The sequence below is a fragment of the Erinaceus europaeus genome, chromosome 14 (assembly GCF_950295315.1).
Source record: "Erinaceus europaeus chromosome 14, mEriEur2.1, whole genome shotgun sequence".
Classification (NCBI taxonomy): Eukaryota; Metazoa; Chordata; class Mammalia; order Eulipotyphla; family Erinaceidae; genus Erinaceus; species Erinaceus europaeus.
This window is the reverse complement of record NC_080175.1, coordinates 49,207,798-49,279,886: the sequence shown is the minus strand read 5'-3', so window position 1 is coordinate 49,279,886 and position 72,089 is coordinate 49,207,798. Positions and strand designations below refer to the sequence as shown.

At 40.0% G+C, this 72,089-nt stretch overlaps 1 gene segment (V, D, J or C); it reads left to right on the top strand.

Moving 5' to 3' along the window:
* The first annotated feature begins 35,566 nt into the window (after window positions 1-35,566).
* LOC103121418 (immunoglobulin heavy variable 1-46-like) lies at window positions 35,567-70,971 on the top strand. The segment is given in 2 exon segments: window positions 35,567-35,612; window positions 70,655-70,971. Coding segments are annotated over 2 exon segments (363 nt in total).
* The last annotated feature ends 1,118 nt before the right edge of the window (window positions 70,972-72,089 follow it).

Sequence of the window (72,089 nt, the reverse complement as noted above, 5' to 3'; positions counted from 1 at the left end):
AATCAAACCTGAATCCTTGAAGGGGTCCTTGCACTTAGTTTTATTTGCAATTAACTGGATATGCTGTTACATGGACCCCTGAATTTTCTGACAGAAAGAGACAGGGACAAATATAGTTAAAGTAATTGATAGGAAAATATAGTTAAGTACTGAAACTTTATGCTGTATGATGGAAGATAAGCTGAAACCTGTATTTTTATATGCAAAATATGACACATTAGATAATCTAACCTCAGTTTCTCATTCAGATTGTATGTATTCTCAAAAAATATTTTATAGACACTTAATAGTCTCTGTACAATTTCACATAATTTCTCTCTAAAAACAGTCAATCCTGGTCCCTGAAAGGCCCTGCTCCCAGACTGCCTTAATATGCTCCTGAGTCAGTAATCCTGTGCTTTGGGAACCTGATTACCTCCTGAAACCAGCTGATAACCCTGAATTGAGAAAACTTTCAGTGAATACCAATGTATTCGTATCTCAGGAGTGTATAGTTCAGTAATCAATGTCAGGGATCCAAGTGAAAAAAATGTCTGATTGCAGTAGCACACATTTTCCTTCTAACTCAGTGTATTATTTAGAGAGAATAAACAAGGCTTATGAAATCAGGTCATGTCAGAGGTAGGGCCCAACATCCCCTGTGAATGCTTAGTCCCTGAGGTTATGTGAAAGAGTATCTTTCCAGAACTTCAAGTCTCCATTTTTAAATTTTTAATATATTTATTTATAAAATGGAAATACTTAATAGACCATAGGATAAGCGGGGTTCAATTCCCACCACTCACCACCAGAGCTCCATATCCCATACCCTCCACTGATAACTTTTCAATTCCTTAAGCCCATGACAGTATGGACCCAGGGCCACTATGGGGTGCAGAAGGTGGAAGGTCTGGTTTCTGTAACTACTTCCCCACTTAACATGGACATTGAAAGGTCCACCCATACTCCTAACATGTCTCTCATTTTCCTTAGTGGTACAGGGCTCTGAGGAAGCAGAGCTCTAGCACACATTGATAGGGTCATCTGTCCAGCAATGTCTGGTTGGCATCATGGTAGCATCTGGAACCTGGTGGCTGAAAAAAGAGTTAACATATAGAGGTATGCAAATTGTTGATTAATCCTGAACATAAAGGCTGGAATATTGCAGATGAAGATTTAGGGTCTCCATTTTTGAAATAGCTAGTAGGTCTATTTTAGGTATATTCCAAATGGCCCATAACTTTATTAGTTTTTGCCTCAGACTGACATCTGATATGCAGGAGGACCAAGGTTATTGTCTTGGGAAATAAAGTCATGGCTGCAAAAAGGGCTAGAATGATGGACCAGGGAAGAGAGTATTTCCAAAATATGGGGAATGTGTATAAATATTGTTGACTGTAAACCCCATCAATTTGATCTGGGGCCCATATTCATCTGCCAGGATTGCCTGAAGGTGCAAGTGCTCTCTGGGTGGAGAGAACTCGACTGGAGCCAACCTAGGCTGCTGTGTGGGAGAGGAATCAGAAACTCATGTCTGGCTAGTGTCACAGGAGAGAGACTCTGGGACTCATGGAGCCGGAAGACAATCCAATGTGTTTAATAAGAAAAGAAGATTATTTTATACATCCCAAGAAGAAAATGGTAGGGAGTGACTAGGAGAGGGGACAGAGCAAAAAGATAGTGTGAACCAGTGAGATTAAACGGTGGAAAACAGGATGTGACTAGGAGACTTGGCAGTGTGAAAAGAGAGTGTGAACCAGTGGGATTAAACCAGTGCCCTGCAGGCAGGGCGGGTCTCAGGTAAAACAGTGATTATGTAAATAGACCACAGCTAAGCACTGGAGCAGGGGGGAGCTGGTGTACTGCCCAACATTCATTATAGGAACCTATGTAACGTCTACATCCCTGTAGGTCTGAACTTGCATTCTGTAGTCATCAGTAGGAACATTCCGAGTTGCACTAATTTCAAGACCCATGTTCTTCAGGTAGATCACGTCCCCATTCTAAAGGACTCAGTGTGGAGTTTTGATTACTTGTCCTACAGATTTCTGGCTGGGAAAGTTCCTGAGGAACAGATACAGGTGCTGATTTGAGAAATGGATCTGGACACGTGTGTATGCTGACTGAGAGACCCTTTACCCATATGTGGGAAAGATTCTTTAACCAATGCTTTATACAAAAACAAACACTGGGAAGAGATTCATTCTTTCCTTTTGCTTTTGAATTGCCTCCTGAATATATAAAACTGTCTTTAATCCTATCTGGTTTAAAAGCTTCAGTACTAGGATGAATCTGACAATTTACTGCCTTGATTACTAATTTCAGATTTGAGGTCACCATTCCAGAACAAATTATCTTTTCTTAATTTTTTGTCCTCTTACAGGTGAGAGTTCATGAGGGGATCACTATGAATCTAATAGAAGACTCAGTACTGACACCTGTGACTTGTAAATATGTAAATTCTAGTGTATGTGCTTTCATTAAGTTCATGTATGTGGACATAATATACCATTCCTAGGAGAACAGTTCATCCTCAGACAAGATCTGACACATCTGAAGGAATTATCCAAATGTAGTTACACATGGAGTGTATCTCCTTTACTCTCATTCACCCATCTGTTTGTCCTGCAAAGAACAAACGACAAAAATTTCCCAGAGCTTATTACAAAGAACTTCCCCATATGATACTCACCTCCCCCACTCCCACATCACAGCTCAGCTTTGGTTTATACTGATGATGGGCCTTGATCATGGACACTTTGAGATTCAGGCAGTTGATTTTTGTATGTTGTTTGCCTATATAGCTACTATGTTATCTTCATGACTATATATATGTGATTCTTCATGGCAGAGTTCTTAGTTCCATATTCTTTCATTTTTAGAAAAAAGTAACATAAGTCAACAAAATATAGAAGAGAGTCCAAGTTCATTTCATTACAAATGATAACATTTTCAAGTAGAGATAAGATGGAAAATAAAATGAGTGCCCACACATTTATAAAGTGTGGCATTTTCCAAAGAAGATATTTATGAAGTTTTTTTTTAATTTTCTTTTCAGGTTCGTGGTTATTAGTATGTGTGTTGAAAAATGGGTGTAATTTCTTATCAATATATGATTTATACAACAGGGTTTAAGGTTCTCTCAATGCTACCCTCCCTCTCAATCCCCAGAGTCCTTTGCTTTGTTGAGATATACCACACCAATCCTAATCCTCACTTCGTGACTGCCTTCTCATTTTTATTTGTCTTCTAGCTCTGAGATAGTTCTGTATTTATTATTCTCTTTTCATCTTATTTCTCTCACTATGTTGCCTTCAAATTCCAATCAATATAAGGCAAATAAAATGACTTTTATCATTTTAACAGCTGAGTACTATTTTATTGTGTACATGCACCATACTTTTCTTTTTTATTTATTTTTATTTATAAAAAGGAAACACTATGCATGTACAAACTATTGTATTTACTGTTGAATGTAAAACATTAATTCCCCAATAAAGAAATAAATTTAAAAAAAACAAAAGGAAACACTGACAAAACCATAGGATAAGAGGGGTACCCACCACTAGAAATCCATATCCCATCCCTTCCCTTAATAGCTTTCCTATTCTTTAACCATCTGGAAGTATGGACCCAAGGACATTGTGGAATGCAGAATGTGGGTGGTCTGGCTTCTGTAATTGCTTTCCCACTGAACATGGGCATTGAAACATAGATCCAAACTCTCAGCCTGTCTCTTTCCCTAGTGGGGTGGGGCTCTGGGGAAGCAGAACTCCAGGACACATTGGTGTGGTTGTTTCTCCAGGGAACTCTGGTTGACATCATGCCAGCATCTAGAACCCGTTAGCTGAAAAGATAGTTAACATAAAACCAAACAAATTGTTGACTAATCATGAACATAAATGCTGGAATAGTGTAGATAAAGAGTTGAGGGAGTCTCTTTTTGGTATATAGCTAGTAGACATAGTTTAGTTATATTACAAAGGGTCTGTGGCTATACTAGTTTTTTTTTTCCCTGAGCCTGAAATCTGAAATTCAGGAGGATCCAAGTTATTATCTGGGAAGTTGATGTCATGGCTGAAAAAAGGACCAGAAAGCTGGATCTTGCAGAGAGTAGCTCCCAAATATGGGAGAGGTGTATAGATATTTTTTACTGTAAACCCCATCAATTTGATCTGATCTGGAACCCATATTCAGCTATGTGACCTCTGCATCCCTGTGGATTTAAGCTCATATTCTGTGGTCATTAGTAGGAATATTTCAAGCTGCCCTAATATGAGGACCCATCATCCTCAGGTGTAGCATAGAGTATGTTGTCCAGCCTCCCTTTGGAGAATGTAACATTCTCTATTGTTGTTGATCCAAGTTGAGGGATACGTCCTATGGGGGGCAACAAAGAGGTCTATTGTGTTGTTCCTGATAGAGATTAATGTTAAAAAATGGAGAAAGGGATTTATTCAAAGTATAGGCCCATCATGTCTGCTTGGGAATATTGGGACTGCCCGAATAGGGCCCCATTTGATGGGATGGCCTGATAGTGAGTAAAGAGTCATTGTTAAAGTATGTCAGTCTCTTGCCCTTATTCAGCTTTTGCAGTCCTTGCTATGATAAGGTTAGCTTTGGAATGAGTGAAAGAAGTGTATTAGGAAGTATGTGAGGAGGGTGTCTAAGTCTAATTAGATATTGTTTAATTAGGAACTTTATACTGACTCACTACAGACTATTGTGTGCTTTTTCTTCCAGGTATATATTTTGCCTAATTTTATGGATACATGTCAATCTATGCTCTATCTCATGGGACTTGGTCCAAATCTAGGTTTTGGGACTTTGTTAGGAAGTGAACCACCTAGAATGGAATTAGAGAATCCTATGGAAGGAAAGGTCTCACCAGAGTAATGAGTATGAAGAGCTGAACTTCCATGGCTGATGACTCTGGACACAGTCTGAAGTGAAGCATGCTGAGGTGGTACTTGTTTCATTGCTTAGGTCGCGATCAGTGGATGCAATATCATTTGGTGTGAATTGAGAGAAACATGCATGAAAGTGAGCTCAACCCTAGAGTTTCCAGGACTGGAGGAAACATAAGCTCTATAGAGGAAGCAGGAGGTTCTTGCTGTCTTAGGGCTTAAGATGGCAATAGGTAGCTATCACTATAATCACATTATTTGGCAACTGGGTTAACTTTAAAATATCCCTTTGTTAAGATTTTCTGTATCTTACACAACATCACCATAATTTATGTTCTTTGACATGATTTGTATATAGCTGTGCCACTTGTTTCTGTTATCCCTGGTATAAGCTTTTAAGAGAGTCAACATATCAAAGACTCAGCATATGTATTAAAAAGACTCAGCCTATGTATTAAAAAGACTCAGCCTATGTATTAAAAAGACTCAGTCTATGCATTAAAAAGTTTGAGACATTCAATCCATTTTTACCCCCTCATATTAGTGATTTGTATGACTAAAAATTAATAGGAGTGTACGTAAACACCGTTCCTAACACCAAAATGCTGTGTCCCATCCCATAATTCCCCATCCCCCTCCCCCTACCTGAAGCCAACATCCAACTTCACCCTTAACCCAGGGTTTTTATTTTGGTGCCCTACTCCAAATTCAGTCAAATCCTGCTCTTAGTTTCCCTTTCTGTTCTTCTTTCTCAACTTCTGTTGATGAGTGGAATCATCCTCTCCTCATCTGTATATTTTTTTACTTAGCTCACTTAACATAATTCCTTCTAACTCCAGCCAAGGTGGGTCAGAGAAGGTGAGTTCATTGTCTTTGATAGCTGCATAGTATTCCATTGTGTATATATATCACAAATTTCTCAGCCACTCATCTGTTTTTGGGCACCTGGATTGCTTCCAGGTTTTAACTATTATTAATTTTGCTGCTATGAACATAAGCGTATACATATATTTTTGAGTAGGTGTTATGGAGTCCTTGGGGTATATCCCTAGAAGAGGAATTGCTGGGTCATATGGAAGGTCTATGTGTATCCTTGTGACAGTTCTCCAGACTGCTCTCCACAGAGGTTTGTACAATTTACAATCCTGCCAGCACTGTAGAAGGGTTCTCTTGTCCCCACAGCCTCCCCAGCATTTGTTGCTGCTGTCTTTTTTGATGTATGCCGTTCTCACAGGAGTGAGGTGATATCTCAATGTTGTCTTTATTTGCATTTCTTAGACAGTCAGTGACCAGAAACTTGACTTTTTTCCTTCCAATCTGTATTCCTTTGATTTCCTTCTCTTGTCTGATTGCTATGGCAAGAACTTCCAATATTATCTTGAGGAGTAATGATTATAATGGACAGCCCTGTCTAGTCCCTGATCTTAAGGTGGGTTATTTCAGCTTCTGTCCATTGACTATGATGCTGGCTGTAGGTTTGCTATATATGGACTCCATATCTTGAGGAATTTCCAATCTATTCCCATGTATTGTAGTGTTTTGAGCATGAATGGCTATTGGATTTTGTCAAAGGCTTTCTCTGCATCTATTGAGATGATCATGTGGTTTTTCATTTTGATTTTCTTGATGAATGACATTGATTGACTTACATATGTTGAACCAGCTTGCATTCCTGGAATAAATCCCACTTGGTTGTGATGAACAATCTTTTTTACATACTGCTGTATCTGGTTGGCCACACTTAATTTCCCCTGCTAGAAGCAGGGCAAATGGTTTCCTGCTTTAGGGTTAACTCGAAGTTCACACATCCACCTCACCTTTTAATCATTCTTGAGAACACACTCTATCATGCACCCCCCCTAACACCAGACAGTGAAAAACCCTAACTTCTATTTCCTCGTGTCCTTTGATATCTATGATTAACATCAAGGTTTGTTTTTTCTTTTTCTCTACCTCACCTTACTGGTTTAACCCCTATGCTTCTCACAAATGCCTTTGGATAATTAACTTGCCTGCATCATGGAGAATAATAATTGTTTTGACCTTTATGTATCACATCAATTCTTGTCATACCAGCCCCCTACCATAGGGTCAAGCTGACCTTTGAGAAACCTATAATTTCTGACATATGTGAAAATATTCTGTTTAACTCTCTATATAAACCTGTACCTATCTCCAAATAAATGAGTGTTTGTACTAGAATACTCCCAGAGTCCTCCTTTCTGTATCACGTGGTCCCTGTGAGCCAGTGAGGGAGGATCGGGGACTTTCCCCCTGACTGTATCCCCTCCATGGGAGTGCCAGAATCTGGTGCCCAGATCGTGGGGCAAGAATACCCACCCTAAAAAGAAGAAAATTGGTCCAAGAGACCCCTGCTCCCTGATCTTAAAGCTGGTAGATCGGAATGGAAGACAGTATTAGGACTCCAGCAACTCAAGAGTGAAAAAGTGAAATGGAGCACATCAAGGGTAAGTCAGGGCTTCTGTTTAAACCCCTCTTATATCTTTTTCTCCCTCTCTCTATCATTTAATGTTTGAGGAAAGGAATGTAGAAGGGGACACAGTAGAAGAGTCTCAGGCCAACAGAGCCCTGGCCAGGCTCTGGGAAACTGGATATTCTCCCCTATTTTTGTCCTCCAGCCATATGGTGATGTGCCAGACCTCTTATTTTCTCTCCCACTAGAAGTAGCATTTTTTTCTAAGTCTCTTGCCTATTTTCTGAGTAATTAACACACATAGGAAACCTTCCTTCCAAGCAGAAGCATGACTGAAAATACCTATACAGTTTTTAAATAGCTGAGTTAAAGCAGTGTGAAACTCCCTCCAAGAAACCAGAGAAGGGGGTAGCACTCCCTCTGAAGATTCAATGGAGGGCGGGGCCCCTCTGCTCCCCCCCCCCACACACACACACACAGTTCCCCATAGAAGGAGACAGATCAGACATGGAAAGTGCACCTGGATAAATTCTTAAATTCTTGAAACTGCTATTCAGGAATTGCTCCCTGCCTGAAAAAGCAGAATCTGAAAAAACTTCTCTTTCCTCCACTCAGGTGCTTGGCCACCCTTAGCCCTCAGAACAGGTTAAACAGGATTGTGCAGAATTAATCTAGCAACCTATTCTTTAAAGGAAGAAAGAAATCAATCAAACAAGACATTCCTTCTAACTTAAAAGCTATTAATCACAGTACCAACACACACTTTTGCTAGTAATTTAATATTTTTTCTCCTTACAGAGTTTCTTAAAAAATATAAAGTTATCTTAGCCCAGAACAAACTTCCAAGATTTGTCCATGCTGGTGGCAACCTCACCAGCCTCTTCCATCCCACTCAGCCAATAACATCACAGAGCTCCAGAGACTGGCAAAGACTTCAGTCTATCATTACCCTGGCCACACCCCCTCCTTGGGTGGGGGGAGCTGCTGTGAGCCAGGAATCCAAGCCATTTTTTTAAAGGCTAATGTTTCCTTTTACTAGGACTGTGTGTTTTTAGTGTAAGTCTGTGTGCTTCCACAACAAATTTGGCATTTGTTTGGAACTATAATCTTCTGAGAAACATTTTCATTAATGTGTGTTAACCGTTTAAGTAACTGAAGTCTGTTTAAGTTTAAAGTAAGATTTAGTTAAGCCAAATATGCTTTAAAGATCCTGACTCACAGAGATGGCACACCTTTGCCAGACTCTGACAAAGATTTAAACTGGACATGGGCATCCTTCAGCCCCTCTCATAAGAGGGAACTCAGCGACTGCTCGGTTGACAATGCACATCCTTTAAGTAATAAAGGCCCAGCCCAGGAACCAATTCACCACCCTTTCCTCCACTCCAAGTAGAAAAGAGTGAGCAGGTGGGGGAGCACTGGGCATATGGGAACTCACAGTGTAAAAGCAGCCAGCTGGGGCAAGTGGAAAGTGCAGATTCATAGCCTGAAATTTTGTGGACTACCCCTGTTATAGAAGGGGGTCACTGGTTTTGACAATATGAATTGACAAAGATTTATACCGGAGTAGACAAAACCAATTTTGAGACAAAGGTAACTCCCTCAGCATTGGGAACTTCTTCCAGGAACATGAGTAGGAGGCCTGATACAGGTTTTCCAAACACAGGATTCCCAGGTGTCGGAAGACCCAGACTAGACTACTGGACACTTTCCTCTGATAGTCGATATCAGCACCAATGTATTAGGTAGATATTTGCTGGAATCTCTAGATGTGGTAATATGCTCAGACACCTCTGCAGGACTCTGGTATCACAGAAGTGAGAATTCTAAATCTTACCAGCACCCCCAATACTAGCTGTCACTGTTTGTAACAAAAATGCCCACTTGGATTGGTTTTCTAATGACCCAGTCTGGGTAGAGCAGTGGCCTTGCCAGGGAAAAAATTAAACATGGTGTTCCTGGCCTGATAAAAGATTTAATCTTTGGCAATTCTTGATTTGACACAATTATTCAGTCTAATATTATTATTTCAAAGAAATGTAAAAGTAAAAGATTATTTTAAATATTTAAGCTATGAGGCTTATCTTAGCTATTTACGTCAAATATCAAAATCAAAGTGTGAAATCTATTAATAAAGTCTTATACCCACCCTTGCTCATAGCCACTCCAAGGGTGTGATAGCTTTGTGATAAGTAAAGATCCTAACAACAAACTAAGTTGTAATAGTTTACTTAAATTGTTTAAGTGATTTTCAAATCATGCTAAAGAAATAGTAATCATTTTATCATGTCAACAAATTAGATGTTGACTTTCTATAGTATAATAGTATACCTTTGTTTATTAAAAAAGGCCTTCTAAAATCATATGAAGGTACTTAAGCCAATTTTAACCATTGAGTCATCAATTCTAGTAAACTTCTAACTTGATACAAGTTCTCTTCCTCATAAGTAAATGATTATAGGTATAGTCTTCACATGAAGAGCCAACTGCTCATATGGTAAGATTTTAAACAAAAAATGTTTCCTTTTCATGTATTTTATTCATGGGTGTGTGCTGACTCCTAAAGTCACTCATATCCTTAATTTTTATATACTTCCCTCCTCTTTCACAAGCCTCTTAATTTTTAACTCTTGCCTTGCCATAGTGAGAGCACTTTAGTGGCTCCTCCTTTGTTAATTTAATTAATACACCTGCTATTCAAACATTAGGGGTTAACCCTCTTGGCATAAAAGCCAGTGCTCTCTGGCAGACTGATGTGACTCACTTGCTCATGTTTGGTAAACAAAAATATGTTTTTGTCTCAATTGATACTTTTGCTAAATCCATGTAGACTACAACTCAGACTGAAAAAAGCTCAAAAAAGCTTATCAGCTACATGCTCTTCTGTTTTGCTTCAATAGACATACCCATTCCATGTATTTTTGTTCCATTTAGAACATTACTCTCATTACAGTATTCCCTATACTATAACCTTTAGGCTCAATTAAATAACAAAAAGGGGGAATCCATGACCAATATTCATTTGGCTAAAGTGTTAATGGAGTAACTACACTAAACATTCTTAATATTTACAAAAATTCTAACTGTCAACCTATTATATCTCATTGGCAAAGCCACCCACCCTTCCAGTCATGGAGACATTTTTTTCAATGCTAGATGTCCATATATATATTTTTATAATTCAGGAAGTTGTCTCACAGATGCTGATTATTATGGTGGATGCTATTATTGGTCTTGTAAAATCCACGGAGTCCCTGTTGGCGAAGTCTTTACCAGAAAGGGCACCATGCCAGTATATACTCCAGCCAACCTCACCAGCTTACCTAAGTCCTTTCTACTCACCTACCACCACTTACCTTAATTCCTCTCTACAAAGAAGCCATTGGCTCTGACTTCATTCTTACATGTCTATTGACTTCTTCCTTTTCTCCCAGTGTTCTTCAATGTTCAAGGAACCTCACCTTGACTTCTAATGTGTATGCACCTCCTCTGTTTATGTTCTAGTGCAACACCAGCCTATATTTTCCTTCTGTACCTGGTCCTTGTCTCCTAGTTTCCCTTGTTCCACAGATAACCCTCTATTAAAGAAGAATTCCATCAGCTGACATCCCACCCTAGGACCAGATGTTCTATGTTTCTCCCCCTTGTCATCGGTATAGGACTGACTGCTTCCCTTGGGCTTGCTGGTGGAGATTTGGGACAATCTCTCTACACTGCTGCACTCATTGAAAATCAACTTCAACATTCCATTGACTTCACCTTTGACAGCTTGGAGTCTCTCAAGAGACTGATAAAATCCCTTGCCACGTGGTACTGCAGAATCGTTGCAGTTTGGACTTGATTTTTGCTTATCAGGGTAGAACAGGGTATTTAGGATTAAAAGAAGAATGTTGTTTTTTCATAAATGAAACTGGATTTGTAGAACAAAATTTTGATACTTTGCACAAACTTAGCTGTGATATTAAAAATTCCTTTTCCCCTTTTCTTTTTCCCCTAACTCTTGGTTTTATACTCCTCTAACTTCTTGGCTTTTGACTCTCCTAGGCCCCTTGATGGCTATTATAGTTCTGTTAATAATTGCTCCTTGCCTCATTCAATTTCTCAAAAAAACACATACATGAAATTATCAATGTTACAGTTCAAAGGGTTTCTGTTCATCCTTACACTGCTATTCCTATGGCAGATGTGACAGCCTTTGCTGACATAGATCCACAGACACTGTTCATTAGTAAAAGAAAATAAGAGGAAATGTGGAACTATGTGAAAGCTTTTTAGAGCTTAGAGGAGTTCTCCCATCCCTGGATGGAGGTCTGGAAAGACAACACACTTGTCAGCCTCTCTCCTTATAGAGATGAGCCAAGACAGAAAAGTCTCCCAGAATCAGTTTCTCCTTGTTAGTCTCTCAAGCTCACAGAAAGCCTACAAGCTTCTCACACTTAGTTTACCCTGCTAGCATCATGACAAATGGTTGCCTTCTTTAGGGTTCAAGGTTCACACATCCATCTCACCTTTTGATCATATAGGAGAACACACTCTATCATTCACCTCTCCAACACCAGACAGTGAAAAACCCTAACTTCTATTTCCTTGTGTTCTTTGATATCTATGATTTACATCAAGCTTTGTTTTTCTTTTTCTCTACATCAACTCACTGGTTTAACCCATATGCTTCTCATAAATGCCTTTTGATAATTAACTTGCCTGCATCATGGAGAATAATCATTTTGACCTTTGTGTATCACATAAATTCTTGTCGTACCAGCCCCCTACCATAGGGTCAAGCTGACCTTTAAGAAACCTGTAATTTCTGACTTATGTGAAAATGTTCTTTGTTTAACTCTCTATATGAACCTGTACCCACCTCCAAATAAATTATTGTTTGTACCAGAATACTCTCTGAGTCCTCCTTTCTGTACCACGTGGTCTCTGAGAGCAAGTGAGGGAGGATCAGGGACTTTCCCCCTGGCTGAATTCCCTCCACAGGAGTGTCAGCACAAAAGAACCCTTCTACACTGCTAGTGGGAATGTAAGTTGGACCAACCTCTGTGGAGAGCAGTCTGGAGAACCCTCACACATGGACCTTCCATATGACCCAGCAATTCCTCTTCTAGGGATATACCCCAAGGACTTCATAACACCCAACAAAAAAAGATATTTGTACACCCACCTATGTTCATAGCAGCACAATTTGTAATAGTTAAAACCTGGAAGCAACCCAGATGCCCAACAATAGATGAGTGGCTGAGAAATCTGTGGTATATGTACACAATGGGTTACTATGCAGCTATTAATAACAATGATCCCACATTCTCTGACCCATCTCGGATGGAGCTAGGAAGAATTATGTTAAGGGAGCTAAGTCAGAAAGATAACGATGAGTATGAGATGATCCCACTCATCAACAGAAGTTGAGAAAGAAGAATAGAAAGGGAACCTAAAAGCAGGATTTGACTAAATCTGGAGTAGGTCACCAAAGTAAAAAACCTGGGGTGAGGTTGAGGGTGGATATTCACCTTCTTGGGGTGGTGGAGGTGGCGGGGTGCTGTGGGGTGGGTGGGTTTGGACACATTCTTTTGGTGGTGGTAATGGTGTTTATGTACATTACTATTAATTTATAGTCATGTAAATCACTATTTAATTAATATGAGAGAGAAAAAATTGACTATGTCTCAAACTTTTTTTTTCCTCCAGGGTTATTGCTGGGCTCAGTGCCTGCACCATGAATCCACCACTCCTGGAGGCCATTTTCTCCCACCTTTGTTGCCCTTGTTGTTGTAGCCTCATGGTTATTATTATTACCATTGTTGATGTTGTTCTTTTTTGGATAGGAAAGAGAGAAATGGAGAGAGGAGGGGAAGACAGAGAGGGGGAGAGAAAGATAGACACCCGCAGACCTGCTTCACCACTTGTGAAGTGACTCCTCTGCAGGTGGGGAGCAGGGGGCTTGAACCGGGATCCTTACGCTGGTCCTTGAGCTTTGCGCCATATGCGCTTAACCCACTGCGCCACCGCCCAACCCCCTGTCTCAAACTTTTTAAAGGACAGATTGAGTCTTTTTAATAGATAGGCTGAGTCTTGATATGTTGACTCTCTCAAAAGCCTAGACCAGGGAGAACAGAAGCAACCAGTGGCACAGCTATATACAAATAATGTCAAAGGACATAAATTATGGTGATTTGGGTAGTATACTTCTGGTACTCATGTGAGGTGCCTCGCAGCATAAGGTAAGCCAGACTGACCTCTTGTGTTAACTCTAGTTGCTAACAACAGGGAGAGACCAGGGGACAATTCATACCAAAACCAATCCAATATATTGTGCAGAAGACAGGGTTTAAATAGCAGAATGGAACAAATGACATTTTTAACATGTATCAATAATGATGGGTTCCCTCATGGTGAAGGATCTAAGGAATGAAGAGAATTGATGGGGTAGAGGAGAGTTCAGGATAATTAGTGGCTATTGAGTTAGAGAGTTAATTACCTGAAGGTATTTAGAAAATCATGTTAATTATACCAGTAAAGGAGAGGTATACAGAGAAAAAGCCTTAAGGCAGAATATTGATATATGGAGTATATGTGATCAAGGAACAAGGAAATGGAGAGTGGGCCTTACCATTATTCTACTGACAGGGCAGGATGATGGAGAATAGTTTGTATGTGATTAAAGATGGTGAACTTATAGTGAAGGAAACCGTTTGGTTTGTAACAAGGGAATGAGTTAAGTGTTGTGGGGGTGTAGGTTTTTGTGATGCTTGGGAGACTGACAAGGGGAAACTTGGTCAGGAAAGCTTTTCCCTCCATGCTTAACCCCTGAAAGGAAGAGGCTGACATGTGGGGTATCTTTTCAGACATCCATCTTTGTGGGCCTTCCCCTCAGTGTGGATCAACAATGGTAGGGAGTGTTCCATTTTCTAAAGGGAGGTTGAATATAATACTACACCTACCACCTGAAATCAGTTCAGTTTGGAATGTTCCTAGCTGTGACCATAGAATGCAAGCTTAGACCTACAGGGATGCAGAGGTGACATAATATCCTGACTAAATATGGGTCCCAGATCAAACTGGTGGGGTTTACAGTTTATAATACTTATACTTTTCACATATTTGGGAAGTGCTCTCTTCCCTGGGACAGCTGTATTGTCCTTTTTCCAGCCATGACATCATCTCCCCAGAGAATAACTTGGTTCCATATGCATATTATATGTCAGGCTGAGGCAAAAACTAGTAAATTCATGGCCCGCTTGGGATATACTTAAACTATAACCACTAGGTTTTTCCAAAACGGAGACCCCAAATCATCATCTGCAATATTCTTGCCTTTAGGTTCATAATTAGTAAACAATTTGTTCTGCTTTATATATTAACTCTTTTTCACTACCAGGTTGATGCCAACCTGACTTCTCTGGGCATACAACACCACCAATGTGTCCTGGAATCCAACCTCCCCTATCCCCTTCCCCACTATGAAAAGAGAGAGACAAGCTGGGAGTTTGCATTGACCTGGCAATGCTCATGTTCTGCGGGGAAGCAATTACAGAAGCCAGCCCTTCAACCAACTGCATCCCATAATGATCCTGGGTCCATACTCCCAGAGGGATAAAGATTAGGAAATCTATCAGGGGATGGGATGGGATATAGAGTTCTGGTGGTGAGGGTTGTGTGGAATTGTACTCACCTTATCCTATGGTCTTGTCAATATTTCCATTTTATAAATAAAAAAATAATCCTCCAGAGCTGCTGGTGAGAATGTAAATTGGGTCAACACCTATGGGGAACAGTTTAGAGAATGCTCAGAAAGCTTGAAATGGAAATATCCTGTGACTTAAGAACTCTACTTCTGGATATCCCCAAGGAAACAAATAAACCCATCCAAAATGAAACATATATACTTATACTCATATCACCACAGTTTTTAATAGATAAACCTAGAATCAACCTAGGTATTCAACAACAAATGAGTAGCTGATAAAAGTTTTGGTCTATACACACAAGGGAATGCTACTCAGCTATTAAGAATAATTAATTCAGCTTCCTCACATTATCTTGGATTGAGTTTGGAAGAATATTGTAAATTGAAATAAGTCAGAAAGTTAAAGATGTATGTGGGATTATTTTAGTCATAGACATAATTTAAGAAATATGAATAGAAAGGGAAACACAAAAGAGAACTCAGACTGGGATTTTCTCTAAATTCTGAGATGTTTGGAGTGTGGGAGGTTTTCAGGTCTTAGTGTGTGATTGTGGAGCAGCATATAGGCTTGGGTTGAGAGTGTTTTTTCCAGAAAACTGAGAAATTAAGCACATGTACCAACAATTATACTTACTGTGAACTTATTCTAGACTACGAAATCTCTTTTTATTTATACCCACAGATATAATAAATATGGGTTGGGCTTGTATTTAGTTTGAGGATTACATTTTTTTGTAATGTGGATGCAATTCAGGCCAGCCCATCAACTATAGCCCTAGTCAGGGAGTCCTGAAATTCCCAAGCAGACATGATAGGCCTATGCCTAGAATAAATCCCCCTACCCAAGGTTACTAGTCATCTCTATCAGGAACAACATAATAGACCCCTTTGTGGGCCCCCATAGGACCTTGCCCTCAATTGGATCAACAAAAGTAGAGAATGTTTCATCATCTAAAGGGAGGATGGACAACATACTGTGTGCTCCACTTGAGAAAGATGGGTCCTGAAACTGGGTCATCTTGGAATGTCCTTACTCATGACCATAGAATGTGAGCTCACATCTACAGGCATGCAGATGTCACATAGGCTCCTAAGCTGAATATGGGCCTTAGATCACATCAGATCAATGGGGTCTACAGTCAACAATATTTATATACCTTTCTCATATTTGGGAGCAACTCTCTTCCCTAATACAGCTATCTGGTCCTTTTTCCAGCCATGACATCATCTCCCCAGATAATAACTTGGATCCACCTGCATATCAGATTTCAGACTCAGGTAAAAAAAAAAAAAAAAGAAGCAAACAATCAAACAAACATAAAAACAGAAGTATAATCCTGAAACCTTTGGAATATAACTACAATAGGCCTACTAGCTATCTACAAAACAGAGACCTCCTCAAATCTTTATCTGCACTTTTCCAGCCTTTAGGTTCATGATTAGTCAACAGTTTGTTTGGCTTGATATGTTAACTTTCTTTTCAGCCACTGGGTTCCAGATGCTACCATGATGCCAACCAGACTTTCCTGGACAGACAATCGCACCAGTGTGTCCTGGAGCATCACTTCCCCAGAACCCTGCCTCACTAGGGAAAGAGAGAGATAGGCTGGGAGTATGGATCGACCTGCCAACACCCATTTTCAGTGGGGAAACAATTACAGAACCCAGACTTTCCATCTTCTGCACTCCACAATGACCTTGTGTCCATATTCCCAGAGTGATAAAGAATAGGAAAGCTCTCAGGGTAGTGGATGGGATATGGAGTTCTTATGGTGGGAAGTGTATGGAGTTTTACCCCTCTTATCCTATGGCTTTGTTAAAGTTTACTTTTATAAATAAAAAAATACACAAACCAATATTATGCATGCACAAATAAAATTGGTTTAGTTAAAAAAACAACAACACAGGGAAGAGACAAATCCTTCTTTTTTTTCTTCTTGATTTCCTCTTGGATATAGAGACCTGTCTTTAATCTAACTGGTTTAAAAACTTCAACACTAGGATGAATCTGACAATTTACTGTCCTGATTACTAATCTCAGAGTTGAGGTCACCATGACAGAAACACATTATTTCCTCTTAAATGTTTATCCTCTTCCAGAAGACAGTTAACCAGGGAATCACTATGAGTCCAATACAAGACTCAGTAGTGACACCTGTGATTTGTAAATGTAAACTCTAGTATATGTGCTGTCATAAATTTTATGCTTGTGAACAAATATGATTCTCCTTAGGAGAACATTTCATCCTCAGAGAAGATCGGACACATCTGAAGGAGTGATCCAGATGCAGTTACACATGGAGTGCTTCTCCTTCACCCTCACTCCCCATTCTATTTGTCCTGCACAGAAACATACAGACAAAAACATCCCAAAGTTTATTACAATGGGATTATCCATATGATACTCACTTCCCTAACCCCCACATCACTGCTCAGCTTTGTTTTATGTTGAAAAGGTACACCCATATTTCAACACACACACACACACACACACACACACACACACACACACACACACACACACTATAACCACACTATTAAACATCCAAGATAAATGAAACAAACATCATAAATAGCACATTTGGGAAAATGCCACACTTTATAAATGTATTGGCACTCATTTTATTTTCCATCTTATCTCTACTTGAAAATGTTATCATTTGTAATGAAATGAACTTGGGCCCTCTTCTTTTTTTAAATTTTTTTAATTAAGAAAGGATTAATTAACAAAACCATAGGGTAGGAGGGGTACAACTCCACACAATTCCCACCACCCAATGTCCATATTCCACCCCCTCCCCTGATAGCTTTCCCGTTCTCTATCCCTCTGGGAGCATGGACCCAGGGTCATTGAGGGTTGCAGAAGGTAGAAGGTCTGGCTTCTGTAATTGCTTCCCCGCTGAACATGGGCATTGACTGGTCGGTCCATACTCCCAGTCTGCCTCTCTCTTTCCCTAGTAGGATGTGTCTCTGGGGAAGCTGAGCTCCAGGACACATTGGTGGGGTGTTCAATCCAGGGAAGTCTGGCTAGCATTCTGATGGCATCTGGAACCTGGTGATTGAAAAGAGAGTTAACATACTGTTGGTATGCTTCTAAAAACCCCTTCTGTTTCATTTGGTTTAAATCCTCCCTGCTTAACACTGCATTCTATTTACATAACACTGTATTCTATTTACATAACCTCTGTTAACAAGCACCACCTTCCTTCCAGGGCATTGGTGGTTTAGTGGTAGAATTCTCACCTGCTACGCCCCCTCTCCTTGTCATACCCTAATTTTCACCAGTCACTTTTCTCTCCACCCTCTCTGTGTCACATCCTGTTCCCGCCCTACTGGGCTAGTATATTTATAAGGACAAGATTGTCTGTAGTTTTGAGTTTATCTTAGCTTGGTATAGATTGTGCTGCGTCCTGCATGAATAAAGAGATACTGCATACAACCCAGCCATGAGTCCTGGGTCGTCTGTCTCCCATCAATGAAGATCAGCCCGACATATGGTGCCTGAACAGGGACTGACATAGGCCCTGAAACAGGGACCGGCACCGATGTGGGACCTAACCTGCCCATCGCCCAGATAAGTAAACTTGGCTACCCATCCACCATGGGTTGCCTTTCTACTTATGAAGAGGTTTGCCAAAGCCTCTACTGTTTCATCATGAGACAGTTACTCTGTCACTGGAACATTTTGATCTGGGACACACTTCAGTTCCCTGACTGGGAACTTTTGTTTCTTGTGACCATAATCATAGAGCTTGGGAGTAGCACGGAGATTTCTCCTTGGACTTTCTGGATTCCCTCTTCCATGTTTCCCGAGGAAAAGGACTACATTTTGCTCCGGGCCACAATTTGGTTCTTTATGACTGTCGTAGACCTTGGGATATGCATGGGGATTTCCACTGGGACGTTCTGGACTTCTTCTCGCATGTTTCCCATGGAGAAGGACTACTCTAATTTGAGGAGCCTTCTCCAGTACCCTGGCAGTCCCCAAGAATGGAGACACGTGGTTAGTTCTACTCTCCTGATTGGATTCTTTCTTCGATGGGAAGACACTTTTAAAAATGGGTGCCTGAAGCAACCCAGCAGGAACAGTCAGAAGCACCCTAAATGGAATTTCGAGGAGCTTTTTGGACTAGGACGCCCTCCGGGGACTCATAATGATACATGGTAAGATCTGTTTCATATGAGAGTGATTTAAATGACTGAATTTTTGTATGACATTGACTTAAAAAAAATGCTGGACTCAGCCATGATTTCTAGAGACATCCAGAAACAATCCAAAAAAAATTTTTTTCCCTCCTTTGTTTTCTTTTTTACGTCTTGGCATAAATCTGAAATGTTTAATCCTGAAACGGTATGAGCTATGGGTGGGGCAGATAGTGCAATGATTATGTTAATTATTTTCATGCCAGAGGCTTTAAACCGTGGTTCTTCTGTGTACCTTTCCACATTTTATTTAGTTTAAACTGTTTAAACAAACCTTAAAATCATACTAGAAAGGATTTCCAATTATAATTGAGTTATCAATTATAGTAAACTTCTAATCTGCTACAAGTTTTGTTTGACAAGTAAGTGAATTTCAGCTGTCAAATCTTCACATGAAAAAACATCTACTCAAATCCTGTTCTCTGACATCACCCACAAGATGGAATGACTACAATACACCCCCAGAAACCAATGATGTGACTTGGCACGACCTGAAGAAACAGATTCACAGACTCCAAAGATCACTCTCTACAGAAAAGCAGAATTCTGGTGGCCGACATTCCCCATTGAGACAGACATGCAGCGTTTCATCCCTTGGCATTTTCTTCTGTGGTCACCTACTTTGGACTGACACCTCCATCGGCCTTATTGGTACTCGCTGCTGTGTTTCTCAAAGACTAACTTCAGCCAATTGCCTTGAGACTTTATAGACCATGTCTCCTTGCCTGCAGGATCTGTCCCCAGAGGCAGAAAACTCCCCCTCCTTATTAGGTTATGCCCACAGAGGTAGGAAATGCCCTTTGAGGCAAGAGATTGCCCCCAGAGGCATGAAGCGCTCCCAGAGGCAAGAAATGCCCTTTAGCCTGCTAGGCCTTGCCCTTTGAGTCAAGAAACGTTCCCCTTGGCATCACACTGGTTATTGCTGCTCGCCTATTTTGTTTTCCTTGTCTTATGCCAGTTCTTTTGAAAACACCTGTACGATATAGGTTTCTGTTCACCCCACAATCCTGATACTATGGCCATTAGTTAAAAAGAAAGGGGGAATTGTTGGTATGCTTCTAAAAACCCCTTCTGTTTCATTTGGTTTAAATCCCCTTTGCTTAACACTGCATTCTATTTACATAACACTGTATTCTATTTACATAACCTCTGTTAACAAGCACCACCTTCCCTCCAGGGCATTGGTGGTTTAGTGGTAGAATTCTCACCTGCTCCACCCCCTCTCCTTGTCATACCCTGCTTTTCACCAGTCACTTTTCTCTCCACCCTCTCTGTATCACATCCTGTTCCCACCTTACTGGGCTAGTATATTTATAAGGGCAAGATTGTAGATTTGAGTTTAGCTTAGCTTGGTATAGATTGTGCTGCATCCTGCATGAATAAAGAGATACTGCGTACAACCCAGCCATGAGTCCCGGGTCGTCTGTCTCCCATCAATGAAGCTCAGCCAGACAACATACAAAGCCAAACAAATTGTTGAGCAATCATGGACCCAAAGCTTGGAATAGTGGAGAAGAAGTGTTAGGGAGGTACTCACTGCAAACTCTAGTGTACTTCTGCTTTCAGGTATATATTTTGCAGCAGTTTATGGATATGTGTGAACATAAGCTCTCTCTCACAGAAAGTGGTGTATATCTAGGGTTTGGACTTTGTTAGAAAGAAAACCACCTGAGATGAAATTAGAGTGTACTATAAAAGGAAAGGTCTCACTCAAGTAATGAAGCTGAAGGGTTGTCATTCCACACGTAAAGTCTCTGGAAACAGTCTGAGGTGAAGCGTGTTGAGGTGGCAATGGTTGCGTTGGTTAGGTTGTGATGGGTGGATGCAATATTATTTGATATGGATTGGGAGAGGCATATGGGAAAGTGGGCCCTATCCAAGGGTTCCAGGACTGGGGGAAGTAGGGGATCAATAGTGGAGATGTGAGGTTCCTGCTGTCTTAGGGTTCAAAAAGACAATTGATAGTTAATGTTATCATCACATTATTTGGTAACTGGGTTAACTTTGAAAAGTCCTTTTGTTATGGTTTGCTATACATTACCCAGTATCTTGTATATAGCTGTGCTATTAGATGCTTCTAATCTACTTGGTCTAGGCTTTTGATAGAGTCCGCATATCAAATACACAGCCTATATATTAAAAAGATTCAGTTTGTGTTTTGAAAAACTTTGAGACATACAATTGATTTTACCCCTCTCATATTAATTAACTAGTGATTTATATGTCTACATTTTGCTAGGAGTGTACATAAACACCATTCCCATCACCAAAAGACTGTGACCCATCCCTCCCACCCACTCCCACCCCCCACTGGCCCAGGAAGCTGCATGTCTACCCCTCACCACAGGGCTTTTACTTTGGTGCCCTACTTACAATTTGGTCAGGTCCTGCTTTTAGTTTCCCTTTCAGATCTTCTTAGTAAACTTCTGTTGATGAGTGGGATCATCCCATACTCATCTTTATCTTTCTGACTTAGCTCACTTAACATAATTCCTTCTAGCTCTGTCCAAGATGGGTCAGAGAATGTGGGTTCATTGTTCTTGATAGCTGCATAGTATTCCATTGTGTATATATGCGACAGCTTGCTCAGCCACTCATCTGTTGTTGGGCACCTGGGTTGCTTCCAGGTTTTAGCTATTATGAATGGTGCTGCTATGCACATAGGAGTACACACCTCTTTTTGGTTGGGTGTTGTGGAGTCCTTGGGGTATAACCCCAGGAGAGGAATTACTGGGTCATATGGAAGGTCCATGTCTAGCCTTCTGAGAGTTTTCCAGACTGCTCTCCACAGAGGCTGTACCAATTTACATTTACATTCCCACCAGCAATGTAAAAGGGTTCCTCTGTCCCCACATCCTCTCCAGCATTTGTTGCTGCTGTCCTTTTTGATGTATGCCATTCTTACAGGAGTGAGGTGGTATCTTAGTGTTGTCTTAGTTTGCATTGTTCTGACAATCAGTGACCTAGAGCAGTTTTTCATATGTTTGTTAGCCTTGTGGGTCTCCTCTGAGGTGAATGTTTTGTTCATATCCTCTGCCCTTTTGTTTTTTTTAAACTTAAAAATTTTTTTTTTATTTTTAAATTCTTTATTTAAGAAAGGATTAGTGAACAAAAGCATAAGGTAGGAGTGGTACAACTCCACACAATTCCCACCACCCAATCCCCATAACCCACCCCCTCCCATGGTAGCTTTCCCATTCTCTATCCCTCTGGGAGCATGGACCCTGGGTCGTTGAGGGTTGCAGAAGGTAGAAGGTCTGGCTTCTGTAATTGCTTCCCCGATGAACATGGGCGTTGACTGGTCGGTCCATACCCCCAGTCTGCCTCTCTCTTTCCCTAGTAGGGTGTGTCTCTGGGGAAGCTGAGCTCCAGGACACATTGGTGGGGTCTTCAATCCAGGGAAGCCTAGCCAGCATCCTGGTGGCATCTGGAACCTGGTGATTGAAAAGAGAGTTAACATATGAAGCCAATCAATTTGTTGAGCAATCATGGATCCCAAGCTTGGAATAGTGGAGAGGAAGTGTTAGGGAGGTACTCACTACAAACTCTAGTGTAATCCTTCTTTCAGGTATATATTTTGCAGTAGTTTATGGATCCGTGTGCACATAAGCTCTCTCTCACAGAAACTGGTGTATATCTAGGTTATGGGACTTTGTTAGAAAGTGAACAACCAGAGATGAAATTAGAGTGTACTATTAAAGGAAAGGTCTCACCCGAGTAATGAAGCTGAAGGGTTGTCATTCCAGACATAAAGTCTCTGGATACAGTCTGAGGTGAAGCATGTTGAGATGGCAATCATTGCTTTGGTTAGGTTGTGATCAGCGGATGCAATATTATTTGACATGGATTGGGAGAGGCATACGGGAAAGTGGGCCCTATCCAAGGGTGCCAGGACTGGGAAAAGTAGGGGCTCTATAGTGAAGATGTGAGGTTCCTGCTGTCTTAGGGTTCAAAAAGACAATCAATACTTAATATTATTATCACATTATTTGTTAATTGGGTTAACTTTGAAAAGTCCCTTTGTTATGGTTTGCTGTACAGTACCCAGTATCTTGTATATAGCTGTGCTATTAGATGCTTCTAATCTACTTGGTCTAGGCTTTTGAGAGAATCCGCATATCAAATACACAGCCTATATATTAAAAAGATTCAGTTTGTCTTTTGAGAAACTTTGAGACATACAATTGATTTCCCCCTCTCATATTAACTAACTACTGATTTATATGTCTACATTTTGCTAGGAGTGTACATAAGCACCATTCCCACCACCAAAGGACTGTGACCCATCCCTCCCGCCCACTCCCACCCCCCACTGGCCAAGGAAGCTGCATGTCTACCCCTTACCACTGGGTTTTTACTTTGGTGCCCTACTTACAATTTGATCAGGTCCTGCTTTTAGTTTCCCTTTCAGATCTTCTAAGTCAGCTTCTGTTGATGAGTGGGATCATCCCATACTCATCTTTATCTTTCTGACTTAGCTCACTTAACATAATTCCTTCTAGCTCTGTCCAAGATGGGTCAGAGAAGGTGGGTTCATTGTTCTTGATAGCTGCATAGTATTCCATTGTGTATATATACCACAGCTTTCTCAGCCACTCATCTTTTGTTGGGCACCTGGGTTGCTTCCAGGTTTTAGCTATTATGAATTGTGCTGCTATGAACATAGGAGTACACACCTCTTTTTGGTTGGGTGTTGTGGAGTCCTTGGGGTATAACCCCAGGAGAGGAATTACTGGGTCATATGGAAGGTCCATGTCTAGCCTTCTGAGAGTTTTCCAGACTGCTCTCCACAGAGGCTGTACCAATTTACATTCCCACCAGCAATGTAAAAGGGTTCCTCTGTCCCCACATCCTCTCCAGCATTTGTTGCTGCTGTCCTTTTTGATGTATGCCATTCTTACAGGAGTGAGGTGGTATCTTAGTGTTGTCTTAATTTGCATTTCTCTGACATTCAGTGACCTAGAGCAGTTTTTCATATGTTTGTTAGCCTTGTGAATCTCCTCTGAGGTGAATGTTTTGTTCATATCCTCTGCCCTTTTTTGGATGGGGTCATTTGCTATTTTGGTGCTAAGTTTGCTGAGCTCTTTCTATATTTTGGTGATTAGTTTCTTGTCTGATGTCTGGCATGTGAAGATCTTCTCCCATTCTGTGAGGAGTCTCTCTGTTTGTTTAATAGTTTCTTTGGATGTGCAGAAGCTTTTCAATTTGATGCAGTCCCATTGGTTTGTTTCTGCTTTAGTCTTCCTTGCAACTGGGTTTGATTCATCATAGATGTCCTTGAGGTGTAGGTGGGAAACTGTTTTACCAATGTTTTCCTCTAAGCATTTGATTGTTTCTGGTCTGACATCCAGGTCTTTGATCCATTTGGAGTTGATTTTTGTTTCTGTTGAGATAAAGTGGTTCAATTTCATTCTTCTGCATGTTACAACCTAGTTTCCCCAGCACCATTTATTGAAGAGAGCCTCCTTTTCCCATTTAATCCTTTGGGCCCCCTTATCAAAGATTAGATGCCCCTAGGTGTGGGGATTTATTTCTGGGCTTTCAATTCTGTTCCACTGGTCTGTGTGCCTATTTTTGTTCCAGTGCCGTGCTGTTTTGATGATGATGGCTTTATAAGATAGTTTAAGGTCTGGGAGTGTGATGCCTCCATTTCTGTTTCTTTTCCTCAAGATGGTTTTGGCAATTCTAGGTGTTCTCAGGTTCCAGATAAATGATTGTAGTGTTTGTTCTATTCTCTTAAAGAAGCTTGGTGGAACTTTGATGGGTATTGCATTAAATTTGTATATGGCTCTGGGGAGAATATTCATTTTGATGATATTTATTCTTCCAATCCATGAGCATGGGATATCTTTCCATTTCTTGTTATGAGTTTCTATTTCCTTGAGTAGCGACTCATAGTTTTCAGCATACAAGTCTTTCACTTCTTTGGTCAACTTTATTCCTAGGTATTTGATTGATTTTGCTGAAACAGTAAATGGGAGTGATTTCTGGATGTCTTCTTCAGATTTAGTGTTTGCATGAAGAAATGCCACTGATTTTTGTACATTGATTTTGTAGCCTGATACCTTGCTATATTGCCTAATAACTTCCAGTAATTTTCTGCTGGATTCTTTAGGTCTTTCTATGTATACTATCATATCATCTGCAAATAGTGAGAGCATGACTTCTTGCCTTCCGATCTGTATTCCTTTGATTTCTTTCTCTTGCCTGATTGCTATGGCAAAAAATTCCAATACTATGTTGAAGAATAACGGTGACAGTGGACAGCCCTGTCTAGTCCCTGATCTGAGGGGGAATGCTTTCAGCTTCTGTCCATTGAGTATGATGTTGGCTGTAGGTTTGCTATATATAGACTCCACTATCTTGAGGAATTTCCCATCTATTTTCCCATCTATTTTTTGTAGAGTTTTGAGCATGAATGGGTGTTGGATTTTCTCAAAGGCTTTCTCTGCATCTATTGAGATAATCATGTGGTTTTTGCTTTGCTTTTATTGATGTGGTGAATGACTTTGATTGACCTATGGATGTTGAGCCAACCTTGCATTCCTGGGATGAATCCCACTTGGTCATGATGAACAATCTTTTTGATATGTTGCTGTATTCGGTTGTCCACGATCTTGTTTTATATTCTGGCATTAATGTTCATCAGAGATATTGGTCTGTAGTTTTCCTTTTTTGTTCTGTCCCTATCAGCTTTTGGTATCAGGGCGATGTTGGCTTCATAGAAGGTGGAAGGGAGTATTCCTGTTTCTTCAATCTTATGGAAAAGCTTAACAAGTGTGGGTACTAACTGTTTCCTGAAAGTTTTGTATAATTTGTTTGTGAAGCCATATGGTCCAGGACTTTTGTTGTTGGGGGGGATTCTTAACAACGGTTTCAATTTCTTTGTCTGTGATTGGTGCATTTAGATTTTGTAGTTCTTCTTGGTTCAGTTTTGCAAGGGCATATGCTTCCAGGAATTGTTCCATTTCTTCCAGATTCTCTAGCTTGGTGGCGTATAGTTCTTTATAGAAGTTTCGCAGGATTCTCTGGATTTCTGTGGTGTCAGTTGTGATATCTCCACCATCGTTTACAATTCTATTAATTTGAGTCTTCTCTCTTTTTTGTTTGGTGAGTCTGGCTAGGGGTTTGTCAATTTTGTTTAATCTTTCAAAGAACCAACATTTGGCTTCATTGATCTTTTGTATGGTTCTTTTATTTTCGATGTTGTTTATTTCTGCTCGAACTTTAGTGATTTCTGTCCTTCTGGTTGCTTTAGGGTTCCTTTGTTCCTCTTCCTCTAAGTCCTTGAGGTGTGCAGTAAGGCCGTTCAATTGAGCTTCTTCTTGGTGTTTAATATGTGATTGCATGGCTATAAGTTTCCCTCTCAGTACTGCTTTAGCTGTGTCCCAAATATTTTGATAGGTTGTGTCTTCATTTTCATTTGTTTCCAGGAACATTTGAATTTCCTGCTTGAGTGAGTCTCTGACCCAGTGGTTCTTAAGGAGTATGTTGTTTAGTTTCCAAATTCTGTGACTTTTAATAATTTTCTGTTTGTTGTTAAATGTTAGTTTTACTCCACTGTGGTCTGAGAAGATACTTGGGATGATTTCAATGCTCTTGAATTTATTGATGCTGTCTTTGTGGCCTAACATTGGTCTATCCTTGTGTATGTGTTATGTGGATTTGAAAAGAAGGTGTATTCCAGTTTTTTGGGGTGAAGGACTCTGAAAATGTCCAAGAGGTCTAGTCTGTCAATCTCTTCATTCAGTTCTCTTGTATCTTTATTGGTTCTCTGCTTTGTTGATCTGTCTAAGTGTGAGAGTGGGATATTGAAGTCTCCCACTATTATTGTATTACTATTGATGTATTTTTGAAATTCTTTCAGTAGGTGCTTGAATTATTTAGATGGTCCCTCATTGGGTGCATAGATGTTAATAATTGTGAAGTCTTCTTGGCTGATTGATCCTCTAATCATTATGTAATGTCCTTGCCTATCTTTTATTACTTTATTTAATTTAAAATCTATTGTGTCTGAGATGAGAATGGCGGTTCCTGCCCTTTTTTGTGGTCCGTTAGCCTGTATGATAGTTTTCCATCCTTTCACTTTAAGTCTGTGTTTATCTTGTTGTGACAGATGGGATTCTTGCAAGCAGCATATGGTTGGGTTATGTTTTCTGATCCATCCCCCCACCCTGTGCCTTTTGATGGGTGAGTTTAAGCCATTGACGTTTATTGATATTATGGATTTAATGTACTGTAGTGCCGTTGTTCAAAAAAAAATGTTTGCTCTGATATTGCAAGTATTATAGTGATGTTCTTGTTTATAAGAGGTCTTTTAGAACCTCTTTCAGGGCCGGCTTGGTGATGGTTTCCTCCTTTAACTGTTGTTTGTCTAAGAAGGTTTTGATCCCTCCATCTATTTGAATGAAAGTCTAGCAGCATATATGATTCTTGGTTGAAACCCTTTTTCATTCAGGGCTCGATAGATATCTTGCCATTCCCTTCTGGCTTTTAGAGTTTGAGTAGAGAAGTCTGCAGATAATCTTATGGGTTTTCCCCTGTATGTGACTTTTTGTTTCTCTCTTGCAGCCTTTAGGATCCTCTCTTTATCCTTACTTCTTCGCATTCTGACTATGAAGTGTCTTGGTGTCTTCAGTTCTGGATTGATTCTGTTTGGTACTCTCTGGGCCTCTTGAATCTTGATGTCCTTTCTGTTATGCAGGTCTGGGAAGTTTTCTTCTATTATTTCCTCTAGGATGTTTGCTTCCCCTTCCTCTCTTTCTTCCTCTGGCAGGCCAATTATACGAATGTTACATCTTTTGAGATCATCCCATATGTCTCTGTTGTTGTTTTCAGTGTCTCTCAATCTCTTCTTAAGCTCTTTCGCCTCTTTCTTCGTTTTCTCTAACTCATCCTCTGTCTCACTAATTCTGTTTTCTGCTTCTGTTAGTCTGCTTTCCCTTGCCTCAGCTTCTTTCTTCATTACAGCTATTTCAGCTTTCAGTTCTCTAATTGCCTCAAGATAATCAGTATTTTCCTTGGGGGTCTCAACTGTTGTTTCCCTAATACTGCCATTCCTTTCCTCCAATGTTGTTTTCATTTCTGTGATTAATAAGTTTATTATTGCTTGCATACTTTTCTTATCTATGGTTACTTCTGGCTGATTTGTAGTTTCTTCTGGGCTCTTATCTTCATTCATTGGAGTAGCAGTTTTATTTGTTTTTGTTATACCCATTTTTTGATTTATGTGTTTCCTTTTTTATGCTCTGTTGTTCCTCAGTTGTTGTGTCTTGAGTACAAGTAACACTGTACTAAATACCTTTATGACAATTGCACTCACTAACCTCAGGAATTACAGTAGCAACTGAAGCAAATATTGAAGCAGTTTAATCGTTACCAGTTATCCAAACAATTTCTCCAGTCCGTGAATAAATAGTAACCAAATCTCAGTGAAGAAGAAAGAGAAAAGAAAGAAAGGATAGCAAGAATAGACAGTTATGCAAATCTACTATCCACTGTATATTCTAGGGGTAACAAGAGGGGAAAGGGAACTAGAGCAGAGATACACACATAGAGAGTCCACTCTGAGTCAGGTTTCTTCCCCAAAATAATTCACAAATTCAGAAAGGCAAAGAAGAAGGAAGAAGTGTATGACAAGATAAAAAAAAAGAGGCAAGAGAGAGAAAAGGGAAAAGATAAGAAAAAGAGCTGTAATTAAAGAACATTGAAAGGAAATTCCCAAATGTGTATCAGTGCATTCAAAAATGCACACTGTTTGTTGGTGTGGGGGCTGGAGGCTGTGACTTTGGAAGCTGTAGGATTAAGGAAGAAAAGATGACAAGAATGAGAAAAAGAAAAAAAGAGAGAGAGAGAAAAGAAAAAGGTGAGAAAAAGAACAGTCATAAAAGGGCGGTGAAAGGAAAGTTTTTTTTATGTATTTATTTTTAATTATTTAATTAGCTATGCGGGGTGAGGTGGGGGGGTTGGCTACTTAGAAAGAAAAAAGGCCATAGGTTCAGAAGGGTATAGACTTAGAATTAATGATACTCCCTGGTGGGACAGGAATTTGGTAAAGAAAAGGAGCTCCTAGCAGCTCCTAGGAGATCCTGCTAGGAGCTGGTCCCCAGGGACTTGTTATGGGGGTGGGAGGGAAGGAGGTATGCTTAGAAATTAAAAGGAAGAAAAAAAAATTTTCCCCTTTTTTCCTACTCTAATTCTTAACCCAAATTAAGTTATAGTCACCTCCTTAGTCTCACCGCTAGGACCCCTTATTGGCTGGCCTACTAAAGGCAGAAAATCCTACCGTTTCCAGGAGATGTGGTCAGAGCTCAGCCACTAGCAGCTTCTCAGTCCGCCATCTTCCGGCAACCCCCAGGAACATTTTTTGTAACAGTTTCAATTTAATTAGCTGTGATGGGTTTGTTCATGTTCTCTACTTCCTTTTTACTTAGTTTTGGAAGTTTGTATGTATCTAGGAAACTGTCCATTTCTTCCAGGTTCTCTAGCTTGGTGGCATATATTTGTTCATAGGATCCTCACATGCTACTTTGAATTTCTATGGTGTCTGTTTTGATATCTCCTCTTTCATTCACTATCTGATTTATTTGGGTCTTCTCCCTTTTTTTGTGAGTCTGGCTAAAGTTTTGTCGATTTTGTTCACTGTTTCCAAGAAACAACATTTACTTTAGTTGATCTTTTGTATGGTTTTCTTATTTTCAATATTATTTATTTCGGCCCTAACTTTAGTAATTTCTGTCCTTCTGATTACTTTAGGATTCCTTTGTTCTTCTTCTTCTAGGTCTTTAAGATGTGCAATCAGAGTGTTTATTTTTTCAGAGTATTCTTTTTTGTTTGTTTGTTTCCTAATGTGTGCTTGTATGGCTATGAACTTCCCTCTCAGTACTGCTTTAGCTGTGTCCCAAATATTTTCGTAGCTTGTGTCTTCATTTTTATTGAACTCTCGAAATATTTTGTTTTCTTCCTTCATTTCCTTTGACCAAATTGTTGTTAAATAGTGTTGTATTGAGGTTCTACATTTTGGGACTATTACTAATCTTTTGTTGATTGTTAAGTATTAATTTAATTCCACTGTGGTCAGAAGATCCTTGGGATGATTTCAATGCTCTTGTATTTGCTGATGCTGTCTTTGTGGCCTAACATATGGTCTATAATTGAGAATTACCCATGTGGACTTGAGTACAATGTGTATTCCAGTTTCTTGGAATGAATGACTCTGAAATGTCCAATAGTTCCAGTTTATCTATCTCTTCATTTAGCTCCCTCACGTCTTATTGATTTTCTGCCTGGATTATCTGCCAAGTTGAGATAGAGGGGTGCTGAAATCCCCTACTACTACTGTATTGCTGTTAATATACTGTTGTAGCTCTTTCAGTAGATGTTTGATGTATTTAGATGGTTTCTCATTGGGTGCATACATTTTAATAATTGTTAAATCCTCTTGATAGATTGATCCTCTGAGCATTAAGTAGTGTCCATTCCTATCTTTTTAATTTTATTTATTTTAAAGTCTATCGTGTCAGATATGAAATTGCTGTTCCAGCCCTTTTTTGTGGGCCATTGGCTTGTATGATAGTTTTCCATCCTTTTACTTAGAGTCTGTGTTTGTCTTGTTAAGTTTGGTGGGTTTCCTGTACACAGCATATTGCAGGGTTGTGTTTTCTCATCCATCCTCCTACTCTGTGTATTTTAATAGGTGAATCAGGCCACTGACATTTATTGATATCAAAGATTGAAGATAATTTAATGCCATTCTTGTAGAGTTTTAGATTGTTCTGATCTATGGCTTATTTATGGTAGTCTGACTGTTTATGGGAGAACTTTCAGAAGTTTTTTTAAGGGCAGGCTTGGTGATGGTTCATTCCTTCAACTGTTGCTTGTCTGAGAAGGTTTTTATGCCTCCATATAGTCTGAATGACAATCTAGCAGGATACAGTAGTCTTGGTTAAATCCTTTCTCCTTGAGTACACAAAGAGAGAGAATCTTGCCATTCTCTTCTGGCCTGTAGTGTTTGTGTGGAGAAGTATGCTGCTAATCTTATGGGTTTTCCTCTACAGGTCACTCTTTGTTTTTCTCTTGCAGCCTTCAGGATCCTTTCTTTATCCTTATTACTTTCTGTTTTAAATATGATGTGTCTTAGTGTCTTTAAGTCTGGTTTAATTCTCTTTTGGGCCCTCTGGGCTGCTTGAACCTTTATGTCTTTTATGCTGTCTGCACTAAAGAAATTTTCAGCAATTATGTCCTGAATAATGCTTTCTTCTCCTCCCTCTCTTTCTTCCTCTGGTAAGCCAATAATGTGTATATTATTTCTTTTGAAGTGATTCCATAGGTCTCTGTTGTTGTTTTCACTATCTCTTAATCTCTTTTTGAGATCTCTTACTTTTTTTTTAGTTGTCTCTAATCCATCCTTGATCTTGCTAATTTTGTTTTCAGATTCATTTATTCTATTATATCTCCCCTCTACTGTTTTCTGGAGTTCATCTATTTTGTAACCTTGTTCTGATACTGTTTTATCTTGTTCAGCTAGTTGTGTTCTTCAATCAGCTATTTCTACTTTCAGCTCTAATAATAACTTTGAGATAATTAGTGTTTTCTTCCAGAGTGTTATTTGTTGTATCTGCATTTCTGATGACAATTTATTCAAACTCTTTACTCACTCCTGTGATTATATCCTTAATTAGTTTGGATGTTGACCTAATTATTTTGTGCTTCATCCTTTGGGGGGCTTTTAGCTGGATTCTTGCCTGGTTCATTTCTCCAGGATTTCTTCTTGTTGGCTTAACCATTTTATAAAGTATGTTATGACAGCCCTCTCTCAGTACTGTTCTAATTATTGATCACTCTTTCCTGGATTGACTTGTGTCTAAGTAAGTTAATTAATAGATTCACCATTGTGGAAGTTGACTGCTGTTTCAATAGTATTTTAATCCCTGAATTAGAGCTCAGTGGCATAAAAGCCTCTTTTGTTCTTTTTCTTCCCTGTAGGCTGTGGGATCCTGAGGGATTTTAAACTATAAGTAGGCTTTTTAGCTTAACCACTGACACCTGACCAAGAGATAAAGCAGGGTGGGGCAGAGATAATCCAGAGGCTATGCAAAGAGACTCTTATAGCCCCACAGCTAGGCCACCAAGGTATAGATCTTCTTCTGAGTTTCCTGGTTAGTTCAGTGTCCCCTGGTGTCAACACAGGGCCTCCCTGCTGCTGCTCCAGATTCTGAGGGCAGTAGCAATGGAGACTCACAGTCACATTTGGTGAGTCTCAGGGGAGTCCTCTCCTCCCTTCAACCATATTTTTGTTGGTGAAACAGATTGGAGGTGGTGTCAACTGGTAAACTGCAGAACTGTTTCCAGTCACCCAATCTCTCCCTAGGCTCCTCTCTGTCCATGAGCCACAAGTGTTTGCACTATCCAGTGATTTGGTGAATTCCTGAAGTTGTTCTAGTCCTCTCTTGTTGCAGTCTCAGGTGGTCTCCTTTGGTATTCCTAGTTGACCCAAGAGAGCAGAGGAGAGAAACACCAAGAGTGTTTTAATTTGTATCAACACAATAACATGGATGAACCTGCACATCAGATGTCAGGCTCAGGGAAAAAAACACTATATTCATTTGCTCTTTGGAATATAACTAACTATCTACAAAATGGAGACTACCCACAACTCTTCATATGAACTTTTATAGCCTTTAGGTTTTGATTAGCCAACACATTTTTTGGCTCTATATATTAACTCTTTTTTTTAGTCACAAGTTTCCAGATGCTAACATGAAGCCAATCAGACTTCCTGTGCAGACCACCCCACCAGTGTGTCCTTCAGCCCACTTCCCTAGAACCTCACCCCATTAGGGAAAGAGAGAGACAGACTGGGAGTATGGATCAACCTCTCAATGCCCATGTTCAGCTTGGAAGCAATTACAGAAGCCGGACCTTCCACCATCTGCACACCATAATGACCCATGGGTCCATACTCCCATATAAAGAATCAGAAAGCTATCAGGGGACGGGATGGTGTCAGGGTCTTTGTCAGGGTGATCTCCAGGGGAAAGGTAACGGACAAGTTCTTTCTCACTCGCAAAGGGGACGACATCAAGTAAAGACACCGGGAAGACTTGCAGTGTGCTCAGACCTCAGATCTCAGGTCTCAGGTTTCGTTTATTAGCAGGTGGGCAAGGTTTAAGTAGAAAACCAAAGAACATTATTCAAATTTTTCAGAAATTGCAGGTTTACTGAAGGTTGGCTTGCCCCTGTGGTAGGGGGCTGGTATGATAAGAACTGATGCAGATACATAAAGGTCAAGATAATTAGTCTCCTGATGCAGGCATTTAATTACCCAAAGGCGTTTGAGGGGAGAAGAGGGGTTGAACCAGTTAAGGCAAGATAGAGAGAAGATAAGCAAGGTTTGATGCAAATTGAGGACATCAAAGAGCACTGCTAGGAGTGTGTGATAAGGTGTGTTCTCCTCTGTGAACTTTGAGTAAGTGAATCTTAAAGTAGGCGGCCATGTGGCCTGCAGGTAATAGGGAGAAGTATTGGGGTTTCTTTGGGCCTTAGAGTCAAGAAAGAAAGAACTAAGTCTGAGTTTCTCCCCTTTTGCTCACCTCGGTTGAGAGAGACTAACCAAGAGGGTATCTTCTCAGACCTCCATCTAAGGATGGGGGAGTTCTCCCTAAGCTCTATCAAGCTTACACATAGTCCCAACAGGATGGGATACGGAGTTCCGATGTTGGGAATTATGTGGAGTTGTACCCACATAATTATCCTATGGTTTTGTCAGTGTTTCCTTTTTATAAATATAGTTTTAATTGTATAAACCCGATAATACAAATTGCATGAAAGTGAACATTAGCTTTTCTTGATAATGTGTGTAAACTTTTTCTGTATAAATAACCTAGGTCTCAGCACAGTTACTGTAACAGGGGAAGAAATTTGAGGGGTGTACTATCTTTATCAATTTCTCTAACTAGCTTTGTCTCTTTCTTTCTGAGATCAGATGAGATCAGGCGTGTTCAGGGTGGTATGGCCATAGACTCTTCCTTATTTCTCTCAGAAAATTCAGTGGAGGGGCAGGTAATTGCACACCCAGAGAAGTGCACAGAATACTAATCACAGAAACCAGCAAAAGGATCCAGGTTTGTGTTTGTTTTCCCTCCATCTATACGGGGACATGTTAAAAGTAGTGAAAATGTCTGCATATGTCTATCTCTCTCTCTCTCCTTCTATCCAACCAGTCTCAATTACTCTGTCTTATAGAGTAATATGAAAAAAAAAATGTCCAGTTGGAGCAGTGAGTCCCAGTGACAAACCTAGAAGCAAGAAAAGAAAATAACAAAACCTATAGTAGTGAGGACAGATGATGGATGACAAAAATATCCTAAAAATGACAAACAAGAATTTCTTTTTTGTGTGTGTGAGACTAGGATCATTTATTGCTGAAATAGTTTGATGGGGCAAACAAGAATTTCTATGGCTTCTAGTAAATGCACTGCAAAAGCTGGAGCTCAAGAAGGGTTAAAGGTCCATTTGAGCAACATTGGGGAAACACAATGGTCTAAAGAAGCATGTTGGTATGCATGAGACCCCTTCTGTTTCATTTGGTTTAAATCCCCCCTGCTTAACACTATTCTATTTTCATAACCACTTCATTCTATTTACATAAACACTGTTAACAAGTACCACCCTCCCTCCTCCATGGCATTGGTGGTTCAGTGATAGGATTCTAACCTGCTCTGCCCCCTCCTTGTCACACTCTGATTTTCACCAGTCACTTTTCTCTCCACCCTCTCTATGTCACATCCTGTTTCCACCCTACTTGGCAAATATATATAAAGATAGCATTGTGAGTTTTAGGGTACTTGAGTTTAGCTTAGCTTGTCTTAGATTGTGCTGCGTCTTGCATGAATAAAGAGATACTGCCTACAGCTCAACCATGAGTCCCTGGTCGTCTGTTACCCACCCGTGAAGCCAGCCCGGCAAAAACAACAGAAGCAGACACTCAGGTGTCATAGACAATAGCAAGTTCAGTTTGTCTATGTCATTCAAAAGTGTAGTTCTAACAGGCAGTCTGTTCTGAAGAAGACTGATCCTTAATGTGGCAACCCTGTGCATAGCCTTTCAGGACATGGAAATGGCCCTTGACTTCCAAGAGGGTAAGAATTTGGAAATTCTCATTGTGTTGATACTGATCAATTCTATTTCCCAGTTCTGACTTAAGCAAAGGCAGACCCTGAACTATGAGCAAGTCTTGTCTTATTAATATGCAAATAACCTCAGATCTCTGGGGTGAAATGCAGACCAAGGTGTTCTAAGAACATTACCCACAACCACCACCTCCCTAGGGTCCTTCAGATCACACCTTCTATCATGGAGTGGAGCTTGAGAGTTCTCTTTCTGGTGGCAGTGGCTGCAGGTAAAGCCCCCAGTCCTTGGAGGGAAAAGGGGACCAGAGTCAATTTAGGGCTTGTATCCACTGCTTTCTTTTCCCCACAGGAGTCCACTCCCAGATACAACTGACCCAGTCTGGAGCTGAGATGAGTAAGCCTGGCACATCTGTCAAGATCTCTTGCAAGGTTTCTGGATATATTTTCACCAGCTACAACATGCACAGGGTGCAGCAGGCCCCTGGAAAAGGCCTGGAGTGGATGTGAAGGATTTATCCATATAATAGTAACACAGTATATGACCAGAAGTCCAGGGCAGAGCCACTGTGACTACAGACACACCCTCCAATACAGCCTACATGCAGCTGAACAGTCTGAGTTCTGAGGACATGGCAGTGTTATTACTGTGCCAATATGGTGAGGGTGTGTTTAATACAGCAAATCCTCACTAAGGTACTCTTCAAAGTTAAACCAGTTGCCAAACAATGTGATTATTGCAATAACTATCGATTGTCTTCTTAAAACCTAAGACAACAGGAATCTCCCACTTCTTCTACAGAGCCTATGTTTCTCCCAATCCTGGAACCTCTGGGGTGGGGCTCACTTCCCTTCATGTTTCTCTCAAGTCAAGACAAATGGTATTGCATCCACTGATTCCAACCTAATCAATGCAACAAGTACTATCTCAGCATGCTTCATCTCAGACTGTGTACAGAGACATCAGGCATGGCTTGCCAACCCTTCACCCTCATCACTCAAATAAGACCTTTCCTTTCATGGTAGTCTCTAATTCCATTCCAGGAGATTCACTTCTTTACAAAGTCCTAAAACCTAGATATAGGCCAGGTTCCATAAGATAGAGCATATGTTCACATGTATCTATAAACTGTGGCAAAATATATACCTGAAAGCAAAAATATGCAATAGTCTTTATTGAGTCAGTATCAAATTCATAACAAAATAGTGTCCACTTAGATTTAGATACCCTCCTCACTCACTCCTAAGCTAACAAAAAATTAAAATTAAAAAGAAATAAAATTAAAAGGAGCAAAAGAAAGAGTTGGGATATAGATACACCTGCCAATGGCTAAGGTTAAAGCTGAGCAGAGAATCAATTACAGAAGTCAGACCTTCCACCTTCTGCACTCCATAAAGTATACTGGTCCGTAAACCCAGAGAGAAAAAAAAAATAGGAATATTTTTATGAAGGAAAGGATGGGACATGGAACTCTGGTGGAGGGAATTATATGAAATTATACCCCTCTCATCCATATTTTATTTACCATTATTAAATCTTCAATAAAAAAGGAAAAATAAATGTGATACTATGAACATAGGTGTACACATATCATTTTGGATGGGTATGTTTAGTTCCTTAGAGATATCCAGAAACATAAGTATTAGTGCATATGGTGGGTTAATTCACAGACTTCTGAGAGAACTACAAACTGATTCCATAGAGTTTGAACAAATTGAATTTTCACCAGCAGATGAAGAAGGCATTCTCACAGAGGTGAAATGGTAACTCATTTTTGTCTTTGTTTGCATTTTTCTGACAATCAAAGTTTCAAAGACACAGAGAAATAGGCCTAATTTTTATACATATTCAATTACAAATGTCCAGTTCCAAGAGAAACTAAAACAAAAATAAACCAATAGGGGCTACATCAAATTAGTAAGATACTGCACAGAAAATAACATAAGTCAACAAAATATATAGAAGAGAGCCCAGGTTCTCGGAAGATGGCGGACTGAGAAGCTGCTAGTGGCTGAGCTCTGACCACATCTCCTGGAAACGGTAGGATTTTCTGCCTTTAGTAGGCTAGCCAATAAGGGGTTCTAGCGGTTAGACTAAGGAGGTGACTATAACTTAATTTGGGTTAAGAATTAGAGTAGGAAAAAAGAGGAAAATTTTTTTTTCTTCCTTCTAAATTCTAAGCATACCTCCTTCATTCCCACCCCCATAACCAATCCCTGGGGACCAGCTCCTAGCAGGATACCCTGCTAGGAGCTCCTTTTCTTTACCAAATTCCTGTCCCACCAGGGAGTATCATTAATTCTAAGTCTATACACTTCTGAAACCTATGGCCTTTTTTCTTTCTAAGTAGCCAACCCCCCCACCTCACCCCGCATAGCTAATTAAATAATTAAAAATAAATACATAAAAAAACTTTCCTTTCACCGCCCTTTTATGACTGTTCTTTTTCTCACCTTTTTCTTTTCTCTCTCTCTCTTTTTTTCTTTTTCTCATTCTTGTCATCTTTTCTTCCTTAATCCTACAGCTTCCAAAGTCACAGCCTCCAGCCCCCACACCAACAAACAGTGTGCATTTTTGAATGCACTGATACACATTTGGGAATTTCCTTTCAATGTTCTTTAATTACAGCTCTTTTTCTTATCTTTTCCCTTTTCTCTCTCTTGCCTCTTTTTTTTTATCTTGTCATACACTTCTTCCTTCTTCTTTGCCTTTCTGAATTTGTGAATTATTTTGGGGAAGAAACCTGACTCAGAGTGGACTCTCTATGTGTGTATCTCTGCTCTAGTTCCCTTTCCCCTCTTGTTACCCCTAGAATATACAGTGGATAGTAGATTTGCATAACTGTCTATTCTTGCTATCCTTTCTTTCTTTTCTCTTTCTTCTTCACTGAGATTTGGTTACTATTTATTCACGGACTGGAGAAATTGTTTGGATAACTGGTAACGATTAAACTGCTTCAATATTTGCTTCAGTTGCTACTGTAATTCCTGAGGTTAGTGAGTGCAATTGTCATAAAGGTATTTAGTACAGTGTTACTTGTACTCAAGACACAACAACTGAGGAACAACAGAGCATAAAAAAGGAAACACATAAATCAAAAAATGGGTATAACAAAAACAAATAAAACTGCTACTCCAATGAATGAAGATAAGAGCCCAGAAGAAACTACAAATCAGCCAGAAGTAACCATAGATAAGAAAAGTATGCAAGCAATAATAAACTTATTAATCACAGAAATGAAAACAACATTGGAGGAAAGGAATGGCAGTATTAGGGAAACAACAGTTGAGACCCCCAAGGAAAATACTGATTATCTTGAGGCAATTAGAGAACTGAAAGCTGAAATAGCTGTAATGAAGAAAGAAGCTGAGGCAAGGGAAAGCAGACTAACAGAAGCAGAAAACAGAATTAGTGAGACAGAGGATGAGTTAGAGAAAACGAAGAAAGAGGCGAAAGAGCTTAAGAAGAGATTGAGAGACACTGAAAACAACAACAGAGACATATGGGATGATCTCAAAAGATGTAACATTCGTATAATTGGCCTGCCAGAGGAAGAAAGAGAGGAAGGGGAAGCAAACATCCTAGAGGAAATAATAGAAGAAAACTTCCCAGACCTGCATAACAGAAAGGACATCAAGATTCAAGAGGCCCAGAGAGTACCAAACAGAATCAATCCAGAACTGAAGACACCAAGACACTTCATAGTCAGAATGCGAAGAAGTAAGGATAAAGAGAGGATCCTAAAGGCTGCAAGAGAGAAACAAAAAGTCACATACAGGGGAAAACCCATAAGATTATCTGCAGACTTCTCTACTCAAACTCTAAAAGCCAGAAGGGAATGGCAAGATATCTATCGAGCCCTGAATGAAAAAGGGTTTCAACCAAGAATCATATATGCTGCTAGACTTTCATTCAAATAGATGGAGGGATCAAAACCTTCTTAGACAAACAACAGTTAAAGGAGGAAACCATCACCAAGCCGGCCCTGAAAGAGGTTCTAAAAGACCTCTTATAAACAAGAACATCACTATAATACTTGCAATATCAGAGCAAACATTTTTTTTTGAACAACGGCACTACAGTACATTAAATCCATAATATCAATAAACGTCAATGGCTTAAACTCACCCATCAAAAGGCACAGGGTGGGGGGATGGATCAGAAAACATAACCCAACCATATGCTGCTTGCAAGAATCCCATCTGTCACAACAAGATAAACACAGACTTAAAGTGAAAGGATGGAAAACTATCATACAGGCTAACGGACCACAAAAAAGGGCAGGAACCGCCATTCTCATCTCAGACACAATAGATTTTAAATTAAATAAAGTAATAAAAGATAGGCAAGGACATTACATAATGATTAGAGGATCAATCAGCCAAGAAGACTTCACAATTATTAACATCTATGCACCCAATGAGGGACCATCTAAATAATTCAAGCACCTACTGAAAGAATTTCAAAAATACATCAATAGTAATACAATAATAGTGGGAGACTTCAATATCCCACTCTCACACTTAGACAGATCAACAAAGCAGAGAACCAATAAAGATACAAGAGAACTGAATGAAGAGATTGACAGACTAGACCTCTTGGACATTTTCAGAGTCCTTCACCCCAAAAAACTGGAATACACCTTCTTTTCAAATCCACATAACACATACACAAGGATAGACCAATGTTAGGCCACAAAGACAGCATCAATAAATTCAAGAGCATTGAAATCATCCCAAGTATCTTCTCAGACCACAGTGGAGTAAAACTAACATTTAACAACAAACAGAAAATTATTAAAAGTCACAGAATTTGGAAACTAAACAACATACTCCTTAAGAACCACTGGGTCAGAGACTCACTCAAGCAGGAAATTCAAATGTTCCTGGAAACAAATGAAAATGAAGACACAACCTATCAAAATATTTGGGACACAGCTAAAGCAGTACTGAGAGGGAAACTTATAGCCATGCAATCACATATTAAACACCAAGAAGAAGCTCAATTGAACGGCCTTACTGCACACCTCAAGGACTTAGAGGAAGAGGAACAAAGGAACCCTAAAGCAACCAGAAGGACAGAAATCACTAAAGTTCGAGCAGAAATAAACAACATCGAAAATAAAAGAACCATACAAAAGATCAATGAAGCCAAATGTTGGTTCTTTGAAAGATTAAACAAAATTGACAAACCCCTAGCCAGACTCACCAAACAAAAAAGAGAGAAGACTCAAATTAATAGAATTGTAAACGATGGTGGAGATATCACAACTGACACCACAGAAATCCAGAGAATCCTGCGAAACTTCTATAAAGAACTATACGCCACCAAGCTAGAGAATCTGGAAGAAATGGAACAATTCCTGGAAGCATATGCCCTTGCAAAACTGAACCAAGAAGAACTACAAAATCTAAATGCACCAATCACAGACAAAGAAATTGAAACCGTTGTTAAGAATCCCCCCCAACAACAAAAGTCCTGGACCATATGGCTTCACAAACAAATTATACAAAACTTTCAGGAAACAGTTAGTACCCACACTTGTTAAGCTTTTCCATAAGATTGAAGAAACAGGAATACTCCCTTCCACCTTCTATGAAGCCAACATCGCCCTGATACCAAAAGCTGATAGGGACAGAACAAAAAAGGAAAACTACAGACCAATATCTCTGATGAACATTAATGCCAGAATATAAAACAAGATCGTGGACAACCGAATACAGCAACATATCAAAAAGATTGTTCATCATGACCAAGTGGGATTCATCCCAGGAATGCAAGGTTGGCTCAACATCCATAGGTCAATCAAAGTCATTCACCACATCAATAAAAGCAAAGCAAAAACCACATGATTATCTCAATAGATGCAGAGAAAGCCTTTGAGAAAATCCAACACCCATTCATGCTCAAAACTCTACAAAAAATAGATGGGAAAATAGATGGGAAATTCCTCAAGATAGTGGAGTCTATATATAGCAAACCTACAGCCAACATCATACTCAATGGACAGAAGCTGAAAGCATTCCCCCTCAGATCAGGGACTAGACAGGGCTGTCCACTGTCACCGTTATTCTTCAACATAGTATTGGAATTTTTTGCCATAGCAATCAGGCAAGAGAAAGAAATCAAAGGAATACAGATCGGAAGGCAAGAAGTCATGCTCTCACTATTTGCAGATGATATGATAGTATACATAGAAAGACCTAAAGAATCCAGCAGAAAATTACTGGAAGTTATTAGGCAATATAGCAAGGTATCAGGCTACAAAATCAATGTACAAAAATCAGTGGCATTTCTTCATGCAAACACTAAATCTGAAGAAGACATCCAGAAATCACTCCCATTTACTGTTTCAGCAAAATCAATCAAATACCTAGGAATAAAGTTGACCAAAGAAGTGAAAGACTTGTATGCTGAAAACTATGAGTCGCTACTCAAGGAAATAGAAACTCATAACAAGAAATGGAAAGATATCCCATGCTCATGGATTGGAAGAATAAATATCATCAAAATGAATATTCTCCCCAGAGCCATATACAAATTTAATGCAATACCCATCAAAGTTCCACCAAGCTTCTTTAAGAGAATAGAACAAACACTACAATCATTTATCTGGAACCTGAGAACACCTAGAATTGCCAAAACCATCTTGAGGAAAAGAAACAGAAATGGAGGCATCACACTCCCAGACCTTAAACTATCTTATAAAGCCATCATCATCAAAACAGCACGGCACTGGAACAAAAATAGGCACACAGACCAGTGGAACAGAATTGAAAGCCCAGAAATAAATCCCCACACCTAGGGGCATCTAATCTTTGATAAGGGGGCCCAAAGGATTAAATGGGAAAAGGAGGCTCTCTTCAATAAATGGTGCTGGGGAAACTAGGTTGTAACATGCAGAAGAATGAAATTGAACCACTTTATCTCAACAGAAACAAAAATCAACTCCAAATGGATCAAAGACCTGGATGTCAGACCAGAAACAATCAAATGCTTAGAGGAAAACATTGGTAAAACAGTTTCCCACCTACACCTCAAGGACATCTATGATGAATCAAACCCAGTTGCAAGGAAGACTAAAGCAGAAACAAACCAATGGGACTGCATCAAATTGAAAAGCTTCTGCACATCCAAAGAAACTATTAAACAAACAGAGAGACTCCTCACAGAATGGGAGAAGATCTTCACATGCCAGACATCAGACAAGAAACTAATCACCAAAATATAGAAAGAGCTCAGCAAACTTAGCACCAAAATAGCAAATGACCCCATCCAAAAAAGGGCAGAGGATATGAACAAAACATTCACCTCAGAGGAGATTCACAAGGCTAACAAACATATGAAAAACTGCTCTAGGTCACTGAATGTCAGAGAAATGCAAATTAAGACAACACTAAGATACCACCTCACTCCTGTAAGAATGGCATACATCAAAAAGGACAGCAGCAACAAATGCTGGAGAGGATGTGGGGACAGAGGAACCCTTTTACATTGCTGGTGGGAATGTAAATTGGTACAGCCTCTGTGGAGAGCAGTCTGGAAAACTCTCAGAAGGCTAGACATGGACCTTCCATATGACCCAGTAATTCCTCTCCTGGGGTTATACCCCAAGGACTCCACAACACCCAACCAAAAAGAGGTGTGTACTCCTATGTTCATAGCAGCACAATTCATAATAGCTAAAACCTGGAAGCAACCCAGGTGCCCAACAAAAGATGAGTGGCTGAGAAAGCTGTGGTATATATACACAATGGAATACTATGCAGCTATCAAGAACAATGAACCCACCTTCTCTGACCCATCTTGGACAGAGCTAGAAGGAATTATGTTAAGTGAGCTAAGTCAGAAAGATAAAGATGAGTATGGGATGATCCCACTCATCAACAGAAGCTGACTTAGAAGATCTGAAAGGGAAACTAAAAGCAGGACCTGATCAAATTGTAAGTAGGGCACCAAAGTAAAAACCCAGTGGTAAGGGGTAGACATGCAGCTTCCTTGGCCAGTGGGGGGTGGGAGTGGGCGGGAGGGATGGGTCACAGTCCTTTGGTGGTGGGAATGGTGCTTATGTACACTCCTAGCAAAATGTAGACATATAAATCAGTAGTTAGTTAATATGAGAGGGGGAAATCAATTGTATGTCTCAAAGTTTCTCAAAAGACAAACTGAATCTTTTTAATATATAGGCTGTGTATTTGATATGCGGATTCTCTCAAAAGCCTAGACCAAGTAGATTAGAAGCATCTAATAGCACAGCTATATACAAGATACTGGGTACTGTACAGCAAACCATAACAAAGGGACTTTTCAAAGTTAACCCAATTAACAAATAATGTGATAATAATATTAAGTATTGATTGTCTTTTTGAACCCTAAGACAGCAGGAACCTCACATCTTCACTATAGAGCCCCTACTTTTCCCAGTCCTGGCACCCTTGGATAGGGCCCACTTTCCCGTATGCCTCTCCCAATCCATGTCAAATAATATTGCATCCGCTGATCACAACCTAACCAAAGCAATGATTGCCATCTCAACATGCTTCACCTCAGACTGTATCCAGAGACTTTATGTCTGGAATGACAACCCTTCAGCTTCATTACTCGGGTGAGACCTTTCCTTTAATAGTACACTCTAATTTCATCTCTGGTTGTTCACTTTCTAACAAAGTCCCATAACCTAGATATACACCAGTTTCTGTGAGAGAGAGCTTATGTGCACACGGATCCATAAACTACTGCAAAATATATACCTGAAAGAAGGATTACACTAGAGTTTGTAGTGAGTACCTCCCTAACACTTCCTCTCCACTATTCCAAGCTTGGGATCCATGATTGCTCAACAAATTGATTGGCTTCATATGTTAACTCTCTTTTCAATCACCAGGTTCCAGATGCCACCAGGATGCTGGCTAGGCTTCCCTGGATTGAAGACCCCACCAATGTGTCCTGGAGCTCAGCTTCCCCAGAGACACACCCTACTAGGGAAAGAGAGAGGCAGACTGGGGGTATGGACCGACCAGTCAACGCCCATGTTCATCGGGGAAGCAATTACAGAAGCCAGACCTTCTACCTTCTGCAACCCTCAACGACCCAGGGTCCATGCTCCCAGAGGGATAGAGAATGGGAAAGCTACCATGGGAGGGGGTGGGTTATGGGGATTGGGTGGTGGGAATTGTGTGGAGTTGTACCACTCCTACCTTATGCTTTTGTTCACTAATCCTTTCTTAAATAAAGAATTTAAAAATAAAAAAAAAATTTTTAAGTTTAAAAAAAACAAAAGGGCAGAGGATATGAACAAAACATTCACCTCAGAGGAGACCCACAAGGCTAACAAACATATGAAAAACTGCTCTAGGTCACTGATTGTCAGAACAATGCAAACTAAGACAACACTAAGATACCACCTCACTCCTGTAAGAATGGCATACATCAAAAAGGACAGCAGCAACAAATGCTGGAGAGGATGTGGGGACAGAGGAACCCTTTTACATTGCTGGTGGGAATGTAAATGTAAATTGGTACAGCCTCTGTGGAGAGCAGTCTGGAAAACTCTCAGAAGGCTAGACATGGACCTTCCATATGACCCAGTAATTCCTCTCCTGGGGTTATACCCCAAGGACTCCACAACACCCAACCAAAAAGAGGTGTGTACTCCTATGTGCATAGCAGCACCATTCATAATAGCTAAAACCTGGAAGCAACCCAGGTGCCCAACAACAGATGAGTGGCTGAGCAAGCTGTCGCATATATACACAATGGAATACTATGCAGCTATCAAGAACAATGAACCCACATTCTCTGACCCATCTTGGACAGAGCTAGAAGGAATTATGTTAAGTGAGCTAAGTCAGAAAGATAAAGATGAGTATGGGATGATCCCACTCATCAACAGAAGTTTACTAAGAAGATCTGAAAGGGAAACTAAAAGCAGGACCTGACCAAATTGTAAGTAGGGCACCAAAGTAAAAGCCCTGTGGTGAGGGGTAGACATGCAGCTTCCTGGGCCAGTGGGGGGTGGGAGTGGGTGGGAGGGATGGGTCACAGTCTTTTGGTGATGGGAATGGTGTTTATGTACACTCCTAGCAAAATGTAGACATATAAATCACTAGTTAATTAATATGAGAGGGGTAAAATCAATTGTATGTCTCAAAGTTTTTCAAAACACAAACTGAATCTTTTTAATATATAGGCTGTGTATTTGATATGCGGACTCTATCAAAAGCCTAGACCAAGTAGATTAGAAGCATCTAATAGCACAGCTATATACAAGATACTGGGTAATGTATAGCAAACCATAACAAAAGGACTTTTCAAAGTTAACCCAGTTACCAAATAATGTGATGATAACATTAACTATCAATTGTCTTTTTGAACCCTAAGACAGCAGGAACCTCACATCTCCACTATTGATCCCCTACTTCCCCCAGTCCTGGAACCCTTGGATAGGGCCCACTTTCCCATATGCCTCTCCCAATCCATATCAAATAATATTGCATCCACCCATCACAACCTAACCAACGCAACCATTGCCACCTCAACACGCTTCACCTCAGACTGTTTCCAGAGACTTTACGTGTGGAATGACAACCCTTCAGCTTCATTACTTGAGTGAGACCTTTCCTTTTATAGTACACTCTAATTTCATCTCAGGTGGTTTTCTTTCTAACAAAGTCCAAACCCTAGATATACACCACTTTCTGTGAGAGAGAGCTTATGTTCACACATATCCATAAACTGCTGCAAAATATATACCTGAAAGCAGAAGTACACTAGAGTTTGCAGTGAGTACCTCCCTAACACTTCTTCTCCACTATTCCAAGCTTTGGGTCCATGATTGCTCAACAATTTGTTTGGCTTTGTATGTTGTCTGGCTGAGCTTCATTGATGGGAGACAGACGACCCGGGACTCATGGCTGGGTTGTACGCAGTATCTCTTTATTCATGCAGGATGCAGCACAATCTATACCAAGCTAAGCTAAACTCAAATCTACAATCTTGCCCTTATAAATATACTAGCCCAGTAAGGTGGGAACAGGATGTGATACAGAGAGGGTGGAGAGAAAAGTGACTGGTGAAAAGCAGGGTATGACAAGGAGAGGGGGTGGAGCAGGTGAGAATTCTACCACTAAACCACCAATGCCCTGGAGGGAAGGTGGTGCTTGTTAACAGAGGTTATGTAAATAGAATACAGTGTTATGTAAATAGAATGCAGTGTTAAGCAAAGGGGATTTAAACCAAATGAAACAGAAGGGGTTTTTAGAAGCATACCAACAATTCCCCCTTTCTTTTTAACTAATGGCCATAGTATCAGGATTGTGGGGTGAACAGAAACCTATATCGTACAGGTGTTTTCAAAAGAACTGGCATAAGACAAGGAAAACAAAATAGGCGAGCAGCAATAACCAGTGTGATGCCAAGGGGAACGTTTCTTGACTCAAAGGGCAAGGCCTAGCAGGCTAAAGGGCATTTCTTGCCTCTGGGAGCGCTTCATGCCTCTGGGGGCAATCTCTTGCCTCAAAGGGCATTTCCTACCTCTGTGGGCATAACCTAATAAGGAGGGGGAGTTTTCTGCCTCTGGGGACAGATCCTGCAGGCAAGGAGACATGGTCTATAAAGTCTCAAGGCAATTGGCTGAAGTTAGTCTTTGAGAAACACAGCAGCGAGTACCAATAAGGCCGATGGAGGTGTCAGTCCAAAGTAGGTGACCACAGAAGAAAATGCCAAGGGATGAAACGCTGCATGTCTGTCTCAATGGGGAATGTCGGCCACCAGAATTCTGCTTTTCTGTAGAGAGTGATCTTTGGAGTCTGTGAATCTGTTTCTTCAGGTCGTGCCAAGTCACATCATTGGTTTCTGGGGGTGTATTGTAGTCATTCCATCTTGTGGGTGATGTCAGAGAACAGGATTTGAGTAGATGTTTTTTCATGTGAAGATTTGACAGCTGAAATTCACTTACTTGTCAAACAAAACTTGTAGCAGATTAGAAGTTTACTATAATTGATAACTCAATTATAATTGGAAATCCTTTCTAGTATGATTTTAAGGTTTGTTTAAACAGTTTAAACTAAATAAAATGTGGAAAGGTACACAGAAGAACCACGGTTTAAAGCCTCTGGCATGAAAATAATTAACATAATCATTGCACTATCTGCCCCACCCATAGCTCATACCGTTTCAGGATTAAACATTTCAGATTTATGCCAAGACGTAAAAAAGAAAACAAAGGAGGGAAAAAAAATTTTTTTGGATTGTTTCTGGATGTCTCTAGAAATCATGGCTGAGTCCAGCATTTTTTTTAAGTCAATGTCATACAAAAATTCAGTCATTTAAATCACTCTCATATGAAACAGATCTTACCATGTATCATTATGAGTCCCCGGAGGGCGTCCTAGTCCAAAAAGCTCCTCGAAATTCCATTTAGGGTGCTTCTGACTGTTCCTGCTGGGTTGCTTCAGGCACCCATTTTTAAAAGTGTCTTCCCATCGAAGAAAGAATCCAATCAGGAGAGTAGAACTAACCACGTGTCTCCATTCTTGGGGACTGCCAGGGTACTGGAGAAGGCTCCTCAAATTAGAGTAGTCCTTCTCCATGGGAAACATGCGAGAAGAAGTCCAGAACGTCCCAGTGGAAATCCCCATGCATATCCCAAGGTCTACGACAGTCATAAAGAACCAAATTGTGGCCCGGAGCAAAATGTAGTCCTTTTCCTCGGGAAACATGGAAGAGGGAATCCAGAAAGTCCAAGGAGAAATCTCCGTGCTACTCCCAAGCTCTATGATTATGGTCACAAGAAACAAAAGTTCCCAGTCAGGGAACTGAAGTGTGTCCCAGATCAAAATGTTCCAGTGACAGAGTAACTGTCTCATGATGAAACAGTAGAGGCTTTGGCAAACCTCTTCATAAGTAGAAAGGCAACCCATGGTGGATGGGTAGCCAAGTTTACTTATCTGGGCGATGGGCAGGTTAGGTCCCACATCGGTGCCGGTCCCTGTTTCAGGGCCTATGTCAGTCCCTGTTCAGGCACCATATGTCGGGCTGATCTTCATTGATGGGAGACAGACGACCCAGGACTCATGGCTGGGTTGTATGCAGTATCTCTTTATTCATGCAGGACGCAGCACAATCTATACCAAGCTAAGATAAACTCAAAACTACAGACAATCTTGTCCTTATAAATATACTAGCCCAGTAGGGCGGGAACAGGATGTGACACAGAGAGGGTGGAGAGAAAAGTGACTGGTGAAAATTAGGGTATGACAAGGAGAGGGGGCGTAGCAGGTGAGAATTCTACCACTAAACCACCAATGCCCTGGAAGGAAGGTGGTGCTTGTTAACAGAGGTTATGTAAATAGAATACAGTGTTATGTAAATAGAATGCAGTGTTAAGCAGGGAGGATTTAAACCAAATGAAACAGAAGGGGTTTTTAGAAGCATACCAACAGTATGTTAACTCTCTTTTCAATCACCAGGTTCCAGATGCCATCAGAATGCTAGCCAGACTTCCCTGGATTGAACACCCCACCAATGTGTCCTGGAGCTCAGCTTCCCCAGAGACACATCCTACTAGGGAAAGAGAGAGGCAGACTGGGAGTATGGACCGACCAGTCAATGCCCATGTTCAGCGGGGAAGCAATTACAGAAGCCAGACCTTCTACCTTCTGCAACCCTCAATGACCCTGGGTCCATGCTCCCAGAGGGATAGAGAACGGGAAAGCTATCAGGGGAGGGGGTGGAATATGGACATTGGGTGGTGGGAATTGTGTGGAGTTGTACCCCTCCTACCCTATGGTTTTGTTAATTAATCCTTTCTTAATTAAAAAAATTTAAAAAAAGAAGAGGGCCCAAGTTCATTTCATTACAAATGATAACATTTTCAAGTAGAGATAAGATGGAAAATAAAATGAGTGCCAATACATTTATAAAGTGTGGCATTTTCCCAAATGTGCTATTTATGATGTTTGTTTCATTTATCTTGGATGTTTAATAGTGTGGTTATAGTGTGTGTGTGTGTGTGTGTGTGTGTGTGTGTGTGTGTGTGTGTGTGTGTGTGTGTGTGTGTTGAAATATGGGTGTACCTTTTCAACATAAAACAAAGCTGAGCAGTGATGTGGGGGTTAGGGAAGTGAGTATCATATGGATAATCCCATTGTAATAAACTTTGGGATGTTTTTGTCTGTATGTTTCTGTGCAGGACAAATAGAATGGGGAGTGAGGGTGAAGGAGAAGCACTCCATGTGTAACTGCATCTGGATCACTCCTTCAGATGTGTCCGATCTTCTCTGAGGATGAAATGTTCTCCTAAGGAGAATCATATTTGTTCACAAGCATAAAATTTATGACAGCACATATACTAGAGTTTACATTTACAAATCACAGGTGTCACTACTGAGTCTTGTATTGGACTCATAGTGATTCCCTGGTTAACTGTCTTCTGGAAGAGGATAAACATTTAAGAGGAAATAATGTGTTTCTGTCATGGTGACCTCAACTCTGAGATTAGTAATCAGGACAGTAAATTGTCAGATTCATCCTAGTGTTGAAGTTTTTAAACCAGTTAGATTAAAGACAGGTCTCTATATCCAAGAGGAAATCAAGAAGAAAAAAAAGAAGGATTTGTCTCTTCCCTGTGTTGTTGTTTTTTTAACTAAACCAATTTTATTTGTGCATGCATAATATTGGTTTGTGTATTTTTTTATTTATAAAAGTAAACTTTAACAAAGCCATAGGATAAGAGGGGTAAAACTCCATACACTTCCCACCATAAGAACTCCATATCCCATCCACTACCCTGAGAGCTTTCCTATTCTTTATCACTCTGGGAATATGGACACAAGGTCATTGTGGAGTGCAGAAGATGGAAAGTCTGGGTTCTGTAATTGTTTCCCCACTGAAAATGGGTGTTGGCAGGTCGATCCATACTCCCAGCCTATCTCTCTCTTTCCCTAGTGAGGCAGGGTTCTGGGGAAGTGATGCTCCAGGACACACTGGTGCGATTGTCTGTCCAGGAAAGTCTGGTTGGCATCATGGTAGCATCTGGAACCCAGTGGCTGAAAAGAAAGTTAACATATCAAGCCAAACAAACTGTTGACTAATCATGAACCTAAAGGCTGGAAAAGTGCAGATAAAGATTTGAGGAGGTCTCTGTTTTGTAGATAGCTAGTAGGCCTATTGTAGTTATATTCCAAAGGTTTCAGGATTATACTTCTGTTTTTATGTTTGTTTGATTGTTTGCTTCTTTTTTTTTTTTTTTTACCTGAGTCTGAAATCTGATATGCAGGTGGATCCAAGTTATTATCTGGGGAGATGATGTCATGGCTGGAAAAAGGACCAGATAGCTGTATTAGGGAAGAGAGTTGCTCCCAAATATGAGAAAGGTATATAAATATTGTTGACTGTAGACCCCATTGATCTGATGTGATCTAAGGCCCATATTCAGCTTAGGAGCCTATGTGACATCTGCATGCCTGTAGATGTGAGCTCACATTCTATGGTCATGAGTAAGGACATTCCAAGATGACCCAGTTTCAGGACCCATCTTTCTCAAGTGGAGCACACAGTATGTTGTCCATCCTCCCTTTAGATGATGAAACATTCTCTACTTTTGTTGATCCAATTGAGGGCAAGGTCCTATGGGGGCCCACAAAGGGGTCTATTATGTTGTTCCTGATAGAGATGACTAGTAACCTTGGGTAGGGGGATTTATTCTAGGCATAGGCCTATCATGTCTGCTTGGGAATTTCAGGACTCCCTGACTAGGGCTATAGTTGATGGGCTGGCCTGAATTGCATCCACATTACAAAAAAATGTAATCCTCAAACTAAATACAAGCCCAACCCATATTTATTATATCTGTGGGTATAAATAAAAAGAGATTTCGTAGTCTAGAATAAGTTCACAGTAAGTATAATTGTTGGTACATGTGCTTAATTTCTCAGTTTTCTGGAAAAAACACTCTCAACCCAAGCCTATATGCTGCTCCACAATCACACACTAAGACCTGAAAACCTCCCACACTCCAAACATCTCAGAATTTAGAGAAAATCCCAGTCTGAGTTCTCTTTTGTGTTTCCCTTTCTATTCATATTTCTTAAATTATGTCTATGACTAAAATAATCCCACATACATCTTTAACTTTCTGACTTATTTCAATTTACAATATTCTTCCAAACTCAATCCAAGATAATGTGAGGAAGCTGAATTAATTATTCTTAATAGCTGAGTAGCATTCCCTTGTGTGTATAGACCAAAACTTTTATCAGCTACTCATTTGTTGTTGAATACCTAGGTTGATTCTAGGTTTATCTATTAAAAACTGTGGTGATATGAGTATAAGTATATATGTTTCATTTTGGATGGGTTTATTTGTTTCCTTGGGGATATCCAGAAGTAGAGTTCTTAAGTCACAGGATATTTCCATTTCAAGCTTTCTGAGCATTCTCTAAACTGTTCCCCATAGGTGTTGACCCAATTTACATTCTCACCAGCAGCTCTGGAGGATTATTTTTTTATTTATAAAATGGAAATATTGACAAGACCATAGGATAAGGTGAGTACAATTCCACACAACCCTCACCACCAGAACTCTATATCCCATCCCATCCCCTGATAGATTTCCTAATCTTTATCCCTCTGGGAGTATGGACCCAGGATCATTATGGGATGCAGTTGGTTGAAGGGCTGGCTTCTGTAATTGCTTCCCCGCAGAACATGAGCATTGCCAGGTCAATGCAAACTCCCAGCTTGTCTCTCTCTTTTCATAGTGGGGAAGGGGATAGGGGAGGTTGGATTCCAGGACACATTGGTGGTGTTGTATGCCCAGAGAAGTCAGGTTGGCATCAACCTGGTAGTGAAAAAGAGTTAATATATAAAGCAGAACAAATTGTTTACTAATTATGAACCTAAAGGCAAGAATATTGCAGATGATGATTTGGGGTCTCCGTTTTGGAAAAACCTAGTGGTTATAGTTTAAGTATATCCCAAGCGGGCCATGAATTTACTAGTTTTTGCCTCAGCCTGACATATAATATGCATATGGAACCAAGTTATTCTCTGGGGAGATGATGTCATGGCTGGAAAAAGGACAATTCAGCTGTCCCAGGGAAGAGAGCACTTCCCAAATATGTGAAAAGTATAAGTATTATAAACTGTAAACCCCACCAGTTTGATCTGGGACCCATATTTAGTCAGGATATTATGTCACCTCTGCATCCCTGTAGGTCTAAGCTTGCATTCTATGGTCACAGCTAGGAACATTCCAAACTGAACTGATTTCAGGTGGTAGGTGTAGTATTATATTCAACCTCCCTTTAGAAAATGGAACACTCCCTACCATTGTTGATCCACACTGAGGGGAAGGCCCACAAAGATGGATGTCTGAAAAGATACCCCACATGTCAGCCTCTTCCTTTCAGGGGTTAAGCATGGAGGGAAAAGCTTTCCTGACCAAGTTTCCCCTTGTCAGTCTCCCAAGCATCACAAAAACCTACACCCCCACAACACTTAACTCATTCCCTTGTTACAAACCAAACGGTTTCCTTCACTATAAGTTCACCATCTTTAATCACATACAAACTATTCTCCATCATCCTGCCCTGTCAGTAGAATAATGGTAAGGCCCACTCTCCATTTCCTTGTTCCTTGATCACATATACTCCATATATCAATATTCTGCCTTAAGGCTTTTTCTCTGTATACCTCTCCTTTACTGGTATAATTAACATGATTTTCTAAATACCTTCAGGTAATTAACTCTCTAACTCAATAGCCACTAATTATCCTGAACTCTCCTCTACCCCATCAATTCTCTTCATTCCTTAGATCCTTCACCATGAGGGAACCCATCATTATTGATACATGTTAAAAATGTCATTTGTTCCATTCTGCTATTTAAACCCTGTCTTCTGCACAATATATTGGATTGGTTTTGGTATGAATTGTCCCCTGGTCTCTCCCTGTTGTTAGCAACTAGAGTTAACACAAGAGGTCAGTCTGGCTTACCTTATGCTGCGAGGCACCTCACATGAGTACCAGAAGTATACTACCCAAATCACCATAATTTATGTCCTTTGACATTATTTGTATATAGCTGTGCCACTGGTTGCTTCTGTTCTCCCTGGTCTAGGCTTTTGAGAGAGTCAACATATCAAGACTCAGCCTATCTATTAAAAAGACTCAATCTGTCCTTTAAAAAGTTTGAGACAGGGGGTTGGGCGGTGGCGCAGTGGGTTAAGCGCATATGGCGCAAAGCTCAAGGACCAGCGTAAGGATCCCGGTTCAAGCCCCCTGCTCCCCACCTGCAGAGGAGTCACTTCACAAGTGGTGAAGCAGGTCTGCGGGTGTCTATCTTTCTCTCCCCCTCTCTGTCTTCCCCTCCTCTCTCCATTTCTCTCTTTCCTATCCAAAAAAGAACAACATCAACAATGGTAATAATAATAACCATGAGGCTACAACAACAAGGGCAACAAAGGTGGGAGAAAATGGCCTCCAGGAGTGGTGGATTCATGGTGCAGGCACTGAGCCCAGCAATAACCCTGGAGGAAAAAAAAAGTTTGAGACATAGTCAATTTTTTCTCTCTCATATTAATTAAATAGTGATTTACATGACTATAAATTAATAGTAATGTACATAAACACCATTACCACCACCAAAAGAATGTGTCCAAACCCACCCACCCCACAGCACCCCGCCACCTCCACCACCCCAAGAAGGTGAATATCCACCCTCAACCTCACCCCAGGTTTTTTACTTTGGTGACCTACTCCAGATTTAGTCAAATCCTGCTTTTAGGTTCCCTTTCTATTCTTCTTTCTCAACTTCTGTTGATGAGTGGGATCATCTCATACTCATCGTTATCTTTCTGACTTAGCTCCCTTAACATAATTCTTCCTAGCTCCATCCGAGATGGGTCAGAGAATGTGGGATCATTGTTATTAATAGCTGCATAGTAACCCATTGTGTACATATACCACAGATTTCTCAGCCACTCATCTATTGTTGGGCATCTGGGTTGCTTCCAGGTTTTAACTATTACAAATTGTGCTGCTATGAACATAGGTGGGTGTACAAATATCTTTTTTTGTTGGGTGTTATGAAGTCCTTGGGGTATATCCCTAGAAGAGGAATTGCTGGGTCATATGGAAGGTCCATGTGTGAGGGTTCTCCAGACTGCTCTCCACAGAGGTTGGTCCAACTTACATTCCCACTAGCAGTGTAGAAGGGTTCTTTTGTGCTGACACTCCTGTGGAGGGAATTCAGCCAGGGGGAAAGTCCCTGATCCTCCCTCACTTGCTCTCAGAGACCACGTGGTACAGAAAGGAGGACTCGGAGAGTATTCTGGTACAAACAATAATTTATTTGGAGGTGGGTACAGGTTCATATAGAGAGTTAAACAAAGAACATTTTCACATAAGTCAGAAATTACAGGTTTCTTAAAGGTCAGCTTGACCCTATGGTAGGGGGCTGGTACGACAAGAATTTATGTGATACACAAAGGTCAAAATGATTATTCTCCATGATGCAGGCAAGTTAATTATCAAAAGGCATTTATGAGAAGCATATGGGTTAAACCAGTGAGTTGATGTAGAGAAAAAGAAAAACAAAGCTTGATGTAAATCATAGATATCAAAGAACACAAGGAAATAGAAGTTAGGGTTTTTCACTGTCTGGTGTTGGAGAGGTGAATGATAGAGTGTGTTCTCCTATATGATCAAAAGGTGAGATGGATGTGTGAACCTTGAACCCTAAAGAAGGCAACCATTTGTCATGATGCTAGCAGGGTAAACTAAGTGTGAGAAGCTTGTAGGCTTTCTGTGAGCTTGAGAGACTAACAAGGAGAAACTGATTCTGGGAGACTTTTCTGTCTTGGCTCATCTCTATAAGGAGAGAGGCTGACAAGTGTGTTGTCTTTCCAGACCTCCATCCAGGGATGGGAGAACTCCTCTAAGCTCTAAAAAGCTTTCACATAGTTCCACATTTCCTCTTATTTTCTTTTACTAATGAACAGTGTCTGTGGATCTATGTCAGCAAAGGCTGTCACATCTGCCATAGGAATAGCAGTGTAAGGATGAACAGAAACCCTTTGAACTGTAACATTGATAATTTCATGTATGTGTTTTTTTGAGAAATTGAATGAGGCAAGGAGCAATTATTAACAGAACTATAATAGCCATCAAGGGGCCTAGGAGAGTCAAAAGCCAAGAAGTTAGAGGAGTATAAAACCAAGAGTTAGGGGAAAAAGAAAAGGGGAAAAGGAATTTTTAATATCACAGCTAAGTTTGTGCAAAGTATCAAAATTTTGTTCTACAAATCCAGTTTCATTTATGAAAAAACAACATTCTTCTTTTAATCCTAAATACCCTGTTCTACCCTGATAAGCAAAAATCAAGTCCAAACTGCAACGATTCTGCAGTACCACGTGGCAAGGGATTTTATCAGTCTCTTGAGAGACTCCAAGCTGTCAAAGGTGAAGTCAATGGAATGTTGAAGTTGATTTTCAATGAGTGCAGCAGTGTAGAGAGATTGTCCCAAATCTCCACCAGCAAGCCCAAGGGAAGCAGTCAGTCCTATACCGATGACAAGGGGGAGAAACATAGAACATCTGGTCCTAGGGTGGGATGTCAGCTGATGGAATTCTTCTTTAATAGAGGGTTATCTGTGGAACAAGGGAAACTAGGAGACAAGGACCAGGTACAGAAGGAAAATATAGGCTGGTGTTGCACTAGAACATAAACAGAGGAGGTGCATACACATTAGAAGTCAAGGTGAGGTTCCTTGAACATTGAAGAACACTGGGAGAAAAGGAAGAAGTCAATAGACATGTAAGAATGAAGTCAGAGCCAATGGCTTCTTTGTAGAGAGGAATTAAGGTAAGTGGTGGTAGGTGAGTAGAAAGGACTTAGGTAAGCTGGTGAGGTTGGCTGGAGTATATACTGGCATGGTGCCCTTTCTGGTAAAGACTTCGCCAACAGGGACTCCGTGGATTTTACAAGACCAATAATAGCATCCACCATAATAATCAGCATCTGTGAGACAACTTCCTGAATTATAAAAATATATATATGGACATCTAGCATTGAAAAAAATGTCTCCATGACTGGAAGGGTGGGTGGCTTTGCCAATGAGATATAATAGGTTGACAGTTAGAATTTTTGTAAATATTAAGAATGTTTAGTGTAGTTACTCCATTAACACTTTAGCCAAATGAATATTGGTCATGGATTCCCCCTTTTTGTTATTTAATTGAGCCTAAAGGTTATAGTATAGGGAATACTGTAATGAGAGTAATGTTCTAAATGGAACAAAAATACATGGAATGGGTATGTCTATTGAAGCAAAACAGAAGAGCATGTAGCTGATAAGCTTTTTTGAGCTTTTTTCAGTCTGAGTTGTAGTCTACATGGATTTAGCAAAAGTATCAATTGAGACAAAAACATATTTTTGTTTACCAAACATGAGCAAGTGAGTCACATCAGTCTGCCAGAGAGCACTGGCTTTTATGCCAAGAGGGTTAACCCCTAATGTTTGAATAGCAGGTGTATTAATTAAATTAACAAAGGAGGAGCCACTAAAGTGCTCTCACTATGGCAAGGCAAGAGTTAAAAATTAAGAGGCTTGTGAAAGAGGAGGGAAGTATATAAAAATTAAGGATATGAGTGACTTTAGGAGTCAGCACACACCCATGAATAAAATACATGAAAAGGAAACATTTTTTGTTTAAAATCTTACCATATGAGCAGTTGGCTCTTCATGTGAAGACTATACCTATAATCATTTACTTATGAGGAAGAGAACTTGTATCAAGTTAGAAGTTTACTAGAATTGATGACTCAATGGTTAAAATTGGCTTAAGTACCTTCATATGATTTTAGAAGGCCTTTTTTAATAAACAAAGGTATACTATTATACTATAGAAAGTCAACATCTAATTTGTTGACATGATAAAATGATTACTATTTCTTTAGCATGATTTGAAAATCACTTAAACAATTTAAGTAAACTATTACAACTTAGTTTGTTGTTAGGATCTTTACTTATCACAAAGCTATCACACCCTTGGAGTGGCTATGAGCAAGGGTGGGTATAAGACTTTATTAATAGATTTCACACTTTGATTTTGATATTTGACGTAAATAGCTAAGATAAGCCTCATAGCTTAAATATTTAAAATAATCTTTTACTTTTACATTTCTTTGAAATAATAATATTAGACTGAATAATTGTGTCAAATCAAGAATTGCCAAAGATTAAATCTTTTATCAGGCCAGGAACACCATGTTTAATTTTTTCCCTGGCAAGGCCACTGCTCTACCCAGACTGGGTCATTAGAAAACCAATCCAAGTGGGCATTTTTGTTACAAACAGTGACAGCTAGTATTGGGGGTGCTGGTAAGATTTAGAATTCTCACTTCTGTGATACCAGAGTCCTGCAGAGGTGTCTGAGCATATTACCACATCTAGAGATTCCAGCAAATATCTACCTAATACATTGGTGCTGATATCGACTATCAGAGGAAAGTGTCCAGTAGTCTAGTCTGGGTCTTCCGACACCTGGGAATCCTGTGTTTGGAAAACCTGTATCAGGCCTCCTACTCATGTTCCTGGAAGAAGTTCCCAATGCTGAGGGAGTTACCTTTGTCTCAAAATTGGTTTTGTCTACTCCGGTATAAATCTTTGTCAATTCATATTGTCAAAACCAGTGACCCCCTTCTATAACAGGGGTAGTCCACAAAATTTCAGGCTATGAATCTGCACTTTCCACTTGCCCCAGCTGGCTGCTTTTACACTGTGAGTTCCCATATGCCCAGTGCTCCCCCACCTGCTCACTCTTTTCTACTTGGAGTGGAGGAAAGGGTGGTGAATTGGTTCCTGGGCTGGGCCTTTATTACTTAAAGGATGTGCATTGTCAACCGAGCAGTCGCTGAGTTCCCTCTTATGAGAGGGGCTGAAGGATGCCCATGTCCAGTTTAAATCTTTGTCAGAGTCTGGCAAAGGTGTGCCATCTCTGTGAGTCAGGATCTTTAAAGCATATTTGGCTTAACTAAATCTTACTTTAAACTTAAACAGACTTCAGTTACTTAAACGGTTAACACACATTAATGAAAATGTTTCTCAGAAGATTATAGTTCCAAACAAATGCCAAATTTGTTGTGGAAGCACACAGACTTACACTAAAAACACACAGTCCTAGTAAAAGGAAACATTAGCCTTTAAAAAAATGGCTTGGATTCCTGGCTCACAGCAGCTCCCCCCACCCAAGGAGGGGGTGTGGCCAGGGTAATGATAGACTGAAGTCTTTGCCAGTCTCTGGAGCTCTGTGATGTTATTGGCTGAGTGGGATGGAAGAGGCTGGTGAGGTTGCCACCAGCATGGACAAATCTTGGAAGTTTGTTCTGGGCTAAGATAACTTTATATTTTTTAAGAAACTCTGTAAGGAGAAAAAATATTAAATTACTAGCAAAAGTGTGTGTTGGTACTGTGATTAATAGCTTTTAAGTTAGAAGGAATGTCTTGTTTGATTGATTTCTTTCTTCCTTTAAAGAATAGGTTGCTAGATTAATTCTGCACAATCCTGTTTAACCTGTTCTGAGGGCTAAGGGTGGCCAAGCACCTGAGTGGAGGAAAGAGAAGTTTTTTCAGATTCTGCTTTTTCAGGCAGGGAGCAATTCCTGAATAGCAGTTTCAAGAATTTAAGAATTTATCCAGGTGCACTTTCCATGTCTGATCTGTCTCCTTCTATGGGGAACTGTGTGTGTGTGTGTGTGGGGGGGGAGCAGAGGGGCCCCGCCCTCCATTGAATCTTCAGAGGGAGTGCTACCCCCTTCTCTGGTTTCTTGGAGGGAGTTTCACACTGCTTTAACTCAGCTATTTAAAAACTGTATAGGTATTTTCAGTCATGCTTCTGCTTGGAAGGAAGGTTTCCTATGTGTGTTAATTACTCAGAAAATAGGCAAGAGACTTAGAAAAAAATGCTACTTCTAGTGGGAGAGAAAATAAGAGGTCTGGCACATCACCATATGGCTGGAGGACAAAAATAGGGGAGAATATCCAGTTTCCCAGAGCCTGGCCAGGGCTCTGTTGGCCTGAGACTCTTCTACTGTGTCCCCTTCTACATTCCTTTCCTCAAACATTAAATGATAGAGAGAGGGAGAAAAAGATATAAGAGGGGTTTAAACAGAAGCCCTGACTTACCCTTGATGTGCTCCATTTCACTTTTTCACTCTTGAGTTGCTGGAGTCCTAATACTGTCTTCCATTCCGATCTACCAGCTTTAAGATCAGGGAGCAGGGGTCTCTTGGACCAATTTTCTTCTTTTTAGGGTGGGTATTCTTGCCCCACGATCTGGGCACCAGATTCTGGCACTCCCATGGAGGGGATACAGTCAGGGGGAAAGTCCCCGATCCTCCCTCACTGGCTCACAGGGACCACGTGATACAGAAAGGAGGACTCTGGGAGTATTCTAGTACAAACACTCATTTATTTGGAGATAGGTACAGGTTTATATAGAGAGTTAAACAGAATATTTTCACATATGTCAGAAATTATAGGTTTCTCAAAGGTCAGCTTGACCCTATGGTAGGGGGCTGGTATGACAAGAATTGATGTGATACATAAAGGTCAAAACAATTATTATTCTCCATGATGCAGGCAAGTTAATTATCCAAAGGCATTTGTGAGAAGCATAGGGGTTAAACCAGTAAGGTGAGGTAGAGAAAAAGAAAAAACAAACCTTGATGTTAATCATAGATATCAAAGGACACGAGGAAATAGAAGTTAGGGTTTTTCACTGTCTGGTGTTAGGGGGGGTGCATGATAGAGTGTGTTCTCAAGAATGATTAAAAGGTGAGGTGGATGTGTGAACTTCGAGTTAACCCTAAAGCAGGAAACCATTTGCCCTGCTTCTAGCAGGGGAAATTAAGTGTGGCCAACCAGATACAGCAGTATGTAAAAAAGATTGTTCATCACAACCAAGTGGGATTTATTCCAGGAATGCAAGCTGGTTCAACATATGTAAGTCAATCAATGTCATTCATCAAGAAAATCAAAATGAAAAACCACATGATCATCTCAATAGATGCAGAGAAAGCCTTTGACAAAATCCAATAGCCATTCATGCTCAAAACACTACAATACATGGGAATAGATTGGAAATTCCTCAAGATATGGAGTCCATATATAGCAAACCTACAGCCAGCATCATAGTCAATGGACAGAAGCTGAAATAACCCACCTTAAGATCAGGGACTAGACAGGGCTGTCCATTATAATCATTACTCCTCAAGATAATATTGGAAGTTCTTGCCATAGCAATCAGACAAGAGAAGGAAATCAAAGGAATACAGATTGGAAGGAAAAAAGTCAAGTTTCTGGTCACTGACTGTCTAAGAAATGCAAATAAAGACAACATTGAGATATCACCTCACTCCTGTGAGAACGGCATACATCAAAAAAGACAGCAGCAACAAATGCTGGGGAGGCTGTGGGGACAAGAGAACCCTTCTACAGTGCTGGCAGGATTGTAAATTGTACAAACCTCTGTGGAGAGCAGTCTGGAGAACTGTCACAAGGATACACATAGACCTTCCATATGACCCAGCAATTCCTCTTCTAGGGATATACCCCAAGGACTCCATAACACCTACTCAAAAATATATGTATACGCTTATGTTCATAGCAGCAAAATTAATAATAGTTAAAACCTGGAAGCAATCCAGGTGCCCAAAAACAGATGAGTGGCTGAGAAATTTGTGATATATATACACAATGGAATACTATGCAGCTATCAAAGACAATGAACTCACCTTCTCTGACCCACCTTGGCTGGAGTTAGAAGGAATTATGTTAAGTGAGCTAAGTAAAAAAATATACAGATGAGGAGAGGATGATTCCACTCATCAACAGAAGTTGAGAAAGAAGAACAGAAAGGGAAACTAAGAGCAGGATTTGACTGAATTTGGAGTAGGGCACCAAAATAAAAACCCTGGGTTAAGGGTGAAGTTGGATGTTGGCTTCAGGTAGGGGGAGGGGGATGGGGAATTATGGGATGGGACACAGCATTTTGGTGTTAGGAACGGTGTTTACGTACACTCCTATTAATTTTTAGTCATACAAATCACTAATATGAGGGGGTAAAAATGGATTGAATGTCTCAAACTTTTTAATGCATAGACTGAGTCTTTTTAATACATAGGCTGAGTCTTTTTAATACATAGGCTGAGTCTTTTTAATACATATGCTGAGTCTTTGATATGTTGACTCTCTTAAAAGCTTATACCAGGGATAACAGAAACAAGTGGCACAGCTATATACAAATCATGTCAAAGAACATAAATTATGGTGATGTTGTGTAAGATACAGAAAATCTTAACAAAGGGATATTTTAAAGTTAACCCAGTTGCCAAATAATGTGATTATAGTGATAGCTACCTATTGCCATCTTAAGCCCTAAGACAGCAAGAACCTCCTGCTTCCTCTATAGAGCTTATGTTTCCTCCAGTCCTGGAAACTCTAGGGTTGAGCTCACTTTCATGCATGTTTCTCTCAATTCACACCAAATGATATTGCATCCACTGATCGCGACCTAAGCAATGAAACAAGTACCACCTCAGCATGCTTCACTTCAGACTGTGTCCAGAGTCATCAGCCATGGAAGTTCAGCTCTTCATACTCATTACTCTGGTGAGACCTTTCCTTCCATAGGATTCTCTAATTCCATTCTAGGTGGTTCACTTCCTAACAAAGTCCCAAAACCTAGATTTGGACCAAGTCCCATGAGATAGAGCATAGATTGACATGTATCCATAAAATTAGGCAAAATATATACCTGGAAGAAAAAGCACACAATAGTCTGTAGTGAGTCAGTATAAAGTTCCTAATTAAACAATATCTAATTAGACTTAGACACCCTCCTCACATACTTCCTAATACACTTCTTTCACTCATTCCAAAGCTAACCTTATCATAGCAAGGACTGCAAAAGCTGAATAAGGGCAAGAGACTGACATACTTTAACAATGACTCTTTACTCACTATCAGGCCATCCCATCAAATGGGGCCCTATTCGGGCAGTCCCAATATTCCCAAGCAGACATGATGGGCCTATACTTTGAATAAATCCCTTTCTCCATTTTTTAACATTAATCTCTATCAGGAACAACACAATAGACCTCTTTGTTGCCCCCCATAGGACGTATCCCTCAACTTGGATCAACAACAATAGAGAATGTTACATTCTCCAAAGGGAGGCTGGACAACATACTCTATGCTACACCTGAGGATGATGGGTCCTCATATTAGGGCAGCTTGAAATATTCCTACTAATGACCACAGAATATGAGCTTAAATCCACAGGGATGCAGAGGTCACATAGCTGAATATGGGTTCCAGATCAGATCAAATTGATGGGGTTTACAGTAAAAAATATCTATACACCTCTCCCATATTTGGGAGCTACTCTCTGCAAGATCCAGCTTTCTGGTCCTTTTTTCAGCCATGACATCAACTTCCCAGATAATAACTTGGATCCTCCTGAATTTCAGATTTCAGGCTCAGGGAAAAAAAAAACTAGTATAGCCACAGACCCTTTGTAATATAACTAAACTATGTCTACTAGCTATATACCAAAAAGAGACTCCCTCAACTCTTTATCTACACTATTCCAGCATTTATGTTCATGATTAGTCAACAATTTGTTTGGTTTTATGTTAACTATCTTTTCAGCTAACGGGTTCTAGATGCTGGCATGATGTCAACCAGAGTTCCCTGGAGAAACAACCACACCAATGTGTCCTGGAGTTCTGCTTCCCCAGAGCCCCACCCCACTAGGGAAAGAGACAGGCTGAGAGTTTGGATCTATGTTTCAATGCCCATGTTCAGTGGGAAAGCAATTACAGAAGCCAGACCACCCACATTCTGCATTCCACAATGTCCTTGGGTCCATACTTCCAGATGGTTAAAGAATAGGAAAGCTATTAAGGGAAGGGATGGGATATGGATTTCTAGTGGTGGGTACCCCTCTTATCCTATGGTTTTGTCAGTGTTTCCTTTTGTTTTTTTTAAATTTATTTCTTTATTGGGGAATTAATGTTTTACATTCAACAGTAAATACAATAGTTTGTACATGCATAGTGTTTCCTTTTTATAAATAAAAATAAATAAAAAAGAAAAGTATGGTGCATGTACACAATAAAATAGTACTCAGCTGTTAAAATGATAAAAGTCATTTTATTTGCCTTATATTGATTGGAATTTGAAGGCAACATAGTGAGAGAAATAAGATGAAAAGAGAATAATAAATACAGAACTATCTCAGAGCTAGAAGACAAATAAAAATGAGAAGGCAGTCACGAAGTGAGGATTAGGATTGGTGTGGTATATCTCAACAAAGCAAAGGACTCTGGGGATTGAGAGGGAGGGTAGCATTGAGAGAACCTTAAACCCTGTTGTATAAATCATATATTGATAAGAAATTACACCCATTTTTCAACACACATACTAATAACCACGAACCTGAAAAGAAAATTAAAAAAAAACTTCATAAATATCTTCTTTGGAAAATGCCACACTTTATAAATGTGTGGGCACTCATTTTATTTTCCATCTTATCTCTACTTGAAAATGTTATCATTTGTAATGAAATGAACTTGGACTCTCTTCTATATTTTGTTGACTTATGTTACTTTTTTCTAAAAATGAAAGAATATGGAACTAAGAACTCTGCCATGAAGAATCACATATATATAGTCATGAAGATAACATAGTAGCTATATAGGCAAACAACATACAAAAATCAACTGCCTGAATCTCAAAGTGTCCATGATCAAGGCCCATCATCAGTATAAACCAAAGCTGAGCTGTGATGTGGGAGTGGGGGAGGTGAGTATCATATGGGGAAGTTCTTTGTAATAAGCTCTGGGAAATTTTTGTCGTTTGTTCTTTGCAGGACAAACAGATGGGTGAATGAGAGTAAAGGAGATACACTCCATGTGTAACTACATTTGGATAATTCCTTCAGATGTGTCAGATCTTGTCTGAGGATGAACTGTTCTCCTAGGAATGGTATATTATGTCCACATACATGAACTTAATGAAAGCACATACACTAGAATTTACATATTTACAAGTCACAGGTGTCAGTACTGAGTCTTCTATTAGATTCATAGTGATCCCCTCATGAACTCTCACCTGTAAGAGGACAAAAAATTAAGAAAAGATAATTTGTTCTGGAATGGTGACCTCAAATCTGAAATTAGTAATCAAGGCAGTAAATTGTCAGATTCATCCTAGTACTGAAGCTTTTAAACCAGATAGGATTAAAGACAGTTTTATATATTCAGGAGGCAATTCAAAAGCAAAAGGAAAGAATGAATCTCTTCCCAGTGTTTGTTTTTGTATAAAGCATTGGTTAAAGAATCTTTCCCACATATGGGTAAAGGGTCTCTCAGTCAGCATACACACGTGTCCAGATCCATTTCTCAAATCAGCACCTGTATCTGTTCCTCAGGAACTTTCCCAGCCAGAAATCTGTAGGACAAGTAATCAAAACTCCACACTGAGTCCTTTAGAATGGGGACGTGATCTACCTGAAGAACATGGGTCTTGAAATTAGTGCAACTCGGAATGTTCCTACTGATGACTACAGAATGCAAGTTCAGACCTACAGGGATGTAGACGTTACATAGGTTCCTATAATGAATGTTGGGCAGTACACCAGCTCCCCCCTGCTCCAGTGCTTAGCTGTGGTCTATTTACATAATCACTGTTTTACCTGAGACCCGCCCTGCCTGCAGGGCACTGGTTTAATCCCACTGGTTCACACTCTCTTTTCACACTGCCAAGTCTCCTAGTCACATCCTGTTTTCCACCGTTTAATCTCACTGGTTCACACTATCTTTTTGCTCTGTCCCCTCTCCTAGTCACTCCCTACCATTTTCTTCTTGGGATGTATAAAATAATCTTCTTTTCTTATTAAACACATTGGATTGTCTTCCGGCTCCATGAGTCCCAGAGTCTCTCTCCTGTGACACTAGCCAGACATGAGTTTCTGATTCCTCTCCCACACAGCAGCCTAGGTTGGCTCCAGTCGAGTTCTCTCCACCCAGAGAGCACTTGCACCTTCAGGCAATCCTGGCAGATGAATATGGGCCCCAGATCAAATTGATGGGGTTTACAGTCAACAATATTTATACACATTCCCCATATTTTGGAAATACTCTCTTCCCTGGTCCATCATTCTAGCCCTTTTTGCAGCCATGACTTTATTTCCCAAGACAATAACCTTGGTCCTCCTGCATATCAGATGTCAGTCTGAGGCAAAAACTAATAAAGTTATAGGCCATTTGGAATATACCTAAAATAGACCTACTAGCTATTTCAAAAATGGAGACCCTAAATCTTCATCTGCAATATTCCAGCCTTTATGTTCAGGATTAATCAACAATTTGCATACCTCTATATGTTAACTCTTTTTTCAGCCACCAGGTTCCAGATGCTACCATGATGCCAACCAGACATTGCTGGACAGATGACCCTATCAATGTGTGCTAGAGCTCTGCTTCCTCAGAGCCCTGTACCACTAAGGAAAATGAGAGACATGTTAGGAGTATGGGTGGACCTTTCAATGTCCATGTTAAGTGGGGAAGTAGTTACAGAAACCAGACCTTCCACCTTCTGCACCCCATAGTGGCCCTGGGTCCATACTGTCATGGGCTTAAGGAATTGAAAAGTTATCAGTGGAGGGTATGGGATATGGAGCTCTGGTGGTGAGTGGTGGGAATTGAACCCCGCTTATCCTATGGTCTATTAAGTATTTCCATTTTATAAATAAATATATTAAAAATTTAAAAATGGAGACTTGAAGTTCTGGAAAGATACTCTTTCACATAACCTCAGGGACTAAGCATTCACAGGGGATGTTGGGCCCTACCTCTGACATGACCTGATTTCATAAGCCTTGTTTATTCTCTCTAAATAATACACTGAGTTAGAAGGAAAATGTGTGCTACTGCAATCAGACATTTTTTTCACTTGGATCCCTGACATTGATTACTGAACTATACACTCCTGAGATACGAATACATTGGTATTCACTGAAAGTTTTCTCAATTCAGGGTTATCAGCTGGTTTCAGGAGGTAATCAGGTTCCCAAAGCACAGGATTACTGACTCAGGAGCATATTAAGGCAGTCTGGGAGCAGGGCCTTTCAGGGACCAGGATTGACTGTTTTTAGAGAGAAATTATGTGAAATTGTACAGAGACTATTAAGTGTCTATAAAATATTTTTTGAGAATACATACAATCTGAATGAGAAACTGAGGTTAGATTATCTAATGTGTCATATTTTGCATATAAAAATACAGGTTTCAGCTTATCTTCCATCATACAGCATAAAGTTTCAGTACTTAACTATATTTTCCTATCAATTACTTTAACTATATTTGTCCCTGTCTCTTTCTGTCAGAAAATTCAGGGGTCCATGTAACAGCATATCCAGTTAATTGCAAATAAAACTAAGTGCAAGGACCCCTTCAAGGATTCAGGTTTGATTTTCCCCTAAACCCACCTAGATTTGGGGGACTTCACAAGTGATAAATCATTTCTTTAAGTGTCTATATCTCTCTCCCTCTTTATCTACCTAATGCTTTGATAATTCCTATAATTATAATTCAATATAATGAGGGGGGAAAAAGAAATAACAGAAAGAAAAACAGCTTTCAGGATAAGAGTATTTGTACTGACAACATGGAGCCCTAGTGTCAACATTGGAAGCAACAAAAAAAGAGGAAGAAAGAAAGAAAATAAATGTGTGATAATGAAGCCAGATGAAGAATACCAAAGAGATCCTGAAAATATATAAGCATGGCCAACAAGAATTTCTAGGGCTTCTAGTATCTGCAATGCAATGACTGAAGCTCAGGGAAGGTTAAAGGGCCATTGGAGCAACACTGGGGAAATAGTGGTCTGAGGAAGCAGACATTCAGGTGTCAAGAGTCTATAGCAGGTTTTCTATGTCATTCAAAGGTGTGGTTATAATAGGCAGTCTGTTTTGTGGTTTTGTTCCTAAATGCGGAAACACTGTGCACAGAAGTCCAAACATGTAAATAGCTCCTGACATACAACAGGGTAAGAACTTGGAGATTCAAGGAGACCAGGTGGTGAGGCAAATGGTTAAGTGCACACATTACATTGCATAAGGACCCAGGTTCAAGCCCCTGGTCCCCACCTGCAGAGAGAAAGCTTCACAAGTGGTGAAGTAGGGCTTCAGGTCTCACACTGTCTGTTTCCCCTCTCTATCCCTTCCCTTCTCTCAATTTCTCTATCTCTATCCAGTAATAAATAAGGTAAAAGAATGAAAAAAATTAAAAAGCAAATAATAAAAAATGGAGCTTGGAGATGCCAAGTATGTAGGTATTGATCAAATCTATTTCCCAGCTCCAACTCAGATAGAGGTAGGTCCTGACTTTCTGAAGTTAGGATATAATGTGTACTTTGTGTCATAAACACTGATAAATTTTTAAGAAAAATTCACCAAAATATTCTGTATGATGAAGGGAATTGCATCCATATTATGAAAACAGATATGATACCCAATATAAATGCATGTTTGACTATTTATTTCTTACAGCTGTGGTTAAGAAAAACAAGTATTGTCCTATTCTAGAAGCATTTTAATTAGGAATATTAATGATTTACAGTAAGTACAGTTCTTGGTACATATGTATAATTTCTGTTTTCTGCAAAAATCTTTCAACCCAACCTAGGCCCTCCTTTATAGTCATATACCAGGACTTGAAAGCCTCCTCACCCCAGAGTCTTTTACTTTGGTGGTTTATACCAAGCCTAGTTCAGTTTCTCCTTTGTGTTTACCTTTCTGCTCTTAGGAGGGAGAAAATGCTACATCCATCCTTTACTTTCTGGCTTATTTCATTTCACACCATTCCTTCAAGCTCAATACAAAAAGAGGTGAAGAAGCTGAGGAGTTCTACTATGTATAAATACTACAATTTTTGCGGTCATTATGTGTTGTTGGACACTTCTAGGTTTTGGCTACTACAAAGCATGCTACTTTAATGATGTCATTTTGGTAACAACCAGGCTACTCCATCCTACTGGGCCCTAACCAGGGAATCTGGGATTCCCACATAGATATGATGGGACCAGACCTGTAACATCCCTCTCTCCACCATCACTGTTGATCTCCATCAGGAACAACACCATAGTCCCTATGTGGGCTTCTTTGTTTTGTATATTTATGCTTTTCAGCTGCCAAGTTGCAGAAGCTACAATATTGCCAACCTGACTTCACTGGACAGATGAAATTACCATTGTGTCCTGTGTCCCCAGATCCCTGTCTCACTTGAGAAAGATAGAAACAGGCTGGGAGTATGGATCCACCTTCCAATGTCCATGTTCATCAGAGAAGCAATTAAAGAACTCAATCCTTCCACCTCTGCACCTCATAAAGAATCTTGCTCCATTCCCCAGGGGGAAAAATAATTTGAAACCTTCCTAAGGGGGGGGTGGGATATGGAACTCTGGTGGTGTGAATTGTATGGAATTGTACCTGTCTTGCCTGACAATCATATTGGTCATTATTAAATCACCAATAAAAATGGGGGGAAGTGTGTTGCCATGAACATAGGTGTATGCATATCATTTTGAAATAATTATGTTTGGTTCCTTGCTGGAATCCAGAAGAAGAAGTATCATTTCATAGGGTATGTTCCTTCCCAGACTTACTAGAGTCCTCCAGACTGGTCTCCATAGGATTTGAAGCAATTTACTTTATACCAGAAACTCAAGGTTTCCTTGTTCACACATCCTCTCAAGCATATGTTGTTGTTATCAAGCATATGTTGTTATTATTGATGTTCTCACAGGAGTAAAATTGTATCTTATTTTTGTCTTTATATATATATTTCTCTGAAAATCAGCGTCAAATGAATAGAATGTGTTCATAGATCAGTATATGTCTTTTGAGATGAATTTCCTTTATTTCATTCTTTTTTAATTATTTTTTATTTGTAAATTGGAAATACTGACAAGACCATAGGATAATAGGGGTACATTTCCACATAATGATCACCCCCACAGCTCCATACCCAACCTTTTCCCTTGATAGCTTAATTATTCTTTATCCCTCTTTGAGTTTGAGCCCGTGGCCATTGTGGGGTTCAGAATACATATTTTATATGTATTTTATGTGCCATTGAATACATATTTTATATATAGTCAAAGACACGTGCAATTGCAAGATGAACATAAACAAATATAAACCAATGTTGACTACATCAGACTGAAAACTTTCAGCACAGCAAAATAAGCTACCACTCCAAAAGAGACACTTTAGAGAACAGAAGAAATTCTTTCATGTCATACATCAGAGAAAGGCTAATAACCAAAAAATAAATAAATAAAGAGTACCCAAATTCAACAAACAAGTGAATACATCCTGAAGTGGCAACTGAATATAAACAGAATATTCAACAGATAAAATATTCAAAAGTCCAACAGACATATGAAAAAAAATGTTGATGCCCCCTCAATCAGCAAAGCTATGCTAGAAAATTACATTTGACCTCCACATCCAAAGGTCACTGAGGGTCAAAATGAGAAGTTAAGACTATTTGTACTGCCAACATAGAGCCCTAATGATAACCCTGGAAACAAAAAGAAATTTTCAATCTGTCGTAATGAGACCAGATGATTGGAAAAAGGTGATAAAAACATATAGGCACTACTAATAAATTATAGAATCTTCAGTGAAAGAGCTGTACCTATGGAAGGATAAAAGGTCATTGGAGCAACACTAGGGAAACACAGTGATCTGAGGAAGCAGACATCCAGATGTCAGAGTCAATTTCTACCTCTCTATGTCTTTCAAAGGTGTGGTTCTGACAGGCAGTCTATTTTGTGGAAGACTGTTCCTTAATGGGAGACCCTATGCACAACCTTCCAGGACATGAGAATGGCTACGGATCTATATGGCAAGAATGTGGAGATTCTCAGTATTGTCATTGCTCAATTGTATTTCCCAGTTCTGACAAGCACAGAGACATATCCTGATCTATGAACACTTTTGTCTTATGAATATGCAAATAACCCCAGACTTCTGGAATGAAGTGCAGACCAAGTGTCCTGAGAACACTGCACACAACCAGCACCTCCCTAGGATCCTTTAGACCACACCCTCTATCATGGAGTGGTGCTGTAGAGTCCTCTTCATGGTGGCAGTGAGTGCAGGCAAAGCCCCCAGTCCTTGGAGGGAAGAGAACAGGGTCAATTAAGGGCTTGTACCCATTGTTGTCTCCTCACCAAAGGTGTGCACTCCCAGGAACAACTTACTCAGTCTGGGGCTGAGGTGAGGAGGCCTGGCACATCTGTCAAAGTCTCTTGCAAGGCATCTGGATACACATTCACTGACTACTACATTCACTGGGTGCAACAGACCCCTGGAAAAGGCCTGGAGTGGATTGGAAAGATATGCCCTGAAATTAGTGATTCAGATTATGCCCAGAAGTTCCAGGGCAAAGTGACTATGACTACAGACACATCCTCCAATACAGCCTACATCCAGCTGAATAATCTGAGTTTTGAGAACATGGCTGTGAATTACTGTGCAAAAGACACACAGTGAGGAGAGGTGAGGGTGAGCCCAGACAAAAATCTCCCAGCATGGAAAACAGAAGTGGTTGAATTTGGAGAAGGGCTGATCACATGGACACACATATTTGCTGCAGGAGCAGGTGCAGCTGGAGATTTAGTGCTGTTTTCCTGCCAGGGTCATTTCCTCTCCATCTGCCAGTTACATAGCATTTTATATTTTCAGTTTTGTGTCTACCAGTCACATTGCTTAATAAAATAAACACGTTTATAGATTGGAAGTCTAGGAATACTCTCACATGAACTAAACACAGGACAGAAGAAAAAAGGCAGAAACCTGTGCATATTTTGTAAAGACTTGTGCACAAAGGACAGTTTTTCCATAAAGAGAGTATGTGCCTCACAATATTCATATTTCAGAAAAGGCTCAACAGTAGCTATAGTGATTTCTGAAGTCTAATTGTGGGAAATGGCTCCGTTTCCCTGTATTGACCCCCACATTAGTGTCATAATCAATGTCATGATTGCAGATATTATTTTTTTATATTTTTTATATTTATTTATTTATTGGCTAGAGACATCCAGAAATAAAGAGCAATGGGGGAGATAGAGAGGGAGAGAGAGAAAAAGACAACTGCAGCACTGCTTCACCATTTGAAAAACTTCCCCCATGCAGATCAGCACTGGGGGCTCAAACCCGGGTCCTTTGCACTGTAATATGTGCACTCAACCAGGTTCACCACCACCCAGACTGCAGAAATATTAAATTTGTTCTCCTTCCACACACATACACAGAAAATTGACCAGGGGAAAAACTTCTGGGGTCAGATCCCAAGTGGTCTTTGAATTTATGATGGAAAGTAGACTTTGTGTCATAAATTCTGATTAATTTCTAAAAAATATTCATTTGAATATTCTGTATGACAAAGGGAATTGCATCCATATTACAAAAACAGATGAGATCCCTAAACTAAATGGAAGTCCAACCCATATTTCATATGTCAGTTATTATCAATAACAAGAGTTGTCCTAATCTACAATAAGTTTTTACTGTGGAAATTAATGGCTTACAGTAAATATAGTTGTTGGCACATGTGAAGAATTTCTCAGTTTTCTGCAAAACACTCTCATCCCATGCCTAAATGCTGTTCT